This window comes from Zingiber officinale, chromosome 8A (assembly GCF_018446385.1).
Source record: "Zingiber officinale cultivar Zhangliang chromosome 8A, Zo_v1.1, whole genome shotgun sequence".
Lineage (NCBI taxonomy): Eukaryota > Viridiplantae > Streptophyta > Magnoliopsida > Zingiberales > Zingiberaceae > Zingiber > Zingiber officinale.
This window is the reverse complement of record NC_056000.1, coordinates 61,723,705-61,795,236: the sequence shown is the minus strand read 5'-3', so window position 1 is coordinate 61,795,236 and position 71,532 is coordinate 61,723,705. Positions and strand designations below refer to the sequence as shown.

The 71,532-nt window shown below is 43.3% G+C and overlaps 3 protein-coding genes and 1 long non-coding RNA gene across 5 annotated transcripts; 2 read left to right on the top strand and 2 right to left on the bottom strand.

Annotated features, from left to right (window-relative positions):
* Nucleotides 1-36,003: 36,003 nt before the first annotated feature.
* LOC122009256 (pentatricopeptide repeat-containing protein At1g60770-like) lies at nt 36,004-40,144 on the top strand. 2 transcript variants are annotated; one of them, XM_042565349.1, is made up of 3 exons: nt 36,175-36,312; nt 38,123-38,275; nt 38,397-40,144. In XM_042565349.1, the coding sequence occupies exon 3, from the start codon at nt 38,409-38,411 to the stop codon at nt 39,639-39,641; it is 1,233 nt and encodes a 410-aa protein (XP_042421283.1). In that variant the 5' UTR covers nt 36,175-36,312; nt 38,123-38,275; nt 38,397-38,408; the 3' UTR covers nt 39,642-40,144. The 2 variants fall into 2 exon arrangements, with proteins under 2 accessions (XP_042421282.1, XP_042421283.1); XM_042565348.1 differs by lacking the exon at nt 38,123-38,275 and having other exon boundaries at nt 36,004-36,312.
* A 285-nt stretch (nt 40,145-40,429) lies between these two features.
* Nucleotides 40,430-41,136, bottom strand: LOC122009267 (bZIP transcription factor 29-like). Its single transcript, XM_042565367.1, has 2 exons — nt 41,005-41,136; nt 40,430-40,922 (listed from the first exon to the last, which is right to left on the bottom strand). The coding sequence occupies exons 1-2, from the start codon at nt 41,112-41,114 to the stop codon at nt 40,784-40,786; spliced, it is 249 nt and encodes an 82-aa protein (XP_042421301.1). The 5' UTR covers nt 41,115-41,136; the 3' UTR covers nt 40,430-40,783.
* A 3,798-nt stretch (nt 41,137-44,934) lies between these two features.
* Nucleotides 44,935-56,202, top strand: LOC122009269. Its single transcript, XR_006119514.1, has 3 exons — nt 44,935-45,431; nt 45,508-45,649; nt 55,885-56,202. It is a non-coding gene; the product is annotated as an uncharacterized LOC122009269 (long non-coding RNA).
* On the bottom strand, nt 51,086-55,979 carry LOC122009253 (protein IQ-DOMAIN 18-like). The gene is made up of 6 exons (XM_042565345.1): nt 55,857-55,979; nt 53,043-53,440; nt 52,686-52,961; nt 52,317-52,592; nt 52,107-52,244; nt 51,086-52,019 (listed from the first exon to the last, which is right to left on the bottom strand). Exons 2-6 carry the CDS (start codon nt 53,166-53,168, stop codon nt 51,252-51,254), a joined length of 1,584 nt encoding a protein of 527 aa, XP_042421279.1. The 5' UTR covers nt 53,169-53,440; nt 55,857-55,979; the 3' UTR covers nt 51,086-51,251.
* Nucleotides 56,203-71,532: the final 15,330 nt, after the last annotated feature.

Here is a 71,532-nt window from a genome sequence, read left to right as displayed (position 1 = left end):
TGGGGTTGTGGAGAGAAAGAACCGAGTCCTACAAGAGGCTGCACGAAGCATGCTTCATGAGTACTCACTACCGAGCTACTTATGGGCTGAAGCTGTGAATACAGCTTACTATGTGCAAAATCGAGTTTTAATACATAGGTTTTTAGGAAAGACTCCCCATGAACTTTGGTTTGGGAAACCGCCTACAATTAAACATCTTAGGGTGTTTGGTTGTAAAGTGTTTATCTTAAACACCAAGGACCATCTTGGGAAGTTCACGGCTAAGGCTGATCAAGGGATACTGGTCGGGTACTCTCTTACCAGCAAAGCCTATCGAGTCTACAATGAGAGGACTAAATTGATTGAAGAGTCCTCAGACGTAGCATTTGAAGAAATACCTAAATCAAATGATCAATCAAGGGATGTAGGAGAAATTCAATTCGAACTTAGAAATCTAAGTTTGAATGATCAAAACATTGGAAGAGTCGAAGTTGACTCTGAAGATGATGAGCAAAGGCAAGAAAGGGCTCAATCTGATCTCTTGCCTGTGTCGAGTGAGACCACTCATGAGGCACCGCCAACTCCAAGGCAATCTAGGATAGTCTCTAGTCATCCACAAGACCAGATTGTGGGAGACATCCAACAAGGGGTTAGGACTCTCGTCAAATGGACTAAAGAGCTTTCTTGAGCACGTTGACCCTAAACCCTAAACCCTAAACCCATTTAGACCATTTAAGGGGTTGCCTGAACACGTTGTTTTAGCCCATAAAGAGCTTTCTTGAGCTTGAACACGTGGTTTGGAGCTTTCTTCAGAAATGAGTCGAATGAGGTTGCTTTGATCTCAGAAATCGAACCTAAACTAGTTGATGAGGCATTGCATGATCCTGATTGGGTCATAGCTATGCAAGATGAGTTAGGTCAATTTGAAAGAAGCCAAGTGTGGGACTTGGTTCCTAGACCTAAGAAGACCACTATTATTGGAACTAAATGGGTCTTCAAAAATAAGTTAAACCAAAAGGGAGAGGTAGTAAGAAACAAGGCAAGACTAGTAGCCAAGGGCTATAGTCAAGTTGAAGGCCTCGATTATGATGAGACCTATGCTCCTGTGGCACGATTGGAGTCCATTCGTTCAATGCTAGCTTTTGCTGCACATAGAGGTTTCAAGCTCTATCAAATGGACGTTAAATCGGCCTTCTTAAATGGTTTCATTAAAGAAGAAGTCTACGTTGAACAACCACCGGGGTTTGTGAATACCGAAGCTCCAAACCACGTGTTCAAGCTCAAGAAAGCTCTTTATGGGCTAAAACAAGCACCTCGAGCTTGGTACGAAAGGTTGTCGACTTATCTATTAGAAAAGGGTTTTGTAAGGGGTCAAATAGACCCAACACTATTTCTTCATCGAGATGGTGAAAATATTTTTGTAGCCCAAGTATATGTCGATGACATAATTTGTGGCTCAAATAACAAGGGCTATTTAAATGAATTTATCACTCACATGGAAAGTGAGTTTGAAATGAGTCTTGTGGGAGAATTGACATTCTTCCTTGGACTAGAAATCAAACAAACTAGAGATGACATTTATGTCCATCAAGCAAAATACACTCAAGAGATGCTTAAGAAATTCAAAATGAGTGATTCTAAGGAAGTATCCACTCCTATGGCGACGAGCACTCGTCTTGACAATGATGAGAGTGGAAAATCAGTTGATCTAACGCAATATAGAAGCATGATCGGTAGTCTTCTATATCTCACAGCTAGTCGACTGACATACTCTTTGTTGTGGGCATGTGCGCTAGGTATCAAGTCTGTGCCAAGGAATCTCACTTAATTGCAGTTAAGAGAATTCTGAGATACCTTAAAGGCACAATTAGAGTAGGTCTTTGGTACCCTCGTACTGAATCATTTGACTTGATAGGTTATACCGACTCCGATTATGCTGGGTGCAAATTGGATCGGAAAAGTACGAGTGGGGGTTGCCAATTTTAGGTTCATGTTTAGTTAGTTGGTCAAGTCGGAAGCAACATTGTGTTGCTCTCTCCACGACCGAGGTCGAATATATTGCCATGGGAGAGAGTGTATCACAGTTGTTGTGGATGATACACACCCTAGAGGATTATGGACTCTCTTATAAGGGTGTACAAGTGCTATGCGACAACATTAGCACAATCAACCTAACTAAAAATCCAGTCCATCATTCGAGGACCAAACACATTGAAGTGCGTCATCACTTCATAAGAGATCACGTAGCTAGGGGAGACATTGTGCTCACATATGTTGAGTCAAAGTCAAACCTAGCCGATATCTTCACAAAACCCTTCCGGAGAATGAATTTAGTCATTTAAGGAGGAGTTGGGAATGTGTTTGGCTCCTTAGGTCATTAGAACTTCACCATGATCAATAAGGACTATTAAAATGACAAGAGTAATTGGGAAACTGATTTGGGCAATTTGGGGACATCTCACACAAACGATAAGGTTTAACAAATTGTTTTTGTTTGCTAGAAATGGGGTGAGATGCTAGGAACAACCAATTTATTCAAAATGTACTATGCATCCCTTGAATAAGTAGGTTGAAGAGACATAAATTGAGTATGGGGAAGGTCATTACATAATTCATGTGTATTTGACTCCTAGATCTTACTCATATATTCCAACCAAGGAATCTTGGTTGGACTTTTGTCTAGAAATTATCTAATCATGATTGATGTGTTGATTGATACTTTGGATTGGTATCTTTAATGATAAGATGAGTTGATAATGTAAGAATAGTAATTTAGGATATATTTTGACAAATTTGAAACTAAACATGACAGGGTTGGATATTTCAGGTTTTGAAACTCTGAAATGTCTGAAACTAACTTGTAACTTAATAAAAAAAAAACCTAGAATGTTAGGACTTTCAGAGCTTGCAATTAGGAAATGTTCTTGCTCGTAGATGTTTAAGTTCTGTGTTCTGAATTTGAGAAGTTCTGAATTTTCAGAATTCTCGAGAGAAACGACTGCGAAATCAGTTGCTCGAATTCAGATATCAGAAATCTGAATTATCAGACACTGATCGGTCTCACGACCGATCAGGAGACTCTCTGATCGGTCCACAGTCCGATCAGGGGTCCTACAGATATCTTCGTGCTTTCTGTTGGCTCACTGATCGGTCCAGGGACCGATCAGGAGGTTCTGGCACGTGACAATCACAAATGTTCGGTCCAGGGACCGATCAGGAGGATCTCACGCGACGATTCACATCTGATCGGTCCAGGGACCGATCAGGAGAGTCTCAACCTCTTCAACCTCTCGATCTCTGATCGGTCCAAGGACCGATCCGCTCTCTATGGTTCGCAGGCAGGCCCCTGATCGATCCGAGCACCGAGCAGAGGGTGTCCTGATCGGTCACGGGGACCGATCAGACCCCTTTTGTGTGCGTTAACATCGCTCCTGACAGCCGTCCGATCAGATTACACTGTGCGCTACCCCCTCATTAAATCCTCCTGACCTCCTCTCTTCCCGATCTTCTTCTTTCTCACAACCCTAGCCGACCGACGCCCCGACGCCCCTTTCTTCCTCCCGTATTCTCGACCCATCGTCTTCTAAAAGCCGAAGGTCAAAATGGCACCGAGGTAATCTCTCGATCTCTAATCTCTACTGTTATTGTCTTTGGCAGTTCACGTTATCATGTTTCTTACGGTGACTGTGGTTTGTGTTTGGTGGTTTGCCCATGGCCGGTGCTCTCTCTTTGTTTCCCATTGTCCAAATGGTTAGGAAGAAACCCACTAGTGGTGAGGGTACCTCTAAGGAACCAACCGAGAAATCCAAATCCAAGTCCAAAGCTCCTGCTACCTCCCGACCTCAACCGGCTAGTTCGGGGAGATTCCCCAACCAACAATTTGAAAAATCATTTAAGGAGAGGACTTTCAAATTACTCCCTTGTCGATCTGTTGATAAGAAGTTCATGCAGGAATCTTGTCCCTCTATTTTAGAAACCATTGCCTACTACAAGCTCGATTCTTTGGTTTTTCTAGAAAGGGACATCAACTTTGATCTAGTATCTGAATTCTATAACAACCTTCATCAGACTCCTGATGGTAGTTATAGAACAAGAGTGGCTAAGCAAAACGTTGATCTCAACATAATTGCCTTCTTTGAGTATTTAGGTTGTCGTTTGTGTTCGGGGACGGTGTTCTCCATCTATCCTGTTTTGCCTGAACCCGTACCTCATCCTCTTAATGTCTCTTCTGACTCAATCCATGAGTACTTCTTTGGTCATCCGAGACTGGATGGTTTAGATGAGTTAGATGACGACTTTCCTACATTTGCAGCCCTTAGACTCTCTGCTCCTGACTACATCCTTTTCAAAGTTGTCACACAATGTCTTCTACCTATCACCTCTAAACCGTTGGCAGAAATTCGACCATATCACTGTCTGATGCTTTATGGGTTACGTCGACGTCTAGATTTTGATATTATGTCGAGTGTCTATATGTCTATCATATCCCATAGCGAACCGAGCGGCGACAACATCTATATGCCTTTTGGGCATATAATTACTGATTGGCTCGAGTCCATGGGTATTGACGTCTCTAGGGGGAGGATAGTGAAGATGGTCAGGCAGGATTGTCGACTTGGGAAACGTGCGTTTTCCAAGTCCGGAATCCTAAGTCAGGATGGGACGGTTAGGTGGAAGGATGGGAGGGCACTGGGTGAGCTACCACTTCCACGACAGGTTGCTCGTCCTCCTGCTGCTGCTGCATATGGCGAGGAGGATCCAGATCTGCGCTGGCAGATCGCTGAGCTGGAGAGCCGGTTTGACCGCCACGAGGAGATGGTGGCTGCAGAGTTCGATGGCCTGCGCCTCCAGATTGATCAGCGCTTCGATACTCTACAGAGACAGCAGTTGGCGACACATCAGGCATTTCTAGGATGGATGGCCGGCCATCCACCTCCTCAGCACTCCGCGGGCGAGCTACCCTCAGGCAGCAACATGCCTCTTCAGGATTCCACTCTTCCAGCTGATGCTGCGGATGATCCTCTTGATGAGGATGTTGGCTGACATTCTCTATGTTTTGATTGTTTTGTTGATACTATGTCTTTGATACATTTATCTGAACTGGATGTTAGCTGTGTTTCTTATATTCATGCTATTTATGATGCTTCACTATTCATGATACACTTATGATGTTTCATATGCCATTGTTTTTCATATACCGTTTTTTTTATGTGGATTAAGATTGAGGCGTTATTGGTTAAAAGGGGGAGGTGCTTGTCAGTCTTATTCATTATTTTACACCTTTTCGGTGTTTGACAAAGGGGGAGAGAATAATTAAGTTTAGAGACGATTTGACCTCTTTGAATCAATATAAAAAAAAGAGGAGAAGGTAACTGAGTTATATCCATCTTAGGGGGAGATCTTAATTTCCCTGAAATTATGGATATGAGAGTTTTTCTGATCTAAACTTAAATTGTGTTGTCAAACAACAAAAAGGGGGAGATTGTTGATACAGTCTGACCTGGATGTTGTTTTGATGTTGACACTGATTTAAGTTTGAATCAGATATTAAATTAACTCAGATTAATTACTAATCAAGGTTGACTTGGTTAACCTGATTGACCTGATTGGGAAAAGTCCAAGCGAGGAGCTTGGCACGGGAAAGTCCTGGTGAGTGAAGCCAGGCAGTGGGAAAGTCCTAACTGGGATGTTAGGCAGTTGGAAAGTCCTGGTGAGTGAAGCCAGGCAATTGGAAAGTCCTGGTGAGTGAAACCAGGCAATTGGGAAGTCCAAGTGTGGAAGCTTGGCATGTATGGTCGGAGAGGGTTCGGTAGCACGCTCTCTGGACCGTCAGGGGTGAGGGCAGCAAGCTTGGAAGCTTGACTCGAGACTCACAGCTTTGGATCGGTCTGCAGACCGATCCAGTGGCACAGTGGCACGGCTGATCGGTCTGTAGACCGATCGGGCAGCACTCGATAACCTGCTGTATCTTGATCGGTCCGGGACCGAGCAAAACTCGAGCACATCGAGTATATCTTGTCGGTCCGGGGACCGTCAGCAAAACTCGAGCACATCGGTGTATCTGATCGGTCCGGGACCGATCGGATAATTCTCACTGTGGATCATTTGATCGGTCCGGGACCGATCGGATGATCCTCGATGGCGGTGGATACCGTCGGTCTTACGGACCGATCGGTGAGTCTGATCGGTCCACGCACCGATGCCGATTCACGTGAAGGGTGGATCGGTCTTGGGACCGATCGACAGCACTGATCGGTCACCGACCGTCAGTGAAGATAAATAGTGGATCGGTCTGACCGATCCACGATGGCTTGTTTTGCATGCGCTTTCTCTTATTGTTTCGATTCGCAATTGCTTTTACCTATTTCGTTTCTAACCATCTGCGTAAGCTTTCTCGAGTTACGGTTACAGATTACTTGATGTTGGGTGAATTCAAATTAAGGATCATTAGTAGAAGGCGACGAAAAAGCTTTTGCTGTGTCTCGCTGCGGACAAACCAGTTTTGGTAGCAACGTCTCGTTTGCGATCTGCTGGCAGCCGTTTGGTCGAAATCAGCTTGACTTGTGCTGATAGGTTCAAGCTCAGAGGTACCAGTGGAAACGAGGATGCCATTGGTGGGAGCTGAGACAATCAGACAAGGAAGAAGTGTGATTGGCGACGTCGTGGACGGTTGCAGGGATTTGCAGGGATTTGCTGCAGGTTTGGCAGAGATCCGTTACAGAGCAGAGAGGCATATGAAGGTGGAGAGGAGAGGCTCTCGTGATAATGCTTTTTGTGCTCTTGCTGTGAAAAACACTGTGGAGAAAAACTCTCTGGAAGATTGAAGCAGTGTGCTTGTTCTTCGCTGATTGTGGCTGTAAGCTTCCTTTGATCATTTCACTTGAGCCACTACTGTAAGTCTTGTGCTTAATTTCTTACTGCTGTTAAAGACTTTGTGGAGAGGTTACTCCACCGAGAAGGAGAATCCTTTAGCCGGATAGCTTCCGGGGTGTGATCTACCGAAAGATCAAGAGGATTCGTCCACCTTACGGACACGCCGAGGAGTAGGGGCAAGTTATCCCCGAACCTCGTAAATCTCTGAGTTAGTGTGCTGTGCTTTCTTGTTTTAGTTTTCTAATTCCGCTGAGCTAACAAAGTTCTTGAAGAAATTTGTGTTTAGTGTTTTTCAAAGAGGCTATTCACCCCCCCTCTAGCCATCTAAGGTCCCAACACTAACTGGGATGTTAGGCAGAAGAAAATCCTGGTGAGTGAAGCCAGGTGAAAGTCCTGGTGAGTGAAGCCAGGTGAAAGACCTAGTGAGTGAAGCTAGGCCGAAGGAAAATCCTTGTGAGTGAAGCCAGGTGAAAATCCTAGTGAGTGAAGCTAGGTGAAAGTCCTGGTGAGTGAAGTCAGGCAAAAGAAAATCCTAGTGAGTGAAGCTAGGTGAAAGTCCTAGTGAGTGAAGTTAGGAAAAAGGGAAGTCCTGGTGAGTGAAGCCAGGCACGGGGAAATTCAGATGGGTCAAGGTTGACCAGACATCTGGTGAAAGTCCAAGTAGGTCAAAGGGATTGACCGGATACTTGGCAAGAAGGGAAAGTCCAAGTAGGTCAAGGGAGTGACCGAATACTTGGCACGGTGAGGAAAAGTCCAAGTGGGTCAAAGGGATTGACTGGACACTTGGTGAGGGAGTCCTAGCAGGTCAAGGGTGACCGGATGCTAGGCACGATGAACCAACAGGTCATGGTTGACCGGATGTTGGTTTAGGAGCCTTTAGACTTGATTTTGGGAGAAAATCATGAGCTGGATCGATCAGCCGATCGATTAGCTCATGCCCAATCGATCGGCCGATCGATTGGGTGAGTCTTCGCGACAGGCCTCCTCCCAATCGATCAGTGGATCGATTGGGACGAGTGCGCGATCGCACAGAACTGCCCTGGATCGATCAGCCGATCGATCCAGAGCCTCCAATCGATCAGTGGATCGATTGGGAGTTGTGACTTCCCGCGATAAGCCCTGGATCGATCAGCCGATAGATCCAGGCTATTCCAGAGAGCACAGAGGTACTCTGGACCGATCCATTGATCGATCCAAAGCCTCCCCGATCGATTGGGAGCAATCCAATCGATCGGGATCCGACCGTTGGCGCAGATAAAGGCCGTTGGCGTGCGTCTTCTTTGGTAGAACTTCACTGATTCATTTTCGATCCTTACAGCATCTCCACAGCAACTCTTTGAGGTTCAGATCGCCGGTTCTTGAAGGATCTTGGAGAGACATCCAAGTCAAGAGGCGAGAACACAACAAGAAGAAAAGCTAGGGTTAGGGTTTTCATTGCTTATCTTGTAAGATATTTCTTGTATCTGTTTTCCCTTTGCTTTCTTCTTGTATAGAGAGATTGTAGGGCTTCTCCGCCTTTGGTAGTTACCATAAAGGAGTGTTATTCATAGTGGAGGGTGCGTGCGTGTGTGGATCCTTGGACTAGTCACCTCTTGTGAGGTGGATACCAAGTAAAATCCATTTGTTAGCGTTGTATGCATTTGTTTCTTTGTATTTCCGCTGTACATCTCTGAAGAAACAAGCAACACACGCGACGAGCTATTCACCCCCCCCCTCTTCTAGCTACATTTCGGTCCCAACAAATGGTATCAAAGCAAGGTTGCTCTTCACCGGAATCATCGCCGGAAGGGGCAAACAAAACAAGCAAAGCTAGAGGGTGAAGAAGTTGGAGCAAATTCATCAAAGTCAAAGAATTTAAGAAGCTAAACTTCAAGATGCAATTCCAAGATGGACTTGGATTTGACACAAGGGTGGCTCCACCATACGCTTCAACAAGCTTTGATCTTTGAAAATCAAGGATCAAGAATTTCTTAATGGTGGAGATAGAGCAATGGTTTGCTCTCATGGAAGGTTTCGAAGCTCCAAAGAACTCAAAGGGAAAAGTCCTCAAGAAAAACAAATGGAGCAAAGAGCATATTCAAAGGGGCGAGACAAATGATAAAGTGACCAAGCTTTTGGTCAACTTATTGCCTAGCCACATTTTGGCTCAAATTGGATAGTTCAAGGATGCCAAGGAGCTGTGAAGCAAATTGGCATCAATTCATGAGATCCCCTCCACTGCACCAATCCAAGAAGAATCCAAAGAGGGTGACTCATTGGAGCAAAATCAAAAGGAAGAGGAAGAGGACTCCGAAGTTTAGAGATGCTCAACTTCCGAAGAAGAAGAAGTCCAAGAAGCATCATCCTCAAAGGAGTACAACCAAAAGAACAAGGAAGGAGCATATTCCTTGTTTAATGTGCAAGAGGATGAAGAAGAAGAAGAAGAAGCCTCCACCTCTAGGATTGAGGGGGAGCAAATTTCGGTGACACCGGATCAAGGAGAAGAAGAAGGGTCAAAAGAAGAAGAGGATGAAGAAGCTTCCACCTCCACAAGTCAAGCAAAATCAAATGGAGGAGTATCATCTTCGGATCAAGAGGAAGCCTCTACTCCTGAGTCAAATGGAGGAGCAAGTGCCACCCCTATACAAGAAGGTATAAATAGTTCACTTAAAAATAAAAATCATATTATATGTTTTGAGTGTAGGGAGAATGGGCACTACAAGAGCAAATGTCCCAAATTGGCCAAGAAGAAGGGTCAAGTAGCACAAAAGGGCAAGGAGAAGCCCAAGGAGACCATCCCCAATACAAAGAAGAGAAAGGAGCACATTGTGTGCTTCTCTTGCAATCAAAAGGGGCATTACCGAAGTCAATGCCCTAAGGGGAAGAAGGTAGTCAAGGCTCAAGGAGGAAGCTCAATTAAAGGGGGAGCCTCCAAAGTAAAAAAGAAAGGTAACTTTTATTGAGCCTACCCCTTTAAATTATGGTAAAAAACATGATAGTTCTAATTTATATCACTTCAATGCTATTTATCATGAAAATAGGAGGCATGATAAAGTTAAGGAAAATCATGTAGCTTTTTATGCTAAATCCTCTCAACCTAGGTTTAAAAGGGTAGATAGGAATTTAGGCAAGAACCCTAAGGATTCTAGGTTTTTGCTTAAGAAAAAGAAAAATCAAGATTTTAGTAAAAAAATCTAAGGTTGAGGAATTATGGAAGGAAAAATCAAGTCTTAAGGTCAAGACTTGATAAATTAGAGAAGACCCTTAGAAAAATCACAAATGGAACACAAGGGTCTAAGGGTAAAAACCTAGGTTTAGGACAACAAAATCCATCCAATGGCCATAGAGATTTGGGATACAAACCTAAGGCTAAGAAGGATGAAATTTCTTACCATAGGGTTCCATATAGTTATGGAACCAACCCTAGGTCTAAGGGTCAAGTCAAAAGTACAAGGAAAGTTATCCCTAGGAGTATTTTTACAACTAAAGTGACAAAACTTCTAAGAAGTCTAACAAAGTCACTAAAAAGGTCACAAGGGAAGAAATCCCTAGGGTTGACCTAGAAAAGGTGACCAAGGCTTCTAATAAGCCAAACAAGGTCACTAGAAAGGTATCTAGGGAAGTTATCCCTAGTGAATACCTAGAGCATCCAAGGAGCACCAATAGGTTTTGGGTTCCTAGGAGCATTTTCTCTACCCCATAAATGGGTTAGAGAGTGTCAACTCTAAGAAGAATGGTAGTTAACCTAACTTTGAAGAAATTGACACTCAAGGAGCATTTTCAAAGTTATTATTAACCTTTGAAAATGAAATAGATTTATCATTTACTCTTTGGAAGAGTAAAATGTGCCAAAATTGAAGATATTGATTTTTAATCTTAATTGACACAATTTGGGAAAACAAAAGAAATACCAAGTTGGGACTTTGGTATTTTCTTAGTAATTTAAGGCAAATCTAAGCCTTAATTTAAAGTGCTACTCTTGTGGAAAAATGAAATATGCCAACACTTGAGGAATATGCTTAATTTCAATTGGCATAAATTAATCAAGAGAATTAGAAATGCCAATTTAGGTTTTGGCACTTTCTTGAAGCATTTTGGGCAATCTAGGGTTTAAGTTTTAGGATTAGCTAAGGTTAAGGATACTTAGATAGGTAATTTAGGTATTTTATTTATGCTAAACCTTGCCATGATTGTTTGCCCATTATATGCCATGACATCATGTTTTATTTTTGCACTCATGCCTTATTATGAAAATACAAAAATATCATGTCATGTCATACATACATCATGTAGTTATAAGAATTTTTTTTAATTATTTCTTTTTGATGTATGCCATAACATTATCATGAATTATGTTTACTTCCTTAAAATTAAGGACAAATGGAATTTATCAACTGGTGGTTTCAACAAGTGACATCGTAGGTGGATATTCAATATCCACAAAATACCTAGATAGAGATGCATGATCCATAGATTAGGGCAAAACCAAATTTACATCTCACAAAGACCTATAAGGTGACTTGTATGTGGTTTAGTACACATTAGATACAAGTGAGATGTTAGGATGATGAACAAAACTCAACATGCTGATTTAGTGCATTTCCTTGAGTTTTAAGTTCATCAAAACACATAGTTATGTGTTTTCCATCATTGGGAAAGCTAATGTACAAGTCATGTGCATTAAGCCCAAGGAACATGGTGGGATATTGGTTTTGAAAAGGTTTTAAAATGATTTTGGAAAACCTTGGTGAAGGCTATCTTTTGATAGTAATCACCATTGAATAGTTAGACACAAACTTGAAGAAAACACTAAAGTTTTTACAAGTTCTCAAGTTTTTGTCAATCTTTGAAAATATGATGTATTTTCATAGAAAATTATTTTTCCATGATAAAGTATACCCTAAATAATGTCTACACAAATTTTCATAATTTTTGGATTTTTGTAGAATTTTTTAGGGGTTTCTGAAGTTGACTGAAATGCAATTTCAGCAACTATCAGAACTCCAATCGATCACCCGATCGATTGGAGTGCCTCAATCGATCGAGCGATCGATTGGGAAGGCAAATCTCGCAAGCAGAAGCTCGCTGGATCGATCAGCCGATCGATCCACACTACCTGAATCGATTAGTGGATCAATTCAAGCTGGTTCAATCGATTGGAACCCAACTCCAATCGATCGAAGATGCTGAATTCAACTGGGAAAGCTTATTTTCAGCATTTTGAACCTAGTTTAGTCTAGGTAACCATTCCTAACCCCTCAAAATACATTTGTATACATAAAAAGGGTGTTTTCATGCTGAAAATAAGGATGGATTGGTTGAGAAAGACTAAATTGAAGTTTAGGTTGAGGTTTGATTCAAATTTTAAACTTTTAAACCTCAAACTTCTAAATTTGGTGAGCGAAGCCAGGTGAAAGTCCTGGTGAGTGAAGCCAGGTGAAAGACCTAGTGAGTGAAGCTAGGCAGAAGGAAAATCCTGGTGAGTGAAGCCAGGTGAAAATCCTAGTGAGTGAAGCTAGGTGAAAGTCCTGGTGAGTGAAGCCAGGCAGAAGAAAATCCTAGTGAGTGAAGCTAGGTGAAAGTCCTAGTGAGTGAAGTTAGGCAAAAGGGAAGTCCTGGTGAGTGAAGCCAGGCACGGGGAAATCCAGATGGGTCAAGGTTGACTAGACATTTGGTGAAAGTCCAAGTAGGTCAAAGGGATTGACCGGATACTTGGCAAGAAGGGAAAAGTCCAAGTAGGTCAAGGGAGTGACCGAATACTTGGCACGATGAGGAAAAGTCCAAGTGGGTCAAAGGGATTGACCGGACACTTGGTGAGGGAGTCCTAGCAGGTCAAGGGTGACCGGATGCTAGGCACGATGAACCAACAGGTCATGGTTGACCGGATGTTAGTTTAGGAGACTTTAGACTTGATTTTGGGAGAAAATCATGAGCTGGATCGATCAGCCGATCGATTGGCTCATGCCCAATCGATCGGCCGATCGATTGGGTGAGTCTTCGCGACAGGCCTCCTCCCAATCGATCAGTGGATCGATTGGGACGAGTGCGCGATCGCATAGAACTGCCCTGGATCGATCAGCCGATCGATCCAGAGCCTCCAATCGATCAGTGGATCGATTGGGAGCTGCGACTTCCCGCGATAAGCCCTGGATCGATCAGCCGATAGATCTAGGCTATTCCAGAGAGCACAGAGGTGCTCTGGATCGATCCATTGATCGATCCAAAGCCTCCCCGATCGATTGGGAGCAATCCAATCGATCGGGATCCGACCGTTGGCGCAAATAAAGGCCGTTGGCGTGCGTCTTCTTTGGTAGAACTTCACTGATTCATTTTCGATCCTTACAGCATCTCCACAGCAACTCTTTGAGGTTCAGATCGCCGGTTCTTGAAGGATCTTGGAGAGACATCCAAGTCAAGAGGCGAGAACACAACAAGAAGAAAAGCTAGGGTTAGGGTTTTCATTGCTTATCTTGTAAGATATTTCTTGTATCTGTTTTCCCTTTGCTTTCTTCTTGTATAGAGAGATTGTAGGGCTTCTTCGCCTTTGGTAGTTACCATAAAGGAGTGTTATTCGTAGTGGAGGGTCTACTTTGATGGATCGAAAGCGCTAGAGGGGGGTGAATAGCGCTCGTGGCTATTTCGTTTTTCGAAATCGTAAAAGCTTGATCAGAAATAACGCAGCGGAAAGTAAATAAAGTGGACACAAAGGATTTACTTCGTTCGGAGCCTGTGACGACTCCTACTCGAAGGCCCGCGATCCTTGATCGCTTCCGGTGGGCAACAACTATGATTCGTAAAAGCTATTACAAGCTAAGTACAATTTAAGCAGAAAAGAATATTGTACCGACAATAAAAAGAATAAAACTGAAGCTCCGGATTGTCGTTGCAGCACTTCTGAGTCGAGACGTTAGCAGCTTGTCGCACGGAGAATGCTTAGAAGCTGCACCTCAACCCTCCTTTTATATGAGGTTCCGGGCACCTGGGACCTTTTCGGGCGCCTGGAGTGTGACGTGGCCAGCCAACCAGGTTGCTCCACGTCGCGAAGTCGCGCAGGGGATAAAAGTTGGTCCCGGGCGCCCGGACTTCCTTTTTCCAGGGGCCGCTTCTCCTGCAAAACAAGGTTAGTCCGAGCAATTGCATACCCTGCAAGACAATGTTAGAATTTGACAATTCATAAGTGAAAAAGAGCTGACAGTCTTCGGACTGTCCGAGTCTGATTCGGATTTTCAACCGGAAACCCTAGGTCGACCCGACGCCTACTGTTCCCTCTACGGGGAACGCGTCCTCACCTACTCCACTCAGGAGATTTACCTGATGCCAGTCCGGTCCTTCAGACCAACTGGACTTTTCGCCTAGGGTTACCACCCCCTAGGACCTAGGGTTACCGCCCCCTAGGGTTTTTCTCCACCTAGGATTACCGCCCCCTAGGACCTAAGGTTACCGCCCCTTAGGGTTTTCCTCCACCTAGGGTTACCGCCCCCTAGGACCTAAGGTTACCACCCCTTAGGGTTTTTCACCTGCCTAACCGCAGCTAGGACTTTCCTGAAACACTCATTCAAACATGTTTGATCACACACTAACTTAACTTTGAATCCTTTGCCATTATCAAAACTAAGGTTCGATCGTCGGATGCTTCCCGCACCAACAATCTCTCCCTTTTTGATAATGGCAACCGAAATTCAATGTTAAGTAAAAAATATGCAGTTATGTATAAGCATAAGAAACAAGATAAGCGTGATAGCAAGATAAGCATAAACATAGCTCCCCCTCAATATAAGTTATTCTCTTTGAATTTTTTACTAATAGCCATAGCTCCCCCTTAATACAAGCTCCCTTTAAAATATTTTCTTTGAATTTCTCTACTAAAGCTCCCCCTTAATACAAGCTCCCTTTAAAATATTTTCTTTGAATTTCTCTACTCTCCCCCTTTGCCATATATAAAAAAAATGAGCTAGTTTTGAAAAACTTAACTTTTCAAGACAGAATTTAGCAGAAAACATTTTAACTTAGGCAAGGAGCAAGTGAAAGGCTATACCTTAGAATAGCAACATTTTTCAAAATTTTATATTGATTTTTCTTGAAGAGAGATTTTTTGTGATATAGCAAAAAGGAGCTCTTTTTAACTTAGTGTATTTTGAGGAGTTTTCAAAATTTTCACAGAAAAATTTTCAAAACACAATTTTCAACTTCAGAAATTTTCCGGGAAAAAAATATTCAAGTTTTTAAAGAAAATTTCCAAGGAAAATTTGCAACTTAAAGAAGTTAATTGCAGCTTAAAAAAAATTTTCCAAACTTTAAGGAATTTTCTAACTTAAGAAAAAAATTTTAACTTAACGAATTTTCAAAAAAGTTTCAGCTTAAATAATTTTCTTACAAAATTCAAAAAAAATTTCAAAAATAGAGGACACTTGAAAGTTTTAAATTTGGAGAAAGTTTTTGAAAAGCTGCTTAAGGCATGTTTTTGAAATGAATTTCAAGAATACTTAAGGCAAAGGAGAAGTGATAACCTTAATGTTTAATAGCTTGCCATTTTATTTTAGTAAGGTATCAGAGCCCTAAAGACCAAGCATGAGTCAAGATTTGTTTTGATCAGGTATCAGATCCCTTAAGTTCAGACATGCTTAAACTTATTATCTCCTTCACCAACTGTCTAACCGTTTAGCTACTTGTTGATTGCCTAGAAGGCAACAATGTTCACTTGGTTAGTCAAGTCAAGTCAAGTCAATTGATCCAGTTAGATTTGACTAAGGCTGGAAGACTTGATTTGATTACTGTTAATCACGTATTTAACGCCCAGACTCATATTGATGCACAGAAATAAGCATTCTTGAGTCCAGGCTGTACCCTATGCATCTCACACCGTTCTATGTTTTACAAACACAATCAAGGTAAACCTAGGTGTTTGTGAGATGCTCTGGCTGAGTCCTGGGGGAACATGATTTCTAGGGGAAATCCTAGGCTAAATCCAACTTTTGAAAGTCTAGTAAAGTAGGGATTTTGAAAAATCAAAATTTTGTCTAGAAGTTATAAAAATGAAAAAAAAACATTAAAAGGACTGAATTGAAAGTATCTATTCTACCCAGCACATTCCTATTTGTCTTCTAAGTGTACTGAACTCAAGTTCAGGTAAGGGTTTTGTAAAGATGTCAGCTAGGTTTGATTTGGACTCAACATAGTTGAGTACAATATCACCCTTAGCTACATGATCCCTTACAAAGTGGTGTTTCACTTCTATATGTTTAGTCCTTGAGTGATGAATTGGCTTTTTTGTTAGATTTATTGTACTTATGTTATCAATTGAGATTTTTGTTTTTTGATATTCAAGTTGATAGCCTTTAAGGGTATGCATCATCCATAATAATTGAGATGTGCATTCACCTAGTGCTATATATTCAGCTTCAGTGGTAGATAAGGCAACACAGTGTTGCTTTCTACTTGACCAACTTACTAGGCAGTGCCCTAAAAATTGACAACTGTCACTTGTGCTTTTTCTATCTAGCTTGCACCCGGCATAGTCAGAATCAGAGTAGCCGGTTAGATCAAGGGTGCAGGATCTAGGGTACCAAAGTCCTACGTTTAGGGTTCCCTTAACATACCTAAGGATTCTTTTTACTAGTGTTAAGTGAGACTCTTTTGCACAAGATTGATATCTTGCACACATACCTACTGCAAAGATGATGTCTGGTCGACTTGCAGTTAGGTACAGTAGACTTCCTATCGTACTTCGATAGTATTTCAAGTCTACTGGTTTTCCTTCTAAGTCTGAGTCAATTTTAACATTAGTAGTCATTGGTGTATTAATGATTTTTGAATTTTCCATTCCAAATTTACTAATTAATTCCTTAGCATATTTGGTTTGATAAATATAAATTCCATCTTTGGTTTGCTTAATTTGTAAACCTAAAAAGAAATTGAGTTCACCTACTAGACTCATTTCAAATTCATTTTCCATTAGTTTGGTAAATTCTTTTAGAAACTTTGAGTTGGTTGATCCAAAAATAATATCGTTGACGTAAATTTGGGCTATAAAGATGTCGTTTTCAAAGGTTTTTACAAAGAGGGTTGGGTCTATTTGACCTTGGTTGAACCTTGTTGATATTAGATAGTTGGATAGTCATTCATACCAAGCTCTAGGTGCTTGTTTTAGTCCGTACAGGGCCTTTTTTAATCTGAAGGCATAATTTGGATGTTCTATGTCCTCGAATCCTGGGGGTTGGCCTACGTATACTTCTTTTTTTATAAATCCGTTTAAGAATGCGGATTTTACATCCATTTGAAATATCTTGAATCCTTTGTGTGCTGCATAAGCCAACAGCATCCTGATGGATTCAAGTCTTGCTACAGGAGCATAGGTCTCATCATAGTCTAGCCCTTTTATTTGATTGAACCCTTTGGCTACTAACCTGGCTTTATTTCTTACTATTTCACCTTGATCATTTAATTTGTTTCTAAAAACCCATTTAGTGTCAATTATGGTTTTGTTGATGGGTTTAGGCACTAATTCCCATACCTGATTTCTTTCAAATTGGGTCAATTCTTCTTGCATTGCTATAGTCCAATCTGGGTCTGGTAGGGCTTCTTCTATGGTTTTGGGTTCAAGTTTTGAAATTAGGGCTATTTGACTCTGGTTTCTATAGGATGACCTAGTTCTTACTCCTACAGTTGGATCACCCAAGATTTGGTCAGATGGGTGATTTGTGCTTGTTCTGGTTGGTCGTATGTAAATTTTCCTAAGTAGTCTTTAGTGTTTAAAATAAAAACTTTACACCCAAATACTTTTAAATAGTTTAAGTTAGGAATTTTATTATAATAAATTTCATAGGGGGTTTTATTTTGAAATTTGTTAATTAAGATCCTATTTTGAATGTAGCATGCTGTACTAACTGCTTCAGCCCAGAATTGATTAGATAGATTATATTCGTTTAACATGGTTCTAGCAGCTTCTTGTAAGGTTCTGTTTTTACGTTCTACTAAACCATTTTGTTGGGAGGTTCTAGGGCAGGAGTATTCATGTTTGTACTCATTTATTTCACAAAATTCAGTGAAGTTGTGATTCTCAAATTCTCCTCCATAATCACTTCTTATCCTTTTAATTTTAGTATCTTTTTCATTTTCTGTTAATTTGCAAAAATTACTAAATTTCTCAAAGGTTTCATCTTTTGTTTTTAGAAATTTTACCCAGGTGAACCTGGAGTAGTCATCAATTATAATTAAGCAATACTGGTTCTTGCTTAGTGACTTGGCTCCATGTGAATCAAATAGATCTAGGTGAAGGAGCTCAAGTAGATTGCTCTGATACCAATTGATGGATCGAAAGCGCTAGAGGGGGGTGAATAGCGCTCGTGGCTATTTCATTTTTCGAAATCGTAAAAGCTTGTTCAGAAATAACGCAGCGGAAAGTAAATAAAGTGGACACGAAGGATTTACTTCGTTCGGAGCCTGTGACGACTCCTACTCGAAGGCCCACGATCCTTGATCGCTTCCGGTGGGCAACAACTATGATTCGTAAAAGCTATTACAAGCTAAGTACAATTTAAGCAGAAAAGAATATTGTACCGACAATAAAAAGAATAAAACTGAAGCTCCGGATTGTCGTTGCAGCACTTCTGAGTCGAGACGTTAGCAGCTTGTCGCACGGAGAATGCTTAGAAGATTATTGTTTTTTAAAGCTACACCTCAACCCTCCTTTTATATGAGGTTCCGGGCGCCTGGGACCTTTCCGGGTGCCTGGAGTGTGACGTGGCCAGCCAACCAGGTTGCTCCATGTCGTGGTCCCGGGCGCCCGGACTTCCTTTTTCCAGGGGCCGCTTCTCCTGCAAAACAAGGTTAGTCCGAGCAATTGCATACCCTGCAAGACAATGTTAGAATCTGACAATTCATAAGTGAAAAAGAGCTGACAGTCTTCGGACTGTTCGAGTCTGACTTCGAATTTCCAACCGGAAACCCTAGGTCGACCCAACGCCTACTGTTCCCTCTACGGGGAACGCGTCCTCACCTACTCCACTCAGGAGATTTACCTGATGTCAGTCCGGTCCTCCAGACCGACTGGACTTTTCGCCTAGGGTTACCACCCCCTAGGACCTAAGGTTACCGCCCCCTAGGGTTTTTCTCCACCTAGGGTTATCGCCCCCTAGGACCTAAGGTTACCGCCCCTTAGGGTTTTCCTCCACCTAGGGTTACCGCCCCCTAGGACCTAAGGTTACCACCCCTTAGGGTTTTTCACCTGTTTAACCGCAGCTAGGACTTTCCTGAAACACTCATTCAAACATGTTAGATCACACACTAACTTAACTTTGAATTCTTTGTCATTATCAAAACTAAAGTTCGATCGTCGGATGCTTCCTGCACCAACGTACTTTGCACATTAAACTAAAATAATTTGTTAGTATGCTCGTGAACAATAACAAAGTGGACAATAACATAGTGAATATGCTCGTGCCCGCTTGAGGCACCTGTAATTGATCTGATTGCCTAGAGTGTTAATTTTTTTTTTTTTGGTTTTTTGCATTATTTGTTTTTGTTTTTTATTTTTAATTCCTTAAATCTTAAATATTATACCTCAAATTCTGAATCATAAACCCTAAAAAAAAATTAAGCACCTTAAATACTATACCATAAAAACTAAACCCTAAATCTCAAATCTTAAATCATAAAGCCAAAGCTCAACAAAATAAAATAAAATAAAATACAGCACCCTAAATACAATATACTATACCTTGTAAGCATCTAAAATTTTTTCATTTTAAATATTTTTTAGCTCAAACACTATAACATAATCCCTGAACCCTAAAGATAAAATTTAATTGACTTAACCGTAAGTTAAAAAAATAATTAAAAAAAATCATTGATAACAATAGAGGTGTCTTCGAATTATACGAGAGATCCTTAATTTTTTAATTCAGATATTTAATTTTTTGAACTGACTAATCTGGCCGGCTTAATCCACTGAAGTCCCACTGATAACTAGGATAAATCAAGAAACACTCATTGAAGATCATCCAGATAATTGTCATTCTTAGACATGCATCTCATTGAAGAGAAAATCACTTACAATGCGCTTCAATTAAAATTCAAACCTTAAACTTCTTAATTATTTTATTAAAAGACCTAACCATTACTCCATTAGGTCATTGTCCCGAAACATAGAACATATCAGATCTTGCATGCATCGTGATTGATCCTATCCGAAAGTCGAAGAGATGGAAAGCTGGGGATATAGCGCTCACGCTGACCTCTTGTGGACTACGAGCGGACCTGCAACACAAACTGTGTCAGTGCCTAGCCAGGGAAGGGTCCCCAGTGTTGGCCCTCCGACGCTCAAGTCAATCATTGGCGATGAAGTGGAAAGCGGAGCAATAAGAAGACTACTGTAGCACAAACAGTGAAGATCGAGACCCCTCAATTATATAGAGCTTCGGTAGCGCACATGCACGCTTCCCAAGGTGAGCATGCTTCTCAAAACTTACCCTGAATAGACGTGTCAATAAAGTGTCCCTGACATAGTACCTTAACGGGCTAAGCATATCTCTGAAGTGACAGTAGAAGCTTCCGCCGTACGATCTTATGGCAGTCCATGCCAGGTGTCGGCGGCACCAACTCCTAAAAGGATATTACTGGACATCAGGAGTGTACTGTTAAGCTAAGCGGGTTGGTCACTCGGTCAGAATTCCTCCTCACTAGTGCCCCATTTGGTCGGCCAGAACCTCGCTGCCCCTCAGTGCGTGTCTACTCGATCGAAGGTCTACTTTGTTATTGTCGAAGTTGTTACTGGGCCGAGCGGGGTAGTCGCTCGGCCGAAGTTGCATTTTGCACATTAAACTCAGCTGTCTGGTCGAGCAGGATAGCCGCTCGGCTCGACTTCTGGACATTGTCTCTTAGCGTCGGCTATTTGATTGCTCCCCGTGTCGAAGACGCCGACGGGTTGGAGACTTATCCCCGGTCGGGGCATGCTTCGTCTGACCGGCCGATGTTATCTACTCGTTGACCGTCTTGACTTTGACCTCGACATTTTATCCCTTCTCTTGCTTTCTCGTTTTGCAATGGCCACTTCATCACAGCTTCCCGCCGACATCCCAAGGCTCTGGTACACTTCTACCGAGTCCTGGTTCGACGTCGGCGAAGCTGAGAGTCTGAAAGCCTCTTTCAAACTTCTTCTCGAATATGAAGTCATCCTTCTCCTTCCAATTGGTCGAATTCTCCGCCGCCCGACTGTATCACCTTCTTTCGAGATCATTTTATGGCCAGTTTGCAGTTCCCCATCTACCCCTTCTTTTCTGCCGTGTATAAAGATTTCTGAGTCTCTCTCCATCAGCTAGTGTCGAACTCCTTTCGACTGCTATGCAGGGTGGTTGTTCTTTTTTCCTTACACGACATTTCACTCACTCCCCGGCTCTTTCATTACTTCTATTATCCCAAATCTTTCGAGCCGAGGACTTTCCTTTTCCAAGCCCGAGTGGGCTTGATTTTCTTTGATAAAATGTCGACTTCCAATAAACACTAGAAGGAGTACTTCTTTTTTGTGCGCTTTCCCGAGCCGGTCGGACTTTTCCACCTCCTGGCAGCTCGACGTGGCGACTCAGTCTCCACTAAAGAAGTACAAAAGCCGATCGGACTACCTCAATGCAGCTTTGATGTTAGCCGGTCAGAAATACGACATCCACAAGCTACTGCTGGAGGGTGTCCTGTATATCTTTGGCTTGAGTCCGATCCGCACCCGGATTCCGTTCAGCCTAGGTATGCGCTCACTTTACTCTTTTCTTTGATTCTAACTGATTTTTCTTCCTTTCGTGCAGCCGAAGTCATGTTGCGCGCACGTCTAGCTAGCAAGGTGAAGCTCGCAAATGTCGCGATCAACGTGGTCGTGGTAGAAGAACTGGGGAGCCGTGGCCTATAGCTGGTCTGCTCGCAATAAGAGCCGCAAGACGAGAGTGAAGCGGCTCTCGCTCTGGCAAGTGGTGGGGCGACTGGTGGCTCCCAACCTCTCTCCGAACGACATCCGCTCATTCTAGTTGAGGGGGATTTGGGCTCAGCTTCCTCGGAGGAGCCACTAACTAGGCGCAAGAGGCGCCGACGCGGAGCCTTCATCGCGCTCTGCCAACTCAGGGGTGTGATCCACCAAATGGGTAGAGATGTCGACCCCTGCTCCCGTCCAAGAGTCCACTGCCCCTCAGTCGTCGAATCAGACACCCTCCCTATCTGGTCTACCTCGGGAGACAGTCTGCGCGCTGTCGGTGGCCTTCTTGCCACCAAAATCGAAGACCAAGAAGTTGGGCATCTGGTCGGCTTCTTCATCATGGCCGTCCGGGAGGGCCACTTCTGCATAGACCCGACCCCGGGCCGGGTCTGGCCCGGACCCGGCCCGGGCCCGTAACCAGGTCAACGGGCCGGTTGCCCGTTGACCCGGTTCGCCGGGGGGCCGGTTCCGGTTCATTAGATGTAAAAACCGGCGGGTTGAACCGGCGGTTCAGCCGCAAATTTTTTTTTTTTTTTTTTTAAACGGCTATGAACCGCCGGTTAACCGGCGGTTCATAGCCGTTGGAACCGCCGGTTCATTGCCGTTGGAACCGCCGGTTAACCGGCGGTTCGTAGCCGTTGGGAGGGTTTTTTAGGTATTTTTTTTCAACGGTTAGGATCATTTGACCGTTTTTTGATCAATGGCTATGATTTAGTGTCCGTTACCATCAAAACTCTATAAATAGAGAGCTCATTTCATCATTTTTCACACACATCTTCTCTACTCTTAATCTCATTTTCGTATTCTCTAATCTCTACGCGCTTTCGTTTTCAATTACAATGGAAGGAGGCCGCGGAGGTGCATCATCTCGAGCTCGGAAGGGAAAGCAAATAATGAATCCGCGGGAGGAGGACCCCAACATTCAATCTACCGATGATGAGATCGAGCATCTTCCGAATCCGACACCCGAAACACAAGGAAGTACCGATGCAATTACTTCTAAGGTTCGGGAACTTCCTCCTCTAAAGTCTTCTATTTTTACTAAACATTTTGAGAAGGTCACTCTTCCTTCGGGAGAAATGCGTGCAAAATGTAAGCACTGTAATGCTTCCTACAAATTCCAAGCCGGCGGCGGCTATGGGTCGTTGAAACGACATGTAGAAACGAAGCACCCGACGGAATATGGACTCGACCGTTCTCAAACACAATTATCAAGATTTTCTTCAACTAGCGGTAGTACCGATTCCGGTTTATTTTTATATTCGGATAATAAATTAAGAGAATCATTAGCTAAATTTGTTTCCGTAGAACATCTTTCTTTTAGTTTTGGATCTAAATGCACATTTGAAGATTTTTGTAAAGAATCTCTTAATCCATGTGCTAAACGTGTTCCTAGGACTACACTTACTCGTACAATTAAAAAATTAGTAAAACAAGGAAAAAAGAATTTAATTGATGAATTTAGTAAATTAGATAATAAAGTTTCTTTATGTTACGATATTTAGAGTGATCATTGGCAAACACATTCGTATATGGGTGTGACTTGCCATTGGATCGATAACTCTTGGAACCTCCAAAAAAGATTATTAGCTTATAGAGTTTTTGATGAATCACATAATGCTCATAATATCGCACAATTATTATGTTTAATTTTAGAAGAATATGGTTTAACTCATAAAATATTTTCAATATCATTAGATAATGCTAGTTCTAATACCGCTTGTATAGATGATCTAAAATTTGTTTGTCAACCTATTATTAGAGGTTTATTTTTTCATATTCGTTGTGTATGCCATGTTTTAAATTTATGTGTTCAAGATGGTTTAAAAATTTTAGAAAGTTATATTAAACCAATTAGAATTACAATTTCTTATTTATGGTCTCATCCATCTATAATGAAACAATGGGGTAGGTTTTGTAAAATTAATGGAATGAGACCTAAAAAATTTCCACGTGATGTACCAACACGTTGGAATTCAACATACCAATTATTACAAGATTCATTTCAATATAAAGAATTATTATGTTCATTTTTTTGCACAAAACACTAATACTAATATATATTTATTTTCACAACAATGGAATATTTGTAGTAGTATTTGTGAAATTTTAAAAGTATTTAATGATGCAACCGAACAACTTTTCGGTGTTTATTATCTCACTGCTCAATTAGTTTTAGAAAATTTTTCTAATATAGTATTAGTTTTAAATGAACATATTAATAATGAATCTTTATCTTCTTGCATCTTAGCTATGAAAACTAAATGGGAAAAATATTTTTATTTAATTCCTGAAATTTATTTAATTGCATTTGCTTTAGATCCTAGATTTAAATTAGAAGTTTTACAAGAAATGTTAACTTTATATTATGATGCTTTAATTCCAATTAAAGATTCTTCTTCCCCTGATCCAGCTAATATTATATATAATGTTAGAATTTATTTATATGATATTTATAATCAATATTATGCAAAATATGGAACACAAATTAATATTTCTGAAATTCAACAAACTACTAGTAGTAATTTAAAACTTACAAAAGCACAACTCTTATTAAAAGAACGGATAAAACGTCCACGGGGATCCTCAAGTTCCACACAGGAACTTGAGAATTATTTTACGACTTCTTTTGATTTTAATGAAGCAGATAGCGAAAACTTCGATATCTTAAAGTGGTGGTCACAGAAGGCTCAAAGCTTTCCCGTTCTCTCCGTGATCGCAAAAGAAATTTTAGCTTGTCCAGTGTCAACTGTTGCTGTGGAGCAGACGTTCAGTGCCGGCGGCAACATATTAGATGAACGACGATCAACTTTGTCTCCCGACTCCTTGGAAGCCCAAGCATTACTGGACGATTGGACCAGAGTGGAGAAAAGAATCCAAGGAATGCAACTTTCAGATGACGAAGTTGAAGATTTTGATACTGAAGGAACAAATACGACAGGAACAGGAAATGGAAGTGAATGAAAATGTAAAAGGATAAAAAATGTAAAAGAACTACGTGGGCTTTGATTCCCCTAAAGGGATACGTAGGCAACTTAAATAAGTGCAAGCCCTTTGTTTAATAAATTTTAATTTCTAATTTTTAATGTTTAATGTTTAATGTTTAATTTTTAATTTTTAATTTTTTTTAACATATTAATCTTGAACCGTGACGAACCGTGAACCGAACCGTGAACCGGCGGTTCTGAACCGTGAACCGTAACCGTCTTGGGCGGTTAAGGTTAAGGGTCGACCTGCCTGGAACCGTCGAACCGGCGGTTCCGAACCGTCGGTTCCGAACCGTGGTCAGGTCTACTTCTGCACAGTCAGCCCCGAGGGCCAGCGCCACATTACAGCAATGTTGCATCTGCCGACCGAGGAATGGCACAAATCTAGCGTCGAGTCTCGAGCTCCGGAGCATCAGATCATCATCCAAGGGTCGCTCGCCAAAATATGGGAAGATGCCCGGGCCCGTGCGGCGGTGATGCCTCCGAGGGCACTCGTGGATAGCCACACCCAGATGTCTACTGGGGTAAATTTTACCTACCTTTGCATAGTTCATTTCCGACCGGTGTTTATATTTGCTTTGTTTGCAATATTGGGGTGGAGAGCCTGGCCATGTGCTAAAGGCTCATATTTTTGGAGGAGGAAGTGAAGAAACTGAAGGCGTCGAGCGGTCAATCCTCCTCCACTCAAGAACAAACAAACGGCGAGGTGGCCAAACTGTGGGCCGCTCTGGAGAAGAGCAACAAATTGCTCGAGGCCGAACGGGTCAAGAGCGCCGGACAGGCCACGATGCTGGAGCGGCTCAATAAATAGCTTGCTACATTCGATATTAAAATCGAGTCGGCCAACATAAGGAAGAATCGAGCCATCGAAGACCTCGAGGTAAAGAATAAGGAGGCTCGGGCCCTTCCCCCCAAACTCAAGGAAGCTGAGGACTTTTTGGTCGCCGAGTGGAACAACTGGTCGGTAAAGGAAACGACCCTTTGCGACCAAATTACCTCCAAGGATACTGCACTGGCCATAGCCAAGGATGAGTTGGAGGCCTCCCGAGCGACCCTGAAGACCTACCAAGAAGCCGAGCCTAGCCGTTTTGAGGCTATGAAAAAAAATTACCTCTGCTCGGATGTTTTCAACGAGAAGGTCGCAAATCAAGCTCTGCGCTTTTTTGACCTGGCCATTGATGGGACGATTGACCAGCTCCGCGAGGGAGGCTATCTATCAGCTGCTCTGACCAGCAACATTATCAGCTGGGATAAGCTCACTACAGTGCTGTCAGACGATGTTTTGGACTACCTTAAGTGAGGCCGAGAGTCCTTGTAAAATGTCCAAAAAATTTTGAAGTCTTAATGAATGCTCGTCCATTCGGATGAGTTTTATCTCCCTATGTTTTTTCAACTCCCCTTTTCTTTGAGCATTACACGAACTCGTGACCTCGTGATTCTAATCGTCCGTAATTAGTCTATCCAGCCGACCAATCCCTTTTGAACTCAGCGACGTCCTGATTATATAAACTGTCTATCGGTCCCGGGGACGTCTTGAAGAATAGTGTCGAACAGTCACTATATTTCGAAGACTTAGGCTCTTGGGTAGCTGACGCTTGCCTTCTCACTGAGCCAAGGGTTTAAGGCCCCTTCTCAACTATTGCTGTGATCCCGGGTTTAAGGTCATCGCTTGACCGTTGAGGTAGCTTAGACGAAGATTGGGGTTCAAGATTGCCACTCGACTATTGGTGGAGACATGCGTTTAAGGTCGTCGCTTGACCGTTGACGTAAACTCGATGTAAACCTGGGTTTAAAGTCACCGCTCGACCATTGAGGGAGATGCACTTGAAGAGGCCTTCGCTTCTTATTCAAATTTTGCCTTGCGTTCGGGAGACATACAAAAAATACAAAAAGTACATAGTATTCACTCGCGCACCTCTCATCCAGCCCTATAAGGTTGAAGATGATTCGCGCTCTATGGCCTCTCGTGCTGCCTTCCCTCTTCATCCTCCAGATAGTAAGCGCCCAAATGGAGCTTCTGCACGACCTTGAAAGGCCCTGCCCTTGGTGATGATCACCGACCGACTCCACTTTCTTCCAAATGAGATCGCCGACCTGGAAAGACCACGGGATCACTCTCCAGTTGTAGTTCTGTTTCATCCATTGCCAATACGTCGTTAGTCGAACCGCTACTTTTTCCCGTGTTTTGTCCACCAAGTCGAGCTCCATAAGCCTCTGTTCGGCGTTTCCTTCATCGTAGAGCTGCACCCGATCGGATTTTACTCCGACCTCCACAGGGACGACTGCTTTGTCACCGTATATCAAATGGAAGGGGGTCACGCCGATCGTCTCCTTTGGGGTCGTGCGGAGAGTCTACAACACACTGGGGAGCTCGTCGACCCAGCTGCCTCCAACATGGTCAAGCCGAGCATGTAAGACTTTGAAGATCTCTCGATTGGCGACTTTGGCTTGCCCGTTGCCCTGGGGATAGGTCACAGAGGTGAAGGTTTGTTCGATGTCATAGCCCTCCCACCACTCTTTGAGCCTTTGACCGGCAAACTGTCTTCCGTTGTTAGATATGAGTCGGCGTGGGATGCCGAACGGGCAAATGATGTTCTGCTAAACAAATTTGATGACCATCTGCTCGGTGATTCTTGCAAGTGGCTCGGCTTCCACCCACTTCGAGAAGTAGTCCACCGTGACGAGTAAAAACTTTCGCTAACCGGTCGCCATGGTGAATGACCCAACGATATCCATGCCCCATTGGTCGAACGGGCAAGATACTGTTGGCGCTTTCATTTCTTCTGTTGGTCGGTGCAGCAGGTTGTGATACTTCTGGCAGGACAAGCAGGTGACCACCGTCCGAGCGGCATCCTCTTGGAGGGTCGACCAAAAATATCTGGCTAGAAGTATCTTTTAGGCTAATGCACGACCGCTTGGATGACTTTCGAAAGAGCCTTGATGCACCTCCAGCAGGACGTACTTGTTGTCTTCCGATCCAACGCACTTGAGGAGGGCCCTAGAGAAGGCTCTCTTGTAAAGCTGGTCCCCGATCAAGGTGAAGCGCCTGACCCTCTTCTTCAATAAGCGAGCTTCTTTCAGATCGACAAGTGTAGCTCCAGACCGTAAGAATTCTGTCAGGACCATCCTCCAGTCGTTCGGGAAGGTTATTCCTTCCATCCGGTTGATGTGCGCCACAAGCGAGACTTGTTTGATCGGCTGCCCTATGACGATCGAGGATAATAAACTAACTAATTTTGTCAACTCATCCGCCGCCTGGTTCTCCGATCAGGGGATCTTTTGTAAGATGACCTCTTGGAAGTTGGTCTTCAGCTTCTCGAAAGCCTCCACATAAAGCCTTAGTTAAGCGTTGCTTATCTCGAATGTCCCGGATAGCTGCTGGGCGGCAAGCTGGAAGTCCGAGTGGATGAGGACTTTAACTGCTCCAACATGCCGAGTTGCCTGTAGACCGGCTATCAGCGCCTCATACTCTGCTTCGTTATTAGTGACTTTGTAGTTCAACCAAATGAAGAGCTGCATCCGGTCCTACCGAGGTGAGATAAACAATATGCCGATTCTGCTGCCTTACCGAGTGGATGAGCCGTCCACAGATATCTTCCATGTCGCCGCCGACTCGTCACTTTGGACTTTTATAACGAAATTCACCAAGGCTTGAGACATGATTACCGCTCGGGGTTAATGTTGAATGTCAAATTCGCTTAGCTCGGTCGCCCATTTGATTAGCTTTCCTGATGCTTCCGGGTTGAGAAAGACTTGTCCTAGGGCACTGCTAATTAGCATGATGATTGTGTGTGCTAAAAAGTACGAACGAAGCCTCCAAGAGGCTAGAATCAAAGCATACGCTAGTTTTTCGAGACTGGTGTAGAGAGATTCATTATCTTTCAATATATGGCTCAAAAAATATACAGACTGCTGCTCTTGGCCGTTCTGCCTAACCAGAGTCGATCCAATGACATGCTCGTTGGATGATAGGTAAATTTGAAGTAGCTCACCAACAATTGGCTTGGCTAATACAGGCAGCGAGTTTAGATATTCCTTTAGCTCTTCCAGCGCTCGGTCACACTTCGCGTTCCATTGGAATTTCGTGGATCGGCGAAGTACTTTGAAGAATGACAAGCTCCTATCAGACGACTTGGATATGAACTTGGACAACATCATGATCCGACCGGTCAGCTTTTGAGCTTCCTTCAAGTTCCGAGGTGGCAGCATGTCTTACAAAGCTTTGACCTTGCTCGGATTGGCTTCAATCCCTCGCTCGGTGACTATATAGCCCTGGAAGTGGCCATTCTTTGCACCGAATAGACACTTGTCGGGGTTCAGTTTTATCCCGTAAGTCCTCAGCATCCAGGAAGTCTCGTTGATATCTGTGCATAGGCAGCAGCTCGGAGGGATTTAATTAATATGTCATCGACGTATACTTCCATATTATGACTGATCTGCCGTCAGAACACCTTATTCATCAGCCTCTGGTAAGTGACTCCAGCGTTCTTGTGTCTGAACGGCATAACATTGTAGCAGTACGTTTTGTTGGGCATAATGAAGCTGACCTTCTCCAGGTCTTCGCGGGCGAGCGACACCTGGTGGTATCCTTGGTACGCGTCGAGCATGCAGATCAGTCGCAGTCCGCCATTAAGTCCACCATTTGGTCTATCTTGGGCAGTGGATAAAAGTCCTTTGGGCAGGCCTTGTTCAGATATCAACAGTCGATGCAGACCCACCATTTGTTACCCGGCTTGGAGACTAACACAACATTTTCTAGCCAACTCGGGAATTGAACTTCCCTAATATGGTCGGCATCCAATAGCTTCTTTATCTTTGCCCAGATGATCACATTTTGCTCCGCACTGAAGTCCCTTTTTCTTTGCTTCACCGACTGAGCGTCTGATCAAACATGAACCTCGTGCTGAGCCACGCTCGGGGAGATACCGGGAAGGTCGTGGGTTGACCAGGCAAACACATCGTGATTTTGTCTAAGGAAGACAACCAACTCTGTCTTCTTCTCCTCCTCTAGGTCAGCGACGATGAAGGTTATTGCTTCCGCTCGGCTTGGGTGGATCTGAACCTCCTCCTTTTCTTCGTATACCAAGGTAGGGGGTTTTTCGGTGATCACGTTTACCTCCAGTCGCGAAGTCATCTGAGCGCTTCTCGCCTTGGAGTTGACCATCTCGACATAGCATCGCCGAGCGGCCAGCTGATCACCCTTGACTTCTCCAACCCGGTCGTCTACCAGGAATTTGATTTTTTTGGAAGTAAGTAGATACCACTGCCCGGAACTCATCGAGGGTCGGTCGACCCAGGATGACATTGTAAGCCGACGACGCATCCACCACAATGAAGTTGGTGGTCCTGGTTCTCCTTAGTGGCTCCTCTTTGAGCGAGATCGCCAATTGGGCATGTTTGAGCGACAACACTTCATTGTCCGTTAAGCCGTAGAGAGGGATCGTCATGGGCAGCAACTCGTTTCGATCAATTTGTAATTGATCAAATGCATTCTTGAAGATGATATTCACCGAAGTCCCTGCATCAACAAAAGTTCGGTGAATAGTGTAATTAGCAATTAGCGCTCGGATGATCAGCGCGTCATCGTGAGGGATCTCCACTCCCTCTAAGTCACTGGGGCCGAAGCTGATCTAGGGCCCTTCGATCTTCTCTTTGTTGCATCCTACGGCATGGATCTCCGACTGCCAAGCATACGACTTCCTGACTCTGTTGGAGTCACCGCCGGTCGACCCTCCGGCTATCATGCCTATCTCTCCTCGGGAAACATTGTTTCTATTTTCTTCTTCCCGAGCGAATGGTCTATTTCGCTCGGCTGGGGCTCTTGAGGGATCAGTGTTGTCCCTCCACTGATGTTGCTGGTGTCGCTCGGGCGCCCTTCTGTCGTCCTCTCGCCGCTCCGCAAAGTGATGTCTCTATCACCGATCGGGAGAAGGTGATCGGCGGCGGTATCCTCTTGGGGTCGGTTGGTTGACGATTGGTGTCAGTCTGCGGCAATCCCGCGTGTTGTGAGTCCCGACTAGTGGAAAGAACAGAACATCATCATCCATACTTTGCCCTTCGACGCCTTCGGGTGACCGGACGCCACATGTTGTACGGCATGCTCCCTGGTCTCTTGGTGTGGCCACATTCCTTCAGCCCTCGACCTCTTGGGTGGCTGATGGCTGCTTGATGGTAGGGCTCAGTCAACACCGAATGTTTGGTCGGCGCCTACTTTCTTCTGGTTGCCTGGGTTTCTTCCACATTGATATATTCGTTGGCCTTCTTGAGCATGTGGTCGAAGTCCCTGGGCGGCTTCCTGATGAGCGATGGGAAAAAATCTCCTTCAGCGAGCCCCTGGGTGAAGGCGTTCATCATTATCTCGGACGAGACCGAGGGGATGTCCATGGCTACTTGATTGAAACGTTGGATGTACGCTCAGAGCGCTTCCTTGGGCCCTTGCTTTAGGGCAAAAAGGTTGACGCTTGTCTTCTAGTAGCGTCAGCTGCTGGCGAAATGATGTTGGAACGCGACTCGAAAATCTTTGAAGCTTCGTATTGAGTCGTCCGATAGTCTTGGGAACCAGCGTTGCGCTGATCTAGAGAGTGTAATGAGAAAAACTCTGCACTTCACCCCATCTGTATACTGATGCAGCGTGGCCTCATTGTTGAACCAATCCAGATGATCATCTGGATCGGTCGATCCGCTGTACATCCCGATCACTAGCGGGGTGTAGTGTTTGAGCAAAGGGTCTTGTAAGATCTCCTCTAAGAATTGCTGGTTGATCTGTTCGGGAGACGAGTTGTTTCGGGGCGCCTTGCCTTTGCGTGCATCCTGAATGGGAGCATCATCCGAAGATGATCCCCGCTTCTAATGCGCCTGGGCTATCTCCGAAGGGATTTGGAACAAAGCGCGGTGGAAGGGGATCGGTGCGGGCGGTGCTTCACCCTGTGTGATGGTCAACCTTCGGGTCTGTCCCCATATGGAGATTTGCTCCATTTGGTCTTCCAACCTCGCTCGGTCTTCCAACCCCGCTCGTCTACCGGCTGCCAATGTTGCAGGCTGTGGCGCTTGCCGATCGGCTAACGCCTGTTGTTGTTGCTACTCGATCATCTTTATTGCTTAAGCTTGAACGGGCATCTCAAACTCCTCTTGGGTGAGCGTCACGGTGGTGAGTCGTCTAGCGTCCTCCATCTTCTCGGCTCGGATGCAAGCTACGCTCCCACAGACTGCCAAATATGATCTTGTCCGAAAGTCGAAGAGATTGAAAGCTGGGGATGTGGCGCTCACGCTGACCTCCTGTGGACTCCGAGCGGACCTGCAACACAGACTGTGTCAGTGCCAAGCCAAGGAAGGAGTCACCAGCGTTAGCCCTCCGACACTCAAGTCAATCGCCGATAATGAAGTGGAAAGCGGAGCAATAAAAGGACTACTGTAGCACAAATAGTGAATATCGCATACCTCCACCGATGCTTAGACACCCCTTTATATAGAGCTTCGGTAGCGCGCGTGCACGCTTCCCAAGGTGAGCACGCTTCTCAAAGCTTTTCATGAATAGACGTGTCAGTAAAGTGTCCTTGACATAGTACGTTAAAGGGCCGAGCATATTGTTGGTTGCTACTCGGAAAGCCTAATGGTTCCACTGTACAAAATTTTTTTACAAAGGTCTGAACCTTTTCCTAGCTACCACGTGTTCTTTTAATTAAACTTGGATTGCCTGCGGAACTTAACACGTTTGATCCAAAGTTTAATTTATTTGTTCTTTTAGGTTTAGACTTGGATCTCCTACGGAACTTAACACGTTCGATCCAAATCACCTAGATTATTAATTCCATTAAATATTAATTTCCAAAATTGGCTTCCAGGATTGCATGGCGAGGCACATGACCTTCTTGGATATGGGAACAACCACCACCGCCTAGACAAAGCCTTTTAAGGAAAGCTAATATTTAATTTCCTTAAATAACTTTAGGTCAACCAAAAAGAACAATCAAATCACAAGGAAAAGATAAACAAAAGAACACAACATCGAAAACAAATTCGAAATACTAGAATCGCATGCCTCTTGTATTTGGTATTTTTACAAAGGAATAAAACTAGTATGATGCGGAAATTAAATACTAGTATACCTTTTCTTTTGCAAACAAAAACCTCTAGGTCTTCTGCCGTATTCCTCTTCTAACCTCGGACGTTGTGTGGACAGCGATCTTCCGAGATGAGAAACCACCAAGCACCTTCTTCTCCTTTCTTCAAGTTTCGGCCAAGCACAATGCTTCCAAAAGATGAAGATCTTTTTCCACTAACCAAGCTCCAAGGGATGTAAGCTTTCTCTCCTTCTTCTCCAAGCTAAAATCTGGCCACCACTTGATCTCCAAGGAGGAAGAGAGGTTCGGCCACAAGGATGGAGAGAAGAGAAAGGGAAGAGGCCGGCCACACCAAGGAAGAAAAGAGGGAGAAAATAATAGAGGTTGTTCACCCTATGAAGGCACCTCTACCCCCTCTTTTATAATTCTTGGTCTTGGCAAATAAGAAAATTTTAATAAAAACTTCCTTAATTCTTTTGCCATGAAAAGAAAATTTTAATTAATTAAAAATCAATTTTCTTTTCTCAATTCATATGGTCGGCCACCACAAGCTATAAACAAGGAGAGTTTGAATTAATTAAAACTTCCTAATTTATCTCCAGAAATTTATAAAAATTTCTCCAATAATTTTAATCCCTTCATGGTTAGTAAAAAGGAAATTTTATAAATTAAAATCTTTCTTTTAAACATGTGGATAAAAAGAAAGTTATCTCTAAAAATTAAAATCTCCTTTAATCTACAAATAAGGAAAGATATCAAATCTTTTCTTAATCTCTTGTAGAAACTTATAAAAGAGAATATTTAATTTTTAAACTCTCTTTTAAATCATGAACATGGTTAAAAAGGAAAGTTTTCTTAAAATTTAAAATCTACCTTTTAATCAACAAATAAGGAAAGATTTCAAATTTTAAACTCTCTTTTAAACATGTAGATGATTTACAAATAAGGAAAGTTTTTACCAAAAATTAAAATCATCCTTTTAATCTACAAATAAGGAAAGAGATTAATCTCTTCTCTTAATCTTTTGTAGAAAGCTATAAAAGGAAATTTTTAATTTTTAAACTCTCTTTTAAAACCATGATATCCACATAAGAAATAATTTTAATAAAAATTCTTTTTAATATTCTCGTGGCCGACCACCTAAGCTTGGGACCCAAGCTTTGGCCGGCCACCAACTTGGCTCATCCACTTGGTCTTGGCCGGCCCTAGCTTGGGTTCCAAGCTAGCTTGGCCAGCCCCATTGGATGGGTAAGAAGGTGGGTATGTGGTGACTATAAATCTCTATATACAAGAGGCTACGATAGGGACCGAGAGGAGGAATTGGTTTTGGTCTCCCGATGAAATTAAGCTTCCCGTGTTCGCCCCAAACACACAACTTAATTTCATCAATAATAATCCATTCCACTAAAGAACTATTATTGAACTACCGCACCAATCCCAAATTACATTTTGGGCTCCTTCTTATTATGAGTGTGTTAGTCTCCCTGTGTTTAAGATGTCGAATGTCCACTAATTAAGTGAGTTACTGATAACTCATTTAATTAATATCTTAGTCCAAGAGTAGTACCACTCAACCTTATCGTCATGTCGGACTAAGTCCACTTGCAGTGTTTAACATGACAATCCTTATGAGCTCCTCTTGGGGACATTCTCAACCTAGATTACTAGGACACAGTTTCCTTCTATAATCAACAGCACACACTATAAGTGATATCATTTCCCAACTTATCGGGCTTATTGATTTATCGAACTAAATCTCACCCATTGATAAATTAAAGAAATAAATATCAAATATATGTGCTTGTTATTATATTAGGATTAAGAGCACACACTTCCATAATAACTGAGGTCTTTGTTCCTTTATAAAGTCAGTATAAAAGAAACGACCTATAATGGTCCTACTCAATACACTCTAAGTGTACTAGTGTAATTATATAGTTAAGATAAACTAATACATAATTACACTACGACCTTCCAATGGTTTGTTCCTTTCCATCTTGGTCGTGAGCTACTGTTTATAATTTATAAGGTACTGATAACATGATCTTCTGTGTGTGACACCACACACCATGTTATCTACAATGTAAATTAATTGAATAACTACATTTATTATAAATGTAGACATTTGACCAATGTGATTCTTATTTCTAGATAAATGTTTATACCAAAATCTAGGCTTTTAGTATGCATCCTAACACATATCTCTGAAGTGACAGTGGAAGCTTTCGTCGTACGATTTTCTTGCAGTCCATGTCCAGTGTCGGCGACACCAACTCCCAAAAGGATATTACTGGATATCAGGAGTATACTGTTAGGCTGAGCGGGTTGGCCGCTCGGCCGGAATTCCGCTGCACTAGTGCCCCGTTTGGTCGGCCAGAACCTCGCTGGCCCTCAGGCCTCAGTGCGTGTCTGTTCGGCCGAAGGTCTACTTTGTTATTGCCGAAGCTGATATTGGGCCGAGCGGGGTAGCCGCTCAGCCTAAGTTGCATTCTGCATATTAAACTTTGTTGTCTGGCCGAGTAGGGTAGCCGCTCGGCTCGATTTCTGCACATTGTCTTTGAGTGTCGGTTGTTTGATTGCTCCCCGTGTCGGAAGACGTCAGTGGGTCGGAGACTTATCCCCGATCGGGGCGTGCTTCATCCGATCGATAGATGTCATCTACTCATTGACCATCTTGACTTTGATCACTTTTGATCTCCATCGTGATAGTGGGATGGAGCCCTTCATCGACACCGCATCAATTATGTTGGTGGTAATTAAGGATCGTATCATGACTTATTTATTTACCTAGTGAAGTTCATCAACCCACCTATAATTACGCCCCAATAAATATTATATATTCATAAATTTTAAAACTAATGTAAAACTTCTCTAATTTAAAGATCGAATATTCTTATCACTAATTTAAAAATTAAAATTTTAAAAATGATCGACCGAATAATAATTTGTATTTATAATTTAGAAATTGATATATCAAAAATTGTTTTTATCATAGAAATCAAATGATATATTTCGATAAATAAATATCCACGCATAGATTTGTAAATTCATATGCTTATTAGATAAATAAAGCAAGTAATTCATTCTTTTTTTAATGAAATAAATAGAAAAAAATCTATTATATAAATTTTTTCATAATTTTTTATTTTCGACCTGATATTAGGTTTAGAGTGAAAGCGGAGACTGTCGACCCAATCTCCAGCAAGTAAACCAAAAAAATCCTAAAACCGTCGGCGGCGGAGAGAGACTTGAGTGGGAGCCGATGGCGTTGGCGCCGAAGACGAGAGAGTTAGCGAAGCGATCAGGTAAGTTCCTAGAGGAGGCGCTCTACAGGCGCCTCTTCCGGGAGGGCAACGCCCCCATGACAGTGCGGAATAAGCTCGAGGAGTTCCTCAAGAGCCACAAGCGCGTCCATAAATGGGAGGTTGGCGCCGCCATCCGCAGGTTGCGTGATCACAAGCTGTTCCGCCCCGCCCTCAAGGTACCTATCTAACCTCTCTCTCTTTCTCTTGGATAGAAATTGTTCCTGGGACGAAATAAAGGAAGGATCCTGCTTGATTGTTCATGGAAATTGTTTTTGAAATACTCTCAGTTCCTACCTATTGGCGTGCTCGATATAATCTGTGAACTTGGTTGCAAATCTTTTGGGTAATCCAACTCATTTTGTTGTTCCTGAGCTGATCAAATATCATGTCGAATTTGGTGAATTGCCTGGTTGGTTTTGAAAGTCCATTACAGTTCTATCAATCATAGAGCTTTCTCTTGATTACTCAAGGAACCAGCAAATTTTATGCTTCGCCTGATTTGAGATAGAAGTAAACATGATTTTCTATCTTCAGGTTTCAGATCATGATTTATGCCAACAATCTGATATAAGACTATACATGTGAGCTGAACTATTTTGTTTAGTTATATTTGTTTGTAATTATATCACCAACTTGGATACTTCAATTACATGATTAACAGTCATGACTGATGCTTTTGGATGATATTATGAGTCAATGTTAACAACTACATCTGCTGAAAAGATTTTTCTGATTGGTTTAAGTGTTCTACGAAATTCTGTGTGAGACTTTCAGCCTATTTATGATACAAAGTTAGACTTGCTATCTCTTGATTAAGATTTACAGTGGCACTAATTATCGAGAATGAGCTATAGACATTTCTTAGGTTTAGAGCAAACTAGATTTGTACATACATGAAGCAGGATCATGTATTCAAGAAAAAACCTTGAGAACGAGGACTAAATTGGCTGTAGAAAAAGTAGATTTGCAATCGCTCAAGCATGTGTAAGTTAAATTCATAGAAATAGCTCAAAATCTCATGAAAGATGGATCAGAAAATCTGGATATTGAAAGAAAGGAAGCTATCAAAATATTTAGTGGAAGATGATTGCTGAAGAGTAAAGCGAGAAAGATTCACATCTTTGCGGTCTGTGATTTACACCAAGGTCAATTGCATCTCAGCTCTAGATCTAGGTCCGTCAATCTTAAAAATTACTCACAGAAAGAAATCAAACCATGTCATGTGTATATGTAAGCTAGGATCGGCAGTCGTCCTAAACTCAGCAAGGAACCAATGAAGACTGATCGCATATATAGAAAACTAGAATCAGTTACTAGCAATTACAAACCAAATACGACATAACTTAGATATGGACTTGATGACACTCTTCCTAAAAGTAGGTCTTTGATATGCTTGACTCCATTGGAGGTCACCTGATGTAAGCATTGTGGCATATCATTGATTCATGACCTATTTAGATTTACGATCTGAATTGCAATGATCAGGATAATGCCCTGATTCCCATTACTTACAGGTCTAAGGTTCCAATTGGGTGAATTTAGTCAAATTATGAAATTTTAGTAATTGACTTGGCCTTTTTTTTCCAATGAGATTCTAAATTGCTTTATATATAAAATTAAAATTTCAATCATGTGCTACTTTTGCAACAAGGAAAAATAAATCTGAACCTTCTGTTGTTTGCTTTGGGTTTAGAAGAGGATGGAGTTCCATTTCATATCAGATTTTGTTTTTCAAATGTTCTAAATTAGACGGCATGCTTGTTTCGGTAGTCTCACGGTTATAAATCCTGCTTGAAGTTAACACTCATCTATTTGTTTGCTCAATGAACTCATATGGTTATCTGAGATCACTTTGAAACCAATGAAAATGGTGATAAATGAATGATGTCAAAGTATGAAGCAATGATTAAAACCTGATTGCATGTTTAGGTCGTAAGCATGCCTTTTTGTATGCTAAATGAATCTAAAGAGTTGATTATTTCTCAGGTCATCAATATGTCTTCTATATGTTGCATGACAACTGATATGCTTGCATGTTATAATTGATGGAGTACGCTTTAGAATTCAGGCGCAGATACTACCAGCTTACTTAACACATTACTTATTCAACACATGCACAAATTGCCGTATCAATAACTAGTAAGGCTAAACAAGCACCAACTTCTCTTTGTGTTTGTGGATTTACTATATTTCAGCTTTGTTTCCTTGTTTTTCCTATCTCATAACAAGAACTTGCTGACCCCCGTTGATACCATTTCAGCTATCAGAGGTCATGTCTAAAAGAGGAATGAATTTGACAGTGAGTGATCAAGCAATTCATCTCGATCTTGTTGCTAAGGCGAGAGGAATTTCTTCAGCCGAAGAGTACTTTGTCAATCTTCCAGATGACTCTAAAAATCATCTCACATATGGTGCGCTCCTTAACTGCTACTGCAAAGAACTGCTATCTGAGAAGGCAGAAGCTCTCATGGACAAAATGAAGGAATTGGGGTTTGCTTCAAGCCCCATGGCCTATAACAGCTTGATGACCCTGTACTCTAAAACTGACCAGCAAGGAAAGATTTCAAGCATCATTCAAGAGATGAAAGCCAATGATGTAACGCCGGATTGTTTCACTTACAATATCTGGATGCGGTCTTTTGCTGCCATGAAAGATATTCCTGAGGTTGAGCGGGTTATAGAAGAGATGAAGAGAGATGGGCGAGTTGAGGCTGATTGGACAACTTACAGTAATCTCGCTTCAATTTATGTTGATGCTGGCATGTTTCAGAAAGCAGAGGATGCTCTGAAGGAGCTAGAAAAGATGAACACGACTCATGATGCTGTTGCCTATCAATTCCTCATCACTCTGTATGGCCGCACGGGGAACCTAGTGGAAGTGCATCGAGTATGGCGAGCGCTGAAGGTGGCACGCCCGAAGATGGTAAACATGAGCTATCTGAATATGATCCAGGCATTGGTCAATCTGAAGGATCTATCTGGCGCTGAGGAATGTTTCAAAGAATGGGATAACAAGCACGCATCATATGATATCCGAATTGCTAACATATTGATAAAAGCTTATATCGATGAAGGAATGCTAGATAAAGCCAACGATTTCAAGAAACATGCAAAGGAGCGTGGTGGAAGACTCAATCCTAAAACATGGGAGATCTTTATGAATTACCATCTTAAGAATGAGGACATAAAAAAGGCACACTGGTGCGCTGACCGTGCAATTAAGAAGGGTAGAAGCCTAGGCAGAATTTGGGTTCCTCCTAGTGAGGCCATTACTGCCATAATGGCGTACTTTGAGAAAATGAAGGATGTTTCAGCTGCTGAGGAATTCATTGAGCTTCTACAGAAGGTACAAAAGGATCTAGGACCGGAGGTGTTTGAAAGCCTCATAAGAACATATGCGAATGCCGGGATGAAGAGCCCAGGTATTCGGCGACGCTTGAAGATGGAGAATGTGGTTGTAAGTTCTGATACGGAGAAATTGCTCGACTCAATCAGCAATGAGTAAGGGAATAATTGTCAATGTGGCCGCTTAATTCGAACTTATTGCTTGCTTGTGGTTTCTTTCTACATTGGATTTCAAATAACCATGAGCACCTCTTGACTGTTGAAAGAAACATGACTCGTGCATTTGCCTTTCAAGTTTAGTTGTCTACACGTACATTTTGAGTCAGATGCCATTCGAACCTATTCTGGATATTTTGGCAACAGAAGTTGATTTGGAAGCCTGGCCTCACCTGAGCCCTGATCAGTTTCCACGCTTTGCAGGTATTGGTAACTCTTCAGTCAGCATTGACAGCTCTTGGCAACATAACGATGTGTTTTGTTGCATATCGAATATATAAAGCCTCCTAATAAGACTCAACGAGCTCCTAAGTTGAGTCCATGATAAGGGGAAAGGTAATGACTAGTGGCCATACTGTATGTTTAAAATATAATTAAGATGTGTTTGCTTAAAGTTAGGGTCTGAAAATTGAAATGTTTGCTCTATGAAATTCATCATTTTGTGCTGATCGACATGCTAAATAGATTTGGTTCTCAAGATGATGCTAATGCATGGTTTCCAGCCGGCCTTGAGTTGCAGCTCACACGAGCTATGACGAGCTTGGCTTAGTCTTGAGGCATAAGTAAATAAATAACAACTCAGCCATTTTGAGTCGTATACCTTTGCCAAAACATATAAGCAACCAACTAGTGCTAAAGCATTCATTGAATTTGTATGAAGAAGAATAAAAACATTCATTTGTAATTGCAACATTCAATAGTTCAACATTCATCTGTTGTTTGTAGCTGCTACACTTGCAACTGATGGAGATGATTAGATTAGAGAATTCATCCGCATTTGTAGTGCTCTTTGAGAGTCAATGACTCAGGGATTTTTCTGCATTTTTCAGTCATTGGACCTCTGCATTTAGTGCTTCATTGATGGCTACAAATATGACCGGGAGAGTGCCACAAATATTACACTAATGAAAAAGATAAAAATCGAAATAACGAAAGAAAATACCATCTCTTAATTTCGCCTGGTGTTCCATGCCTTCAAGACAAATCCTAAGTTCATTGTTCTGACATTTCAGTGCTGTTATTCCTCTCTGGTCAAAGAGTTCATAAGCCATGAAGTAATTACCATGACAATCAGCCAATATGAACTCATGCCTGCAATGAGTTCAATTGCTCAGATATTATAGATGCTTCAGTCTGCAAAGCTTGCACCTTGTTCTCCAATTCTGAGATGTACCTCAGCTTCTTCTCCTTCGATCGAGCTGCTGATTGCCTGTTCGCCAATATCCTGATGGAGATTCAGCAGCCGTTTGAGATTTTATGAAAATTGAGAAGAATCAAAAGTCGGAATTTTGGAGAAGGAAAAGCACCTCTTGACTCTCTTTGGATCTGTTTCTGCCATTTCTGCGAGCTTCTTGTACGCCAGAATCTTCTTCATCTCGGCGCTGTTGAACTCCGAGCTTGAGGTGTTGTTGGTCATGGCGTCCTAAAGCTTTCCTATGAGACTGTCCATGAAAAGGCTTCCGAAATGATTCGCGGTTGCGGCGCCGCTCTTGTTACCTTCTCTGATCCTCCTCTGAAGGATTAACCTGCCGCTGTCCAAATCGTCGGGCTTCTCCTCCGTTGCTGACGCGTTGAGCGCGTCAAAACAGTCCAAGTTCATGTAGGCGTTGAAGAGATCATCAGCGTAGTCGCCAATCCCCTCCGTGCTGCTCTCCGTTTAAGCCTCTGGTTTCACTTTCGCCGCCGCAAGGACTGGCGGGGAAGAAAAGAGGCAATGTGTCTTGCCCTGAGGCAGGCCATCCGAGGCGGCAGCGTCGGCAGTGCAAAGGCTGGAAGGGGCTGCGAGAGGGGTTGAGCGTGGAAGATGGCGGAGGCGGGAGATGCAGACGGAGAGGGCGGCGCAATGCCGGGTCTCACAAAGCTGATGGGCACAAATTGGTGAAAGAACGCCACGCTGGCAGTGGGTACGACCGAGGACGCCAGAGACGAGGTCGCCGACAAGTAGTCGAGCCGCTTCATCGTCGCGAAGGTAAATGGCAATCAGAATACGATAAACAAACAAACGGACATGGTATCGTCGTCGAGGCGTTCGACGCCGGAGTAGCACTTGCCGTGGCTTCTTCGGGACGCCGTGCGACGACAAGTTAACTTCTCTGGGACGACGCCTGAATTTAAGAGGTGTCATTTCATTCCGCGTCCAATTATCGAAGGGTGTTAGCCTCACGGTATTCTACCCACTGTTCTATCTAACCCTACACTTGCCTCCAAAGTAGGAGCCAATTGGGGCCCAGACGTGTATTATCGTGGGTGAGAATAAAGAACGCTCCTAGTCAATCAGAAAAATATCAAATTGGATGGAAAAATTTACATACAATCCCATTGATAAACAAATTTTTACATGCAATCCCCATTTATAAAAATTTTTATTTTCACTCTCCAGTTAAACATATTTACCTAATTGCTCAAGATATTTTTAGGTACAAAAAGTCAAAAAATCAGTATAAATCCTCTTAAATTCAGTATATTAAATTAGAATATAGTATATTTTCTATCAAATTGAGTACCATTCTTTTTTCACCTCAAAATATACTCAATTTTAATTTAATGTGCTGAATTTAATAGGAATTATACTCATTTTTAGACTATTGTACCAAAAAATATGAGGGTTAATTTTGATAGAAAATATACTAGATCCTAGTATAAAATACTATATTATAGTGTAAAGTGCTGAATTTAACAAGAATTATATTTATTTTTAGACTTTTATACCTAAAAATAAGAGGGATAATTTTGATAGAAAATATACTCGATTTTTAATATAAAGCACTGACTTTAAGAAGAATTATACTCGTTTTTGGACTTTTTGTACTCAATTTTAGACTTTTTGTACCTAAAAAATCTTAGGGCAATTTAGATATCAATATTTGCATGAGGGAGTTGAAACAAGTAATACTTTGCATGCAGGAGTGGAAACAAAGTTTTTTGGACATAGGGATTGCATGCAAAGTTAACATTGTGATTGAGAATTTTTCTGTAATTTACCGAAATTGGATAGAGTATTTTTAGATTTAGATTGGGTTCATATTGAAAAATTTTCAGATTAATTTTTTTTTATCTGATGGTAGAGGGTTCATCTGAATTTAGGTTTTAATATATTTTTAGAGTAAATTAAATTTTATTTTAAAAATTAATATATTTTTATATATATTAATATCAATGTTACTATAATAATGATAAAATATTAAGATAAAAGTAAATAATTATAATGAAAATATTAAAAAAAAAATTGAATTTATTTATTCGGGTCAGGTTTGAATTCATCAGGTTTAAGGGTTTCACATTGTATTCAAGTACATGTCAGGTTTAAGTTGAGATTTTTTTTAAAAAAAAAAATTGACATGATCCAACCAAATTAACACTCCGATTAATCGACCTATCCAATATTTATTTTACTTCTCCTTCTAGTTGATTCTTATATTAAATCTGTCAATCTATAATTTTATGATTGTTTAAAATTTCATGTGAAATTTAACTCAATTGAAAATGAAAATTACTATTTTTAATATATTTTATTAAATTAATATTTGAGAATATAAATATAATTAGAAGAATTATAAAAACACATAAGACATATAATTTAGGTTCTTCAAGTTCATGTTTAAAAAATTATTATTTTTAATACGACGGTGGGCTGACTAATATGTATTTCATATCATTTCATATATCATATTGAAAATAATAATTTTAAAATATAAATTAATTTTTTTTAATCTACTATACAGTAATAATCCATTTAGTTGGGTAAAAATAAAATTGAATACTTGATTTTACGTATATGATTTGAATATTTTAAAAATTTAACTATGTGGTTTATTAATTCGCCGATCATAATTTTTAAAATTAAAGGTGCATTTTTATATGTAACTTTTGCCGAATGTATTTTGTAATGATTTGATTGAATTGATTCCGTTTGATCGAAAAATTAAAAATACAAAGCACATAGAAAGAATATGCGGATGCACACAGTAAGAAAGTATTGATCATAGAAATCGATACTTGATGACGTGGATATTGAATGAGGGGTAGGGAAGCAATAAGGGGAAAGAAGGAGGGCAATTTGGGGAAATCACTGTAGCATCCTTTTAGGTTGGGGTGGATAGTGAATGGAAGCGGAGGTTCGTGGCTTCTGCTCGAGCGCCGCCAACAAGAGCATCTTTCCCTCGCCCTCTCTTGCTTCTCGCCGGCGCCGGCCGCCGGCCTCCGGTTTCCACTTCCTCTCCTCCACCTCCTTTCCTCTGGGCTTCTTCGTGCTTTGGATCCGCCGCTAGAAAAAAGAAGGAAGGTGGCATATTCTTCTTCCTCTCAGTAGGCTCGCCGGCACGATGTCAGCCTCCGGCCGTCCCCCTCTTCTTCTTCTTCCGGCCAATGCTTCCTCTCCTCTCCGTTTCTTTCTTCTTCCGCGAATAGACCACGTCTCAAGCTCAAAGGGGGGCTGCTGTGGGTGTGGTTCGCCGCCAGAAAGTCTACACAGAGGAGAAGCTACTTCGGCGGCCTCCGGTGCCGGCGACGTCTGATGCCGGCAGCTCCTTGCTCTTACGCTCGAGGCATCACACGAGCATGGCGGTCTCCAGAGCCATCCCTCTCGGCACGCCACTGCTGTCCTCTTCTCGTCATCACTGTTTGCATATCCGACGCCCATTCAGCCACCCTATCGACGTTGCTACAGCCGACTCCAGCCTCTATACTGTCGTTGTCGTCGCTTCCGGTGTCGATCCGATCATTGCTATGTGTCGGCCATCGAGCCACTATATCTCGTTCTTCGTATCGTTATTATGTGTCGGCCTTCGAGCCGCAATGGAGTATTGGTCTGTGTGCTAATGTTATATCCCGGTCTTTGTGTGATTTTATATCCTGATCTACGTACCGATTTCATGTTCCGGCCTGCGTGCCGAGCTCATATCCCGGCCTGCATGCCATTAGTACCTTCCGGTCTGCGTGCCGGTCTCATATCCCGGTCTGCGTATCGGTCTATTATCTCGGTCTGCGTGTCGGTCTGCGTGCCGGTGCCTTATCTCGGTCTGCATGCCGGTATTATATCTCGACTTGCAGCTCGTCTTCCCAGTCTGTACCTCGTTCAGTTTCCCGTTGTCAGATCCAGCTCTCCATCCTGATCGGGAGTCGTCTAGTCTTTCGGGTCCCGACAACTCGAGCCGCATCCCATCCGAGGGCGCTCCCCTGGGCCAGGATACATTTTCCGTACTCATCTCCTTATTTATTTCATTATTATATTATTAGTCGGTTACTAATATATTCGTTGGATCCGCCTCGAGTTTCGAGGTACCGGGGGCCGGGTTAACCCGGTCGCTGGCTGCAGGTAGCGTTGACCAAAGGACTTCCGAAAACTTAGTCAACACGAAAGTCATCTTAGCACACCCCCCTCCGGGACGTCGTGACTTCGTCAACATTTCATCCACCTCACCCGACGATCCGTCTGACGCAGCTTCCGGACCGGATCAATTTGGCGCCGTCTGTGGGAACACATGCACCTGTTCCGGAACGTGAAGATGGACGGCGTCGGGAGGTTCTTTGCCTTTATCATAATCCCGGAGGATCTCGACGCATATATTATCTTTTATCCTCACTCCACCGGTATTCGGGAGTCGAGGGATCGAGTGGAGCTTCAGCTGGCTGACAGGTTAATTTTTCCATTATGTTTTTTCTCTGACTCCACGGGTATTCGGGAGTTAAGGGACCGAGACAAACCCTTAGTCGGTTGGCACGACTTCCCGATCAGGTACGCTACAGGCTCTGTTCCTTTTTTACGATTATAGGAACTGATATAGCTCCCTGATAAGAGAGTAAAATCATAGTTTCTTGGTCGAGCGATCGAGTGGAGCTTCAGCTGGCTGACAGGTTAATTTTTCCATTATGTTTTTTCTCTGACTCCACGGGTATTCGGGAGTTAAGGGACCGAGACAAACCCTTAGTCGGTTGGCACGACTTCCCGATCAGGTATGCTACAGGCTCTGCTCCTTTTTTACGATTATAGGAACTGATATAGCTCCCTGATAAGAGAGTAAAATCATAGTTCCTTGGTCAAAGACTAGGGCCTTCGATTTTTGATCGGACACTAGGTGCCTAGCTCCCCGCACATACACTTGGGACACAGCTCCCCGCTCATGCACTAGGGACACAGCTCCCCGATCATTAACTCGCAGTACGACTTCCCGATCAGGATGTAAGGGTCTCGCTCTTTGATTACAGGCTAGGTGTGTTACTCTCCAATCAGGGACTAGGGGTCCAACTCCTTGATCAGGTGTATTATAGGCTCTGCACCCTTCGTCATGAGGCTCTGCATCCTCTTACTACTACCGTCTCTGCATTATAGGCTCTGTATTCTTTGCCAGGAGGCTCTGCATCCTCTTACTGCTACAGGCTCTGCACCCTTTACCATGAGGCTCTGCATCCTCTTATTGCTACAGGCTCTGTACCCTTCGCCAGGAGGCTCTGCACCCTTCGCCAGGAGGCTCTGCATCCTCTTACTACTATAGTCGCTTCCTTCTATTATTATTATATGCTCTGCATCCTTCACTTGTTGTGCTGCCTCTTACATCTACAGGTGTTGCTCCCTTCACCCACGGTGCTCTACTTCCTTCTATGGATATGAGCTCTGCTCCCTTATATTGGTTTCACGCTCTTTATCTTTTCCCCTCGCTCCACGGGTATTTGGGAGTTGAGAGACTGAGATAGATCCTCAGTCGTTGTGCTGCCTCTTACATCTACAGGTGTTGCTCCCTTCACCCACGGTGCTCTACTTCCTTCTATGGATATGAGCTCTGCTCCCTTATATTGGTTTCACGCTCTTTATCTTTTCCCCTCGCTCCACGGGTATTTGGGAGTTGAGAGACTGAGATAGATCCTCAGTCGGCTGACACCACTCCGCGATCAGGTATGATACGCGATCAGGTATGACAAAGGTTTTACTCTCTTATGTTGCTACAGGCTTCGCTTCTAGGGGCTTCAAGGCTTATCCTCCCCCGTTCGGGGTCGAGATATCGCCACTGGTCTCGGACCAGAGTATCACCACCAGTTTCGGATCGGAGTATCGCTAACGATCTCTCTATCGAGCCTTCAGACCAATTCCCGGTCGGGCTTACAGACCTATTCCCGGTCGGGCCTCCAGAACAATTCTCAGTCGGGCTTACAGACCTATTCCCGGTCGGGCTTTCAGACCAATTCCCGATCGGGCCTCCAGATCAACTCAGGGTCAGGCCTTCAGATTGCTTCTTTGTCAGGCATTCAGAATGTTTCTCGGTCAGACCTACAGATCAATCCTTGATCAGATCTCCAGAGCAGTTCTTGGCCAGACCTCCAAAGCAGTTCTGGGTCTTTAGATTAAGTCCTGGTCAGACCTTCAGATCAATTCTTGGCTAGGTCTCCAGATCAAGTACTGGTCAGGCTTCCAGATCACCTCTCGGTCGGGATTCCAGACTCTTGCCTCAGTGCAAGTTATAAGTGAGCTCTGCTCTCACGCCCAACGACTGAGCTGCTCAGTTAGCTGTCTCAGACTCTCGCCTCAGTGCGAGTTATAAGTGAACTCTGCTCTCACGCCCAACGACTGAGCTGCTCAGTCGGTTGTCCCAGACTCTCGCCTCAGTGCAAGTTATAAGTGAGCTCTGCTCTCACGCCCAACGATCGGTCGGTTGTCCTACACTCGGTGCGAGTTATAAGTGAGCTCGCTCTCACGCCCAACGATCGGTCGGTTGTCTCGCCCCCCAGTGCGAGTTATAAGTGAGCATGCTCTCACGCCCAACGACCGGCAGGTCGGTGTCCCAAATTCTCGCCTCAGTGCGAGTTATAAGTGAGCTATGCTCTCACGCTTCAGACTCTTGCCTTAGTGCTCGCTCGACCGAGTTATAAGTGAGCTCGCTCTCACGCCCAAGCTTCAGATCCTTGGGCTAAGCCATCTCGCCCAGCAGAGTTATAAGTGAGCATGCTCTCACGCCCAGCAACTGTCCCTCGAGACTCTCGCCTCAGCGCGAGTTATAAGTGAGCTATGCTCTCACGCCCAACGACTGAGCTGCTCAGTCGGTTGTCTCAGACTTTCGCCTCAGTGCGAGTTATAAGTGAGCTCTGCTGTCACGCCCAACGACTGAGCTGCTCAGTCGGTTGTCCCAGACTCTCGCCCAGTGCGAGTTATAAGTGAGCATGCTCTCACGCCCAACGACCGGCAGGTCGGTGTCCCAGACTCTCGCCTCAGTGCGAGTTATAAGTGAGCTCTGCTCTCACGCCCAACGACTGAGCTGCTCAGTCGGTTGTCCCAGACTCTCGCCTCAGTGCGAGTTATAAGTGAGCTCTGCTCTCACGCCCAACGACCGAGCTGCTCAGTCGGTTGTCCCAGACTCTCGCCCCAGTGCGAGTTATAAGTGAGCATGCTCTCACACCCAACGACCGGCAGGTCGGTGTCCCAGACTCTCGCCCCAGTGCGAGTTATAAGTGAGCTCTGCTCTCACGTCCAACGACCGAGCTGCTCGGTCGGTTGTCCCAGACTCTCGCCCCAGTGCGAGTTATAAGTGAGCATGCGCTCACGCCCAACGACCGGCAGGTCGATGTCCCAGACTCTCGCCCCCGTGCGAGTTATAAGTGAGCATGCTCTCACGCCTCCAGACTCTCGCCCTCGCCTCAGGGCGAGTTATAAGTAAGTATGCTCTCACGCCCAACGACCTCTCGGTCGGAGCTCATCACTCACTCGCAGCTCTGCATGACACTTGTCATACTCGCTTTACTCGCCGCTCTGCCCAGCACTCACCCCCCACGTTCCGCTCACTGCTGTTGCTCGGTCGGCATTCATCGCTTCACTCGCCGTTCTGCTCGGCACTCATCGTGCACGCTTCGCCGCTCTGCTCGGCACTCATCCTTAGCACTTCGCTTACCGCTATGGCTGGGTCAACACTCATCGCTTACTTGTCGCTCTGCTCGACATACTCGCCCCGCTCGCTGCTTTGTCCAACGCTCGCCATTCGTATTTCGCTCATCGCTGTTGCTTGGCTGTTTGCTCGATCACTCGTTGATACCACTGGGCTACTCGCTTTACGCCGATCGACCCATCGCTTAATGTTGTTTTCGGTTGCGCACTCGACATCACTCGACATCGCTCGCTTGGTCTTATTCTGACATATAGGCATTCTCTCGGTTTCTCGGTTAACACTTTTCGGTCACCTGGTCGTGATTTATTGTCGTCCGAGCACGCGCTCGACATCGCTCGCCCATCATCTTTCGACTCGCTTGACCTTTATGGCCTCTCAGTCGTCATTTTTCAGGTCGCACTCACTGCCTTGCTCGTCGGTCTGTCTCTCTATAGCCCGGTCGTGACTCGTTGTCGCTCGGTCGGCACTCGTTCGGTCATGATCATGACTTTGCTTGTCCGTCACGTTCTTTATCGCCAGGTCACGATTCACTATCGGTCGGTCGGCATTCGCTCGGGAGCTTGTTCGTATCGCTCAGCGGCTCGCTCATATCGCTCGGCTACTCGCTCGACATTCCCACAATCACCCGGTCTGCATTTGCTCAATCGCCTACACGGCCTCGTACGAGCGTCTTCGCGATATCACTCGGTCTCCCTCAGCATCTGATCGATCGTTTGCTTGACATGCGTTTCGAATTATTTCTCGTCGCTCATCCGATTCTGTTTGAGTCACATGCTTGACATTGCCACCGTTACTCATTCAACGTTATATGACAGACCTGCGATAGGACTCTGCCTTTAGTAGCAGTTCTGTTTTTTGTTCGGATGGGTCTAGTCAGTCGGACTTGCGCCTCCTTCGACTAGACTTGAAGGGGAGGCTTGTGACGTGGATATTGAATGAGGGGTAGGGAAGAAATAAGGGGAAAGAAGGATGGCAATTTGGGAAAATCACTGTAGCATCCTTTTAGGTTGGGGTGGATAGCGAATGGAAGCGGAGGTTCGTGGCTTCTACTCAAGCGTCGCCAACAAGAGCATCTCTCCCTCGCCCTCTCTTGCTTCTCGTCGGCGCCGGCCGCCGGCCGCCGGCCGCCGGCCTCCGATTTCCACTTCCTCTCCTCCACCTCCTTTCCTCTCGGCTTCTCCGTGCTTTGGGTCCGCCGCTAGAAAAAAGAAGGAAGGTGGCATATTCTTCTTCCTCTCAGTAGGCTCCCCGGCACGATGTCAGCCTCCGGCCATCCCCTCTTCTTCTTCTTCCGGCCAATGCTTCCTCTCCTCTCTGTTTCTTTCTTCTTCCGCAAATAGACCACGTCTCAAGCTCAAAGGGGGGTTGCTGTGGGTGTGGTTCGCCGCCAGAAAGACTACACAGAGGAGAAGCTACTTCGGCGGCCTCCGGTGCCGGCGACGTCTGATGACGGCAGCTCCTTGCTCTCGAGGCATCACAGCTCAGCATGGCAGGCGCGCTGGGCATCCGTCTCGACGCCCTCCGCGGTGTTCGCATATCCGACGCCCATTCAGCCACCCTATCGACGTTGCTACAGCCGACTCCAGCCTCTATACTGTCGTTGTCGTCGCTTCCGGTGTCGATCCGATCATTGCTATGTGTCGGCCATCGAGCCACTATATCTCGTTCTTCGTATCGTTATTATGTGTCGGCCTTCGAGCCGCAATGGAGTATTGGTCTGTGTGCTAATGTTGTATCCCGGCCTTTGTGTCATTTTATATCCCGGTATGTGTACCGATTTCATGTCCCGGCCTGCGTGCCGAGCCCATATCTCGACCTGCATGCCGTTAGTACCTCCCGGTCTGCGTGTCGGTCTCATATCCCGGTCTGCGTACCGGTCTCTTATCCCGGTCTACGTGTCGGTCTGTGTGCCGGTGCCTTATCTCGGTCTGCGTGCCGGTATTATATCTCGACTTGCAGCTCATCTTCCCAATCTATACCTCGTTCAACTTCCCGTTGTCAGATCCAGCTCTCCATCCGGATCGGGCGTCGTCTACTCTTCCGAGTCCCGACAACTCGAGTTGCGTCTCATCCGAGGGCGCCCCCTGGGCCAGGGTACGTTTTCCGTACTCATCTCCTTATTTATTTCATTATTATATTATTAGTCGGTTACTCATATATTCGTTGGATCCGCCTTGAGCTTCGAGGTACCAGGGGTCGGGTCAACCCGGTCGCTGGCTGCAGATAGCGTTGACCAAAGTACTTCCGAAGATTTAGTCAACACGGAAGCCATCTCAGCACACCCCCTTCTGGACGTCACGACTTCGTCAATATTTCATCCACCTCACCCGATGATCCGTCTGACGTAGCTTCCGGACCGGATCACTTGATACTTAAGTCGAACAAGCTCAGTCAAAATAAATGAAAGTGATCAGGATCAGCATAATAAAAATCAAGTCGATGGAGTTCTTCTACCAATGGTCGCCCTCCTCTCTCACTTCCTATATATTATTATTATTATCGTAGTGCTCAGAGCCGGAGATGGAACACACATTCCCATGATTTCATATCAATGGCGAATTGCCGATTGGAGAAGCGATCGGCGCCCTCCGGTTAAGATCGCAACTACAGCAACTGAGAGATTAGAAGGAAAAAAACAAAGCGGCAATTTTGAAGCAGAAAGTGGCGAAATCGCAATTGCCGGAGGATCACCGGAGACCCCGCCGGAGGATCACCGGAGCCATCGCCGGGGACACTTCGCCGCCGAAGACGCTGTCGTTACAGGAGGACGACACGTTGGAGTGGTAGTCGCCGGCGAACTGCCCCGCCGCGCTCTTGAAGCTCGGGCTCCGCAGGCTCTGTGAGTACGGGGCCGGAGCCGGGAAGGAAAGCCGCTTCTTAGCGGCGGACCCGGCCGATCCACGGTCGCGCTCCGGCGTCGCGTGCCGCTGCCGAGGCGCGCTCTGCGACCGCACCCGCGCCTTCGCCGACTCCGTCGCCGCCATGTAGTTCGGCACCGCCACTGCCCGGCGTTGCTGCCCAGGCGCGCCACCCTGGTAGTGCTGGTAATAGCTGGGCGTCTCCATTGTAACGTAGAAGCTCCGTTCCTCCCTGCCGCAGCGAGGACTGGCTGAGCGAACTTGCAAAGGCCGCGTCTTGGACGGCGACGGCGTGACCGGCGAGTGGTGGTGCGCGCGGTGGAGAGGCGAGCGAGGATGCTGCGGCACCGGCGGACACTTGCGGTGGTTGTTGGCCGGGGCGGAGCAGTAGGCAAAAGGGCGAGCTGTGTCGATCTCCAGCGTCTTGATAGGATCCCGTTTGTCGGTGGAGGTTCTCGCCGCCCTGCTACTGACTCTGTTATCAAAAGAGGATCTCGACGCGATCCACCGGTCCTTCCACGCCTCCCGCTCCTCCCCCACCGACTCCGCCTCGCCGTCCTTCTTCGCCTCGCCAGCGTTACGATCCGATCTCCACAGCTTTTTCAAGTGACATTTGATTATTGATATGTACATAGTACATGAATAAGAACAGAGACGAAGCAATCAGATCCCAGATCTGCTTACTTGATGAGAGAAGGCGTACGAGAGTTCCCGCTCTCGTTTCAGCGCCACCTCCTTCCGGAGTTGCAACATGGCCTCGATCTCCTCAACGGTTCTCGGCCGGTCGTCCCAATCGTCAGCGAAGCTGCTCCCTTCCCTCGACTGCGATGCTAAGAATTAGGGCAAAGCAAGGAATGTGATTCGGAGCAACAAGGGTTGGATCTAGGTTTTAACCATGGATCGCCTCTCGGCGAGGTCTTGAACCAATTTGGAGTCCCACAGAGAGGTGTCGCAGCTGAAGGAGGATTTGTTGCTACCGTGGGAGATGGCGGAGGCCGCCGCCGCCGACTCATGTGCGAGCCGCATTCGCTGGTCTCGGTCCCTGGCCTGAACCCTGACCAGAGCTTGCATGCATCGCAGGGTCATGTTCGCCTGCTTCCGGACGTTGTGCCCCCTCACCAACGCCTGCCGCTTCACCAGCCCCTTCAACGCCCGGAGCGCCCTCCTCGCCTTCGCCGGCGAATTTCAAATCCAAAAACCATTTCAGATGCAGGCGCACCAGGTGTTCGCTTTAATGCCCAAAAGAAGACGACGTGTTCGTACCAGATAACCTCGAAAAGCTGTTTGGATGAAGACGGCGGCGGCGGCGTAGCGCTCCTTGACGAAGCTGTCTGCCGACGGCCGGATGAGACGCACCACCTCCGCCGTCGCCACGGCCGCCTCCGCCGTCGCCGCCGAGGCCACAGCCAAAGCAATGGCGTGCCTCTGCTCCGCCGTCACCACCGCCGGAACCGCCGCCCTCGCTGACTGCTTCTCGTCCGCTGTCCTCGTCGACGACGACGGCTTCCGGAATAACCATCTCCGCTTCTCCCGCTTGTGCTACCGGAAGCATCAAGTCAAAGCCCAAGCAAGGCGGCATTTCTAGGAGAGAAGTCAAAAAACAAAAAAAAAAAAAAAAACCTTTTCTTCCTCCTCTTGCTCCGGCGCCTCATCTCTTTGCCTCGAGGCCTTCTTCTCCTCCTTGGACGGTGATCTAAACGCGCGCTTGACCGCCGTCAACCACGAGCCGCTCCCCTTCTTCCCCATTGGAGCGCATCCACAACAAAAAGCAGAGCACGTACAGCAAATCTGGAACAACAACACTCTGCCCTATCCACCCGTAGAACAAGAGTAGGCCAAAGAGTAGGCGCGCGAGAGAGAGGGAGAAGCAGAGGAGGAAGAAGTGTCTGACTTTTAGCTCGTCGATCGGGTCGGTGGACTCGATTAACGAAGCGAGACAGAGGTGTGTGTCTGCTACGGGGCCACAAAGTAACCATTGCCATTTGCCACTTGCCACGGTAATCCACGAGGAAGATGAACTAAATTATTATTATAATTTAATTAAATATGCCAGGAGGAAATTAAATACCCAAATACTATGAGTTTGACTGATATATTATAAGGACGCTCCACGCAACTAATGAGGTAATGGCGTGCCCTTTTTTGTAAAAAACATTAAATAAACATCTTATTATATTTTTTATTTTAAAAACACTCTAATTTTAGAGATGTCAAATGTAACGATCCGTGACCGGATAGGTTGGCCGTCGACAATCTGTAAAGTATTTAAAAATTTCTGAATTTGATTATTTCATACATAACTATTTCTGTTCTGAGTTTTTTTGCCCTTTTCAACTTGGGGCCAACTCGAGTCCACCCCTTCCCACTTGGACCCGTAGTCCATTTAAAATATATGGATAACATCTTAATTTAATCTGTTTAAATTATTTAAAATTGATAGTTCTATTTTTTTTTATTATAGCACCATCAATTACTATAATAAAATATAATATTTTATGAAGAATATTATAGGATTCTTTTATTAAAATGATTGAAATTATTTTAACTTAATTAAAATTATTTTTAATTTTTTATAATGATACTAAAATCATTAATATTGTATTAGCTGATATGTAGCTATTTAAGTAACTTCCATAACAGCTAATCCAGCTGATGTTACAAAAAAAAAAAAAAAAAAGTTAAAATAATTTTATTAGAGTTTAAATAATTTTGATATATTGATAAAGAATATTCTAAAAGAATAATATTTTATTATATAATAATATTAATAACAGTGAAATAGTAGATTGTAGTATAGAGAGAGAGAGGGGGGTCAATATCAAATTATAATAATTATCAATCGTAACTATTAGAGCATCTCCAATGCAGCTTTTTTAACAGGTTTGTAAAGTTGAAAAAGCTCAACAAAAAATCTCTAATGAGTGGAGACATAAGCTTTGAGGTTTTTATTTTAAGAGCAGGTTTGATATTTCAAATCTGCTTTTTTCTCTTGAAGATGAAGCCATTAATCATTGAAAAATTAATATTGCATGTTTGATTTTTTTAAAATCATTAAATATTTTATTTAGTAGTTAAATTATACACTTTTCTTTTGAAAATAAATATATTTGGTAAGTTAAAAAAATACAAATGACAATAATTAAATTAAAATTTATAAGTTAATTAAATATTAAATAAAAATTACAAATTAAATTAAATTAAAAATCATAAGTTTATTAATTTATTAATTAAAAATTACAAATAAATTAATTTAAAGATGAGAATTAAATAAAATATTAAGTAAAAATTATATAGAGATATTAAATGAAAAAATAAAAATAAAGATGTATGATTTGTAATGTAGGACCCACAAATTAAGTAACTTACGCTGATGATGAGAATCTTCGATGCAGATTTTGTGAAAGATTTGTAAAATTGAAAAATCTAATTAAAAAGAGATTTTATGATTGTGTAAGTGAAGTTTGGGATTTTTAATTTAAAAATATATTTGAGTTTTTAAATCTATTTTTTTCTCTTGAAAGTGATTATTTTTAAATAATTAAAAATAAATTATTTGGTGTAATATTTAATTATAATATTTTATTTCATAAATAGTTAATAATAATTAAAATGATTTTTTTTCTTTTAAAAATAACTATATTTGAGATAAGTTAAAAATATAGAAATGATTATAATTAAACTAAAATCATAAATTTATTAACTAAAAATTATAAATAAATAAAATCAAAATAATAAATTAATTAAAATATTAAATGAAAAATATATAGATATATTAAATAAAAAATTAATAAATAACAATATATGATTTATAATATAGGACACACAAAAAATTATATGAAAACTTTTTCATTGTGGAGATATAGTAGATGTTTATGTTTGTGATGTGACATAATGTGACATATTGAAAATTATAAAAAAGTTCACTGAAAGGTTTAATCATTAGAGATATTTTAAAAACTTTTTATACTTGTGATGTGATATTGATGTTGTATATTGGAAACTACAACAAAATTTATTGAAAGATTTAATCATTGGAGATGCTCTTAGTATTATTTATATCAATCTTTTATTAGTATTATATTATAACAACTAGGGATGTAACCGATACAATTGAAATAAAATAATTAATTCTTTAATGTTATAACAGCTACGTGGCTTTAATGACAGTATTGAAAATAAAAATATTCCTAAGATATTATTATTATTTTTAATTGATACTAAAGTATGAAGTATCCCATTTAGGTCGATTAATTTTGACGATTATTTGTTCGATTTTATAAAATATTTATAATGAGACAACTCATCAATACGGTCTTCTTACATCAATCCTCTATTAAAATAATATATTATTAATTCGCTTAGAATTTTATTTCTAGATGTCTACAAAATTAAGCTGGGCATCATTATTCTGGAACTTAAAATATTAATTTTTACCTTCCGTACAAACATGGCTTGATTGCAGTGAAGAAGACGATTGAGGAATCCATGGAGCATGGCGTCGGTAGGTGATGCCAATGACGAGGGAGGCGTGCGATCAGGCGCGAAAAAAAAAAAAGAGTTAGTGTACGTACGAAAGGGAAAGAGCAGATGGATGAACCTTTACGCTTGTGCCAGAGCGAGGCCAGCGAAGAAGAGAGAAGAGCTGAGCTGCTGAGGCGAGGTCACAAGCAACGAAGCAGGTGGTGAATTGATGAATTTAATGATCAACTCAAGTAAACGGAAGGTTGAAGCAGACAACTCTAGTTAAGCGGACCGATCGTCCCAATTCGATATTCGATATTACGTGATTGAACATGTAACATACCAAGTTTGCAAAATTTCACTTTGCCCCTTTATTTTTTTGGCTTTTCCATTCGAACCCCATTAAGTAGCAGTTAGTTACCACGAGAAGTCAAAATATTGGCCAACGACTTGCGAATTATGATCATCTTCTGGTTTGACTTTCTTCCTCTTGTCGGGCCACGGACAAGGCCCGATATATCGTGCAAAGCTGCTGGTAAATTTTAATCTTTTATTTTTCATGATTGTCTATAATAATATATTTAAAATAGTAGTCGATATTAATTAGTCTAATTAATCTCCATTATATTTATATGCAGCTTGTCCTTGAATACCAATTGTTAAAAAAAACGTTTCCGATAATTAAATGCCCACAAATTTATGATTAAGCAATTAAATAGCACTGGATTAGTAAACCACGTCTCGTGTAATACAATTATTTTCATTAAAATTAAATACGACAAATGAAATTTGTTCAGTAAACGTCTTCCTTAATTATGAGCAATAATTAATGAAACAATTACACAATTACGCAAATGTCGCATGCGGGTGAGGAGTCGTTCGTTGATGACGAAGCGTCTGACGTGGCGCTATGACTTTTGTTTATCCAAAATGACACGCGTGCGTTCCTTTCGTTTGACGGACCTGTCGACTCACGATCCCTTTCACTATTATTTATTTATTTATTTATTAATTATTGATTATTATTATTATTGGCGGGGTGCAAAAATATAATTAACATAAATTATGGGGTTACGTAACTGCATCTGGATCGGACGGTGACGCTGCTCGAGCAGCCGAGCTACGGCCGATCTCGAGCGTCGAGAGGAGTGAGGTAGAAATAAAGCGAAAGCGAGAAAAAAAAAGCAAAAGCTGCTCTTTTCCTCTTCCTTCAAATCCCGATCCATTGAATCGGCTCCCCTCTCCTTGATTCAAATTCACCCCCTTCTTCCTCGAATCGCTGATCGAATGCGCGAAATTTCGATTCGGTGATCGGTTTCGAGGCGGCGGAGAGAGCGGATAGGATGGAGACGGCGGCGTGCGTGGCGAAGCCCGTGGTGGTGTTCGGGGCGGCGGAGTACATGTTCAGGTGGGAGCAGCAGGAGGAGTACATGGAGCGGCGGCGGCTCTATCTGCGGAGCTACCACTTCTCGCGGAATCGGCCGGCGGGGGAGCGGGCGCGGGGGACACTGCTCCGGGTGCGCCGCCTCGTGTGGGTGCGACTCCGGGAGGCGCGGCGCTTGCCGAGGATCCTCTGGGCGAAGCTCCGCCGCGCCCTGGCCTCGCTGAGCGCCGGCCGCAGACGGAGGAACCACCACGGGCAGTTCCATCTGCTTGCGCACCGCCGCGCCTTTAAACAGTGACCCCCACCTGGTAATTACAGTCTGACGACTCAACTTCGATTAGGTTTTCAGATTAGTGCTTTTAATGTTTTTTTTTTTTTTGTCTTCTGATCTTGTGCGTTTCGTGAACTGAAATTGCTGCTGTGTTCTTGTGTGATTTCATTGAAATATAGTTTGGCGCATCTTCGACATGTTTATGGATTAGTTGCTTTGTTCTTTTTAATGATTTAAAATCGTTACTCTGTTCTTGTGCGCTCTCATTGAAATCGAAGAATTTCTAGTCCAAGTTGCCTTGCCGCTGCTCTCTTATCTTAAAAGACGTGCTTTTGACATTTGGTCGTTGGAAAAAGGGAAAAGAAACAACAGCAGAAGCTTCTGTTTTTTGTTTTCTTACGTAGATTAATTCTGAGATAATCGATTCGGTCCATCAAAACATTTTTAGATTAATCGTTTATTAATTCATTAAATCTGAACTTCGTTTGTTAAATATTTGAGAAACAATTGCCCGGGGAAGCAGAAGCTTCTTTGGAAATGACAACCGGAAGCTTCTTTAAACAGGAACAATTATACATGCATTGCATGTCCAATGATGGAGAGACAAAATAAATAAAAATTTAAAAAAAAATCAATGCCAATTTATCTTCCTTCTTAATTTTAGTTTTTTTTTTTTACTAAAGGGCACAATTAATTTTCAAAACACTCTTCTCGTCTATTTCATCCCTAAATTAAAGTAAAAATAATAAATTTCTTATTTAAACAACCCCAGGATCCTCTAATCCAGAATCCCTGGATCAATTTTAGATCCTTGTATATTCATTGGATGGGTGGACTATACCCACCTGTTAAATAGGTGGGGTCCAGTTCATCACACTAATGAACATACCGGGTCTTTTCAGGTCCAAAAAATTCTGGACTAGAGGATCTGATCTCATAGAATGGATACAGAAAAAATAAATAAAAACTTAATTATTTCATCAAATAGTTTCGCATATTTTTTTTTTAAAATACGTTTATTAAATTCATGATACTCACTGAAATGGTTACATATTTTTATTCTTTATTTTAGGGTTTAATAAAATATAAAGGAAAAAATTTGAAAAAATATATATATTTTTTATTTTTTAATATTTAATTACAAGAAAATAAGGATAAGTTATATAAAATTATCACTTAAATATAAAAGTACGACCTTAAAATTTATGTAAAATTAATATTATTTATTCTGAATAACTTTTAAAATTTATTTATATAAAACTCAATTTTATTCTAGATCGACAAAGTTCCATTCATAATGGTCCTCTAAATTTATCAATATTTTTATTTTCACTTTTAGAACCTTAATAAAAATTATAAAATTATGAAGGAACGTTAATAAAACTTTTAAAAAAATAAAAAATAGCTAATTAAGAGAGATAAAAAGGAAAGTGAAATAAAACTAAAAAAATTGAAATTAAAAAATTATTTTGGTACTATGGCAAATCATCACCATCTTAGTGTTGTGTTTGTCAAAACATTACCATCTTAGTATTTCAAAATTAAAATAGAATATCAAGAAATTTGGTCATCAATTTAGAAAAAATATTTTAAATCTTTTTTAATTTTGGCACGGTTTTATGTTTGGACCTAGACATCTCTAATTTACTTTAAAACGGTACTAATAATTTTCTTTGCATCTCTTAATCCATACTAACATTTTAAAATTTAAGAAGCATTTATGTCATTAATGAATTTTTACCAAAACTCAGTGATGATGAATCTAGATGAGTTAATTTAATCTAAACTTTATTAAAAATGTTTCTTTCACACTCCTAAGTCCCACCTATTAAAAAAAATCTCTTGATTTATGGCACCTTATCCGTTTAGAGAAATTATTTTAAAATTTTAACATCTTTTACTTCTTAACACAATGTTATAATTGGACCTAAATATTTCTGATTTACTTTAGAACAACAAAAATAGCTTTTTTGTACTCTTCTAATCTTCTTCATGCTAAAGTTTCAAAATTTCAAAAACATCTATGTCATTAATAAATTTTGATCAAAATTCATTGATGGACTTAAATAAATCAGTTATAGTCCAAACTTTATTTAACAAGTTTTTTTCACCTCTATCAATTTAGAGAAATTATTTTAAAATATTTATTTTTCATAACAACACCAATAGTTTCATGGCACTTTCTTAACCTCATCAATACTAAAATGCCATGAATTTAAAAATATTTATGTCATCAATAAATTTTGATCGAAATTTATTAATAAACTTAAATAAGTCATATTTAATGAAAACCTGCTTCAATAGCTTTCTTCTCTTGCCTTCCCTTAGCCTCACCATGCTCAAAAACTCTTAACTCATTTCCTTTATTGATTTAGAAAAATTATTTAAAAAATTTAGTCTTCTTTACTTTTGACCCCTAGCAATGAGTTTTTGGTCCAAAAACTCATTCATGACTTTAACTGTCGCAAAAATTTTGAGACTTTAGCATGGACAAAATCAAAAGAGTACAAGAAAGTTATTGGTGTTGTTTTAAAGTAAATTATAGATGTTTAAGTCTAAATATAACACGGCGTCAAAAGTAAAAGAAGAATGAATTTTTAAAATAATTTTTCTAAACTGACCGGGGTTACTAATCAAGTTTTAAACCAAGTCAAATTTAAGAAAGTGAAAGGAACCAATTGGATAAAGTTTCAACTAAAATCGACCTTATCTAATTCTATTAATGAGTTTTGGTGCTTAATACTTTTGAAAATTTGAAACTTTAGCACGGAAAAAAAGAGAGTGCTATTGATATTGTTCTAGAATAAATCAGAGATGTTTAGATTTAAATATGAAACTATTAAAAGTAAATAAGATTTTTTTTTAAAAATAAATTTTCTAAACTGATATGGGTCGTAAATCAAAAGTTTTTTTTTTTTATCACAGTGAGACTCGAGAGAATGAGAAAAACCTATTGAATCAAATATGTTGATATTTCATCTTTAGAGTACTGAGTTGGTGAGGTTTCAACAAAAATAACACTGATGATGTTTTGACAAAATCATATACGAAGATAATGATGCTTTGATTAACAGCGCCAAAGTAATTTTTTTTTTACTTTTTATTTTTTTTTATTTTGTTTCATTTTATTTTTCTCTCTTCTAATTAGTTATTAAAAAATATCAAAATATTTCTTTTTTACTGTTATTAACATTCTTTTGTAATTTTATAATTCTTTATTAAGGTTATATAAAATTGAATACAAAAATCTGGATTAATTTAGAGGACCATTATGCATGTAACGACGTGAATTAACTAATTAAGAATAAAATTGAACTCTTTGGAGTCATATTTTGGTCAAAATTTATTAATGGATCTAAAAAAAAACTAAAAAAAAAAATTAAAAACTATATAAATAAATTAAAGGGATTAATCGGATATTAAAAAACTATATAAATAAATTAAGGTTGCCAATGACTTTTATATTAAAGTCTTAATAAAATAATTAAGTTTTATTTTATATATATTTTTAATTTAATCTATCTTATTTTTATTTTTTATAATATGATATTAATTTTTTTTTTAAAAAATAAGAGTAATAAATTTTTTATTAACCTTCTTTCTATTTTTAAAATTTTTTTTATTAAAGCTCCAAAATTAAAAATTTAAATATGGATAATTTTAAGAAATCAACATGTGTTTAATTATGTAATTTTTAAAAAATAAGCTCTTTAAAGTCATCATGTTTTTTATATGAAACTCTTTAATAAATAATTAAGTTTTTATTTTTTTTTCTCAATTCAATTATGATGCAGTGATAAGGAGAATCCATCCTACAGGGGTTAGTTGTCACAAGGGAGGTTAAAGTTAAGGTGGTCAATGTACTAGTATCATATGCCCAAACGGATGAGAATCGTATTGGTCGGTCGGTCGATCAGGCATCCGACCAGAGGAGAAGGTTCCGGTCTGATCCCACCTTTGACTCGGGAAGGTGCATCAAATAGTCAATGCTAAATTAGGTGTTGGCCGCCAAAGAGAAAAGGAGACGATATGCAAAACCCCAGCCGAGCAGCTACCTCGCTCGGCCTGGCAACATGATTGGGTACAGGCGCTGTGGAGTTCCGGCCGAACGGACGACACACAGGCGCAGCGGAGTTCCAACTGAGCAGACGAGACACAGGCATAGCGGAGTTCTAGCCGAGCGGCTAACCCGCTCGGTCTAGTAACATACCCACTGTGTGGTCTCTCGACATCCTTTTGGGAGTCAGTGCCGCTAACACCAAGCATGATCAGCTAGGAGATTGTACGACGGAAACTTTCACTGTTACGTCAGAGATATTCTCGACTTGTTTAGGTATTGCATCAGGGACACTTTATTAGTAAAGTCTTTTCAAGGAAAACTTAAGGAAGCTGCTCGCTTGGGGAAGCGTGCACACGCGTTATAGGAACTTTATATAAAGGGGGATCCAAGCATCGACGAAGGTACGCGATATACATTACTTAAGTTACAATGTTCATTTTTGTTGCTCCGCCTTCTACATCATCGCCGGTAACTGACTTGAACGTTGGAGGGCCAACGCGAAGGACCCCTTTCCTGGCTCAGTACTGACATCATTTGTTTTGCAGGGTAGAGTGGAGTCTACGAGTAATCAGCAGGAGTACCATATTCTCAGCTTTTCATCTCATTGACTTTCGGACAGGATCAAATTCCGTTTGAATAAGAAATATTTTTATTTTTATTTAGAACTTAAAAAGTGGGAAGGGCATAGGCATTCAAGAAATTAGGTGCTCTCTTTGATTAAAATCAAAATATAATGATCCCTTTGGAAATTTTTTAAAAAAATTGGATACGTTTTATTTTATTTTTTTGAAAAAGTAAAGGGCACAACAAAATATTTCTTTGTGCAGTGCGCTATTAAACACTATAATCAAGTTTGATGACCAAAACCTCTAATCCGTTTAAAACTTTGTCCATATTATTTTTAATTTTTTAAAAAAATCATTAGGATCATTACAGGCCTCTATGTTGCAAAGGTTGGAACCGTCAACCCAGCGGCCCCCTCATCCCGGCCCCACAAGTATGAGAGGGAGTAAATCACGGTGAATACGGGCCCGGCTATGACATGGTAGTCTCAGGTGTTTAGCACGGACAGATATTGATGTTATCGCATTTGCTGCCGCAGACCCTCGACCTCTCGACCCATGTTGCAAGAATTCATGTCATAATCGGTTGATCCCGCCCGTGCATGCCTCTAGATCATATGAAAGGACTATTATTCTACTTTTAATATTCTTTTGAATCTATTAATATAGGTATTGATAGCAAATATTAGTTGAAAAAAAATATTTGAGTGAACATATATGAATGTTACGGTACGCTTATCCGTAAATACTAAGTATTACTTTTTTTTTTAGGACCGAGGATAAAATAAATAACCATAAATACTTATGGGGTTTTCATAAATGTGTGAGCAGCATATCATCTATTTAGAGATAACCAGCACGTTGTATTAATTTTGTTAGGATTTAAAATTTAATATGTAAGGTTTATAATTTTGACTAAAATAAATGAAAATTTCAAAAAAAAATAAAATTTTAACACTACGGGTTACCCATAAATAAGTATACAGGAATCAGTCAATCTGCACAAATATCATTAATACCTTCCTAATTTTTTAAAAACGGTATAAATCTCTAGTCATTATTAACGGACATGTCGCCTATGCCCTTTAGTTAAACCTAATTAATATCTCCCTATCGCTAGGCACCACGTGCCTCGCTTTCTGTCGCCGCACGTTTGATATGACAAGAGAATATCCACGATTGATATAACAAATGTCGTTTTGAATTCAACTGTCAGATCTTGGTCTTGTTTTGTGTTACTCTCGATCGGACGACCCAAACAACCGTCCCTCGAGTTTATAAACCCTTCCTCACCGTCGTTCACCTTCCTCACCGTATCTCCTCTTCCTCGTGCATGCTCTCTGCTGCTTTTCTTCTCCGCCATTCCTTGTCGGCAATATTTCACAGGAAGCTTTTTCTCCTATTGTTCTTCATCTGCTCCATGATTTTCATCGACATTTTTGCTTGTGCTTTTCGTTGTTTCTCTATGGTCACCTTTTCTCTTCCTCCTCCACCTATCGTCGGCTTATGTTATACATCCACCAAGTCCGATTTTAACAATGATGAAATAATGCAGTTGCAAATGCCCTATAATATTCCAATGACTATTGAATAATCATTCCCACTGCTTATGCACGACCACATACGTTGTCGGACGACTACCTTACTTTTTTCAAAGACTAATTTTTTGCTGATCTGTAATTCCTGATCCACCTCTTCTTCTCTGCTATTTGTAGATACTTTTATATTCCTTTACCCCAGTTAGTGTCAAACTCCTTTAGGCTTCTGTGTGGGGTGATAATCTTATTCCGCCTATACGGACTCCTGCTCGTCCTTCGTATCTTCCATTATTTTTATTATCCTAAGCTATCTAAAACGGGAACTTTTCTGCCACGGGCCTGAGTGGGCTCTGTATTCTTTGATAAAATGTCTTCTTCCAACTGATACTGGAAGGAGCATTACTTTTTTGTTCGCCTTCCTGATTGGCCATCATTCCCAACCGATTGACAGATGGAGTTGATGGAGCCTCCCGCTCTGCGCAAGTATCGTCGAGAACCGACCAACCTCGAGGCAGTCACTCATCTCGCAAGTCAAAAATATCATATACATAAGCTACTGCATGAAGGCATTCTATATATTTTTGGCCTAAATCCCGTCCGCTCTCAGCTGCCCGGCTCATTAGGTAAACTTTTTTCTACCTATATCGCCTTAGAATCTAACTGATTTTATTTTCTTTCTTGCAACCGAAGTCATGTTGAATTCTCTGCTGAGCGGCAAGAGCAAGCTCTCTACCACCGAGATCAATGCTCGCGAAGCCGCTGTGTTGGAGAACCGCGGGCTTATGTCGGTCGGTAGCTCAGCTGATCAGACTGGCAAGGTGAGCCGAGCGGTAAGGAGTAGTGCAACCGCTACCACTGGCCAGCTTCCTTCTAAGCGGCTTACCATGGTTCCGATGGCTGTACCATCTGAGTCACCGCCGATTGACTCAGCAGCTTCTGGTGAGCCACTGTTTCAACTCCAGTGGAGAAAGAGACTCCACTCAGAGGGGACTCTCGCTCGGGAGCTTCAACACCGACACCCCCTAAAGTGTCTACTTTTCAACCCCCGTCTGAGTGGGGTGAGAGTTCATCTTCCACCGTCCCCGAGAGGACGACTGTTTTACCAACACCCCCTGATCCGGTAGTAAGAGTGGGCCCCCCCTTTCTTGCAAAGTCAACGCCAAGGGGAAGTCACCGGAACAGCCGCCCACCCAGAGGAGAGTGTAGTCCGACCGGACGGATGGCCGTAGACGGCCGGTCCGATTGGACTGCCGGCCGGCCGATGGAATCGAGTACCCGTAGGGGCCCGGCCGGCTCGCACTTGTAGTTGGGAGGCATCCTGTCAAATCGGGGTTCCGACGCTCAGTTAAAAAGGTCATGGACCGAGCTGACCTTTTGACCGACCGCAGTCATAAAGCACCCCTGTTTGTTAGTCTCCACAAAGCACAAGTAAACCACTGCGGATGTCCGGTCGGATGTTTAGGTATCTGTCCGCTCGGACTACAAGTTTGGAGCAAAGGAAAAGGCCAGAGGATTTCTTTCTTTGACAACCTGTAGGTTTCACGTGTGTGCGATGCTCCAAATCTTGTGACAGGGGATTCTGCTGTCCCATCGAGGGCATGCTTTGACTGTAGCGATATGGGTCAGGTAAACTTTCTGCCCGCGTACCTAGGAAAGGACAGGTAAGCTTTCTGACAGCCGCATACCTAGGATAGGACAGAGGACACTTATGCACCTTGGTACGCGTGCCCAAACCTTTCACAGCTCTATATAAAGAACCTCAGGTTTCATCGACAAAGGATTCTGGTACGTACTCTGAGACTTCTGGAGCCACCTTGTTCATCGTGATTTACCTGACTTGAGCGTCGGAGGGTCGTCGCTGGGAATCCCCTTCCCGGCTCGACTTCTGTGCAGGATAGCCGGAGCATCTCGACACTAGTTGGAGATCTACATCAGCGAGCCTTGGAGCGCCACGTGCCCAGCGTCTGTTGACTTCTGGTTCGGACAGGATCAAATTGGCGCCGTCTGTGGGAACGCTCCTGCATCCGATCGAAGACAATGGACGAGGCTGGACGACAACACACGGTGACGCTTTCAACAGAAGAACTCGACGCCCTGGTCGAGATAAGGGCCGCCAAACTCATAGAGCAAAAACAAAAAGCATCCGCCGAGCGGGCGGAGCAGCAAGCAACATCTGCGTCTCATGGCCGAGCGGAAGCACCTCAAGCCACCGTCGCATTTCACCGAGCCTTGTTTCGCACTCCTGAAGCTGCACCAGCTCGAAGAGATAGAGGCTCCTCTTTAGATGAAATGCCAAGGCGGGATGACAGAAAAGGGAAAGCCCCCCGGGCAAACTCATCTCCCGAGCGGACCAATCGCCAATTCTCGGAAGATATTTTACGAGACCCTCTGCCCAAGCACTACGTGCCTCCGACGATCGGCGAATACAATGGAACAACGGACCCGGATGATCATCTGGGTAAGTTCGATAATACAGCCACGCTCCATCAGTACACAGATGGAGTAAAGTGTAGAGTTTTCCTTACCACCCTCTCGGGATTGGCTCAACGGTGGTTTCGAAGGTTGCCGGACGGATCCATCACGAGCTTCAAGGAATTCCGAACGGCCTTCCTCCACCACTTCGCCAGTAGTCGGCGCTATCAAAAGACAAGTGTCAGCTTGTTTGCCATCAAGCAAGAGCCGAAAGAATCGCTTCGAGGCTATATTCAGTGATTCAACCAAGTGGCGATGGATATCCCAACGGCCACATCGGAGACGATGATGAATGCCTTCACGCAAGGCCTTGTGGATGGGGACTTCTTCCGGTCGCTCATCCGAAAGCCGCCACGAGATTATGATCACATGCTACATCGGGCCAACGAATATATAAATGTGGAAGAAGCGCAAGCCGCTCGGAAAAACTCCGGCGCACTGTTCATGCCGGCGGAAACAACACACGCTCGGACCACCCGGAGGACCAGGGCGGCAATTCGATCCTCACGTCGGATCGCGCGTACAAGTGGCTCGCCAAGCCAAAGAAGAGGTGGACCCTATGTTCCGCAAATTCCACCAAACGGATACGCACAACACGAGGGATTGTCGAAGCCTTCCTTTGTGTCCAATCCTGTTCCGGAGGCGAGCGGTCTCCTCCCTCGACGGAGGCAAAGGACCCGAAGCCGACCGGACCCGCATAGAGGCGACATCACCGGCGTCCGATCGGCATAGATCCCCAAGACAGGAGAGTCGGGCGTCCAGAGAGCGGTCCCGACCGTCCGCTCGGGAGGAGGAAAATAGGAGCAATACTTCCGGCGAGATCAGCGTTATTCTTGGCGGACCGGACCGGAGGAGATTCCAACCGAGCGAGAAAGGCGGCCGCCAGATCCATCCGGTCGGCTGTAGCCAGGAGCGGGCAAGTGGACCGAAATCACTTTCGGGCTGAGACTTGGAAGGAGTAGAAGTGCCCCATGATGACGCTTGCTCATTAAAGCGGTAATAGCAAATTACACTATTCATCGCATTCATTGACACGGGGAGTTCGGTCAACATCATATTCAAGAAGGCGTTCGATCAGTGCAAATTGATCGAGCCGAGCTGCTTCCCATGACTACCCGCTCTACGGGTTTACGGGCAACGAAGTTCAGCCGGTCGGACAGATCCGGCTGGCCACCTCACTGGGGGAAGAGCCGCTCAGGAGGACCAGGACAATAAACTTCGTGGTGGTCGACTCTCCATCATCCTACAATGTCATTCTGGGACGACCGGCGCTCGGCGAATTCCGAGCGGTTGTTTCAACCTTCCACCAGAAGATAAAGTTCCCCGTGGAAGACAAAGTAGGAGAAGTGCGTGGAGATCAACTAGCAGCTCGGCGATGCTATATAGAGATGATCCGAGCAGAAGCTTCTTCCGCTCGGAAGGCCCCCCGAATCGAGGTACACGCCATAACCGAGAAACCTCCTGCTTTAATTTATGATGAAAAGGAGGAAGTTCAGATCCATCCGACCCGATCGGAGGCCACCACTTTCATCGCCTCGGATCTAGAGGAAAAACAGAAGAAGAAGCTGATCCAATGCCTCCAGCAAAATCATGATGTCTTTGTTTGGTCGACACACGAGTTGCCCGGAATTTCGCCGAGCCTAGCGCAGCATGAGTTGCATGTCCGACCGGCAAGCAGAAAAAAAGAGATTTTAGCGCCGAGCATAATGCCATAATCCGGCGAAGTAGAAACTTACGAGGCCGGCCACATCTGTGGTGCAGTTCGGTGGCTAATAACGTGGTATTGGTCTCAAGCCGGGCGGCAAGTGGAGAGTTTGCATTGACTTTCGGGACTTAAACAAAGCATGTCCCAAAGATTTTTATCCTCGCCGGATAGATCATGGTGGACTCTCGGTGTGAATTAATTGCATGCTCGGCCTACCGGGCTATCACCGGTACCGCTCGCCCGAAGATCGGAAAAGGTTAGCCGTGATGGCGGCACTGCTGACAAGCGTGATGCCGTTCGGATTGAAGAATCCGGGGCCACCTATCAACGCTTGATGAACAAAGTGTTCAGGAAGCAGATGGAGCGGATCGGAAGTTTATGTGGACGACATTCTTATTAAATCCGTCCTAGCGGCGGATCTCTTTAAAGACATGGAAGAGACATTCCGAACGCTACGCAAATATGGAGTCAAGCTGAATTCTGTTCGGAGCAAAGGGAGGCGTTTCTTGGGATACGTAGTGACCGAGCGGGGAATCGAAGCCAACCCTGAGAAGGTGAAAGCTCAAAGACATGCTTCCTCCCGAAACACAAGGGAAGTCCAGCGGTTGACCGGTCGGATAACTGCTTTGTCGATTCATCTCCAAAGCTGGCCAGACTGCCATTCTTCAAGATCTGCGAGGCTACTAAGTTCGAGTGGAGCGAAGAGTGTGACCGAGCATTTGAAGAGTTGAAAACATATCTGAATTCTCCGCCTATACTTGTCAAGCCGATCGGGGGTGAGTCACTTTATATGTATCTATCGTCAACCGAGCATGCTTTAGGCTCGGCACTTGTGAGGCGAATGGTGAAGAGCAACCGGTGTATTTTCTGCCATATTTTGAAAGATGCTGAATCTCGCTACACCGGGCTCGAGAAGTTGGCCTTTGCTTTGGTTCTAGCCGCTCGGCGCCTTCGACCGTATTTCTTGGCTCACACAATCATTGTCCGGACGAACAGTCCACTCGGAAGAGTCCTGTTGAATCCAGAAGCGTCCGGACGGCTTATCAAGTGGACGACAGAATTAAGCGAGTTTGACATCCAGTACCAGCCCCGCTCGGCGATTAAAGCCCAATCCTTGGCTGATTTTGTGACCGAAGTGCAGAGGCCAGAGCCGGAAGCTCTGTGGAGGATATATGTGGATGGGTCTTCCACTCGACTCGGAAGCGGGATTGGGATATTGCTTATCTCACCGCAAGAAGAACAGATGCACCTATCCGTCCGGCTGGACTACAAGGCCACCAACAATGAGGCAGAGTATGAGGCCCTTATAGCCGGATTACAGGCAGCACGGCATGTGGGAGCTGGTCAGGTGACTCTCTATTTGGATTCACAGTTGGCCGCTCAGCAACTTTCCGGCACCTTTGAAATCAACTGTGTTCGGCTTAAACTCTACGCTGAGGCCTTTGAAAAACTCAAAGCTACTTTCCGAGAAGTGCTTATTTAGAAGATTCCCCGAACGGAGAACTAGGCGGCCGATGAGTTGGCCAAACTCGCGAGCTCAATAACGCCGGTCGCCATTCAGCAGCCAATTAAAAAAACGCTGATGGTGGCGCATGTCGGCCGGATGCAAGGCCTCGCGTTTCCAAGTGACTGGAGGACACCTATTATAGAATTCCTCCGTTCGGGCACCACATCATCCGATGAATATGCAGCCCGGCTCCTCAGAAGAAGAGTCGGTCGGTTCACACTCATCGGAGATCAGCTTTACAAGAAAGCTTTCTCGCGCCCTTTGCTGAAATGTGTAAGCTCGGAGGACTCAGCTTACATCCTCCAGGAAGTACATCAAGGATCATGCGGGGGCCATCCGGGCGGACGCTCATTGGCCAAGAAGATCCTCTTGGCCGAATACTTTTGGCCAACTTTACAAGCAGATGCCGCTCGGACAGTATCTACATGCCTTTCATGCCAGAAGTATCACAACTTCTCCCACCGACCGGCAGAGGAGATGAAGGCATCAACCATCTCATGTCCGTTCGATCAGTGGGGATGGATATTGTGGGTCCATTTCCGATGGCGACCGGGCAGAGGAAATTTTTACTAGTGACGGTAGACTATTTCTCCAAGTGGGTGGAGGCCGAGCCGCTGGCAAAGATCGCTGAGCAAATGGTTAAAAAATTCATCTGGCAGCACATCATTTGTCGGTTCGGCATCCCTCGCCGACTGGTGTCCGACAACGGGCGGCAGTTCACAGGGAAGATGTTGGAGGATTGGTGCCAAAGCTACGGCATTGAGCAACATTTCACGTCCGTGGCCTATCCTCAGAGCAACGGTCAGGGAAATTCTTCGTATTCTCAGCTCGGCTCGACCATTTGGGAGGAGGTTGGCGGATGAAGTGCCGGGCGTCTTGTGGGCTATCCGAACGGCGCAAGAAGGAGCAGGAGTCACACCGTTCCATTTGGTATATGGCGGTGAGGTTCATACCGGTTCAAGTCGGCGTTGAGTCGGCCGGATCCAGAACTATGATGATGACAACACCGAACGAAACATGGAGTGGACTTGGTAGAAGAGGAGAGGGCAAAGGCGTCCGTTCGGCTTATGGCGTACCGTCAGCGGATGAAGCAAAACTACAACCGGCGCGTAATTCCCAGATCGTTCCAAGTCGGCGATCTTGTCTGGAAGAAAGTCAAGCCGGTCGGCGACGTCGGCAAGCTTGAAGCGCCATGGGCAGGCCCTTTCAAAATCATCGAAAAGCTCCGCTCGGGCGCGTATTATCTGGAGGACGAGGATGGACGGCGGCTAGATAGGCCGTGGAGCGCGAACCACCTCCAGCCTTACCGGGCGGGGTGAAAGGTGTATCACTGTAAATCACCCTGTGTATTTCATTTTTCGACTAAATACTTGAAATGCAGAGATGAAAAGTCAAAGGAGCGAATACAAGGCATTATCATCGTAGCGCGAAGGCCCCCGAGCCGATCGGCCGGGAGGTTTATGTGGTTAAGACTTGTAAGCAAATAACCCGTGCCGTTCGGCCGGAAGTAAATTGGTCGAGCCAAGCGCTCGAAGAACGAAGGCCCCGCGCCGTTCGGCCGGAGGTAAATGGGTCGAGCCAAACGCTCGAAGATCGAAGGCCCCGTGCCATTCGGACGGAGGTATATTATCCGAGCCAAAATACTCGATGAAGTAGATCCTGAGCCGTGCGGCCAGGAGGGCATTATCCAAGCTGGGGGAAAGGCAAAGAGCTACGCCGAACGGAAGTGTCAAAATTAGCCTTGACGGCCGTCTAGCCCAGACGTTAAACCGTAGAGCCGCGCCGACCGGCTATAAATATCCGCGCCGACGAGCACCGTCGTTAAAGATCAAGAGACGAGCCGGCGTCTATAAACCCTCCGAGCGGAAGACCGACGAGCACCGTCGTTAAAGATCAAGAGGCGAGCCGGCGTCTATAAACCCTCCGAGCGGAAGACCGACGAGCACCGTCGTTAAAGATCAAGAGACGCGGCGTCTATAAACCCTCCGGCGGAAGACCGGCGAGCACCGTCGTTAAAGATCAAGAGCCGGCGTCTATAAACCCTCCGAGCGGAAGACCGACGAGCACCGTCGTTAAAGATCAAGAGACGAGCCGGCGTCTATAAACCCTCCGAGCGGAAGACCGACGAGCACCGTCGTTAAAGATCAAG

Excerpts from the sequence above, each read along its gene's own strand:
- LOC122009256 (XM_042565348.1), top strand. The coding sequence starts at position 36,094 with ATGGCGTTGGCGCCGAAGACGAGAGAGTTAGCGAAGCGATCAGGTAAG. Across the intron at positions 36,313-38,396 it reads TGTTCCGCCCCGCCCTCAAG|CTATCAGAGGTCATGTCTAA; the intron begins GTACCTATCTAA and ends ATACCATTTCAG.
- LOC122009267 (XM_042565367.1), bottom strand. The coding sequence starts at position 41,114 with ATGACCAACAACACCTCAAGCTCGGAGTTCAACAGCGCCGAGATGAAG. Across the intron at positions 40,923-41,004 it reads GATCCAAAGAGAGTCAAGAG|GATATTGGCGAACAGGCAAT; the intron begins GTGCTTTTCCTT and ends AATCTCCATCAG.
- LOC122009253 (XM_042565345.1), bottom strand. The coding sequence starts at position 53,168 with ATGGGGAAGAAGGGGAGCGGCTCGTGGTTGACGGCGGTCAAGCGCGCG. Across the intron at positions 52,962-53,042 it reads AGCAAGAGGAGGAAGAAAAG|CACAAGCGGGAGAAGCGGAG; the intron begins GTTTTTTTTTTT and ends TGCTTCCGGTAG. Across the intron at positions 52,020-52,106 it reads CGTACGCCTTCTCTCATCAA|CTGTGGAGATCGGATCGTAA; the intron begins GTAAGCAGATCT and ends CACTTGAAAAAG.